Genomic DNA, 68,302 nt, shown 5'->3' on the forward strand with positions numbered 1-68,302 from the left:
GTGCATTCATTTATGATTTTTTTTTATAACGTTTTGCAAATGTGTTGTTATATACATTTGTTGAATTGATGAATTAGCAACTACTACAGACGTATAGAAGAGTAGAGAATTACTGGTTTTGTATTGGGCTGATTAGAAAGGTACTGAATCTGTATTCTGCCAAGTAAGAATGCAAGATATGTTAATGGTGAAGTAAATAGGAGGAGGGCAAGACATGGGTGGAAAATTGAAGTCTAGAGGAATTTGAAAACGCAGATGGGCAACGTGCATTTGGGTGAAAACTTGGTTGGAGGGCAAAACTGATGAGAGGAATACACCAAATTGGTTTTCTGAACTGTTCTTCAGACAGACTCTCACTGATCTTGTGTTATTGTCTTTCTGTCTCTATTTGCAGATATTATATAATAAACTGTTATTTGTGTTTAAGAACACTTTGACCTCTGTCTTACCTGCATTAGAAAGAGTTATACTCGTTGAATTGCCACCACAGTATAAGAAATCCAGGCACAAAGGCAAAACAGTCATCACTTATAAAAATATTTTTAGGCATTCTACTCAGATATTACAACTGATTTATAGCTATGATTCTAGGACTGAAGTTGTGGTATGTTAAACAACAATCGTTAAAATCTATTGAAATTATAAAGCAGGACAGGGTAAACCACAAAATAAGATTATACACGTTTTTTATTTGGGTATTGTGAAAATACTCTGGTATTTTCACGTTTTTCGAATCTGAAACGCCACCTGTTGGTGATCAAACAGAATGTTCACGAATTTATGCTACCCACAATTCATTGGTGAACAGGAAGTATACGTTTAAAGGCAATAACATTGCTGGAACCTGCAGATTCGCACCCATTAAAATGTATATGGATAGGTATTTTGTTTACTTAAATGGAAGGATGCTTAGGTTTACTGCTTTTGTGTAAATTCGCTGTTACTCATTCAACAAGGTCGTGTAAGATTGCATTTAATATTTTTCTTCTAAGTCAAGTCTACTGTGGATGGCATGCTTCTCTGCCCAGACGAGAAACTTGGTTCTTAACACGGTAGCTACTGTACTAGTGCCTGCAGTATAACTGAGCAGAAAATCAGCATTAGTTGTCCGTTGTTTGTCAACGCTTAAACTAGCTAGTGGTCATATAGGATGTCTGACGTGTATGAAAGAATAGCTAGCTCCCAAATTAAGTTGTATGGACAAATTAATTCTGCAGAGGATTCCCTTCTCGTTGGTGGTACTGTAACCAATGGTCACGGAGACGCCTCAGCTGCCATAGCTGCAGTTCTGCATTTGATCAGATTTAGCCTGCTGCAGTTAGAGCAACATGGTAAGTCTCGTAGGCTATAGTTATATCTAAAACAGTTTAACGTGATATGCGTAAAGTGCCCATGTTCATCCTTGGTGATTATTATTCTGCAAAATAAACCCAGTGGACTCACATAAGAGATTGAATTGCTTAATTTAGATTGATAACAGCCAACAAAGAGGAAAGAGTACTTAACAAGATCGCTTCTGACTAAGGTGTACACCTGTTCAAGTGCCACTTATCCCCATTGACTCTAGTACATTGTTTTCAAACCCTAACCTATTTGTGTTCTTAATCAACACAGGCAAAACAGAAGAGGGGACAGAAGAGTAAGTACCTCTGATGTTGTTGATATATACCAATTTAAATAAACAACAGCACACAGAAGTATTAGGGAGATAGTGAACCATCCATTTTAGGATTTACACTCACTCTACCCATACCGTGGGTATAGAAAATAATCACCCCACTTTAGAATAATTACATTTTGTTGCTTTGCAGCCTGAAATGAACTGTTTTTGTTTCATTCAGCTGTATTTACTCAGTGCAACTGAAAGATATAACACCAACATGTCCACCTTGAACTACCTTTTGCTTTAATTACAGCCTTTAATTACAGCCTTTTGCACATCTAGACGTTGCAATATTTGACCACTCTTCTTTGCAGAACTGCTCAAGTTCAGTTAAATTTGATGGTGACCGTTTGTGGACTGCTGTCTTCAAGTTATTCCACAGATTTTCAATGGGGTTTAAGTCCAGGCTCTGACTAGGCCATGCAAGGAAATGTTGCTGTGTGCTTTGGGTCATTGTCATGTTGGGCAGATGAGACTGTAAAAAAACAGTCAGTTATCAATGTGTTGGATGCAGGCAGTAGTAAAGACCTGAACAACTTTGACATGGGCCCAGTTGTTATGGCCAGACAACTGGGTCAGAGCATCACTGAAAGGGCAAGGCTTTTGGGGTGCTCCCGGTCAGCAGTGGTGAGTACCTACCGACTGGTCTGAGGAGGGACAAACCCCAAACCGGCGACAGGATGTTGGGCGCCCAAGGCCCATCGATGTGCGAGGGCAACGAAGGCTGTCCTGTCTGGGCCGAACCGACAAAGTCTACTGTGGTACAAGTCAGAGAAAATGTAAATGATGGTTACGGGAGGAATGTCACACAACACAGTGCATCGCACCCTGCTGCATATGAGTCTGCATAGTGACCGACGGGACAGACAGACCGGTTTTCAGGTGGATGACCGTGTACGTGTGTGCCGTTTACCTGGGGAAGTGATTTCACCAGGATGCACTCTGGGAATGTCGTTGCAGGCCAGATACACCCCTTCATGGCAATGGTATTCCCTGATGGCAGTGGCCTTTTTCAGCAGGATAATGCACCCTGCCACATTGTTGGGGAATGGTTTGGGGAACATGATGAAGAGTTCAGGGTGTTGCTCTGGCCTCCAAATTCCCCAGATCTGAATCCGATTGAGCATTTGTGGGATGTGTTGGACCAACAGGTCATGAGGCTCCACCTCACAATTTACAGGACTTGAAGGATTAACTGCTAGTGTCTTGGTGCCAGATACCACAGGACACCTTCAGGGGTATCCAACAGCTTATTAAGCAGGTGGTCATAATGTTTTGGCTCATCAGGGTATGTATATATAAATTATATTTACATTATTTATGTGCTTTGTGACTGTCTTGTCTTGCATTTAAATGCCTTTAGCCATGTTGTCCTCATGAGGACATGAGGCAAAATGGATTAAACTACCCAAGACTGCACTCTGGCATTTTTAAGTTAGATTCTGGAGTGGTGCCTATAACTGTCTTTATCTTTTTCCCATTGATCTTTTCTAAAGGTTATTTTCTGTGTGGCTATCTCTCTGTCTACGCTAAACCCAACACTCTGTTTCCAAAAAACTCTATATTGGAGTCATCTGATCATAGTACCCTGTCCTATTGAAAGTTCCAGTAATTGTTTGGCAAAATGTAGGCGCTTGAGCTTGTTGTTTGATGCCAGTAAAGGATTTTTTATGGCAACCCTCACGAAAAATGTGTGCTTTTGTAGGTGGTGTCTGATGGTATTTTTGGAGAATTTCTTACCCCAAGACCCAACCAACGTCTGCAGTCCTCCAGCTGTGACCCTTTTAGATTCTTTGGCCACTCAAACCCCCGTCCTCACTGTGGGTGGGGTCAATGTAGACGCACGTCCTCTTACAGGCTGATTGTTTACATCTCCAGTTGCTTTAGACTTCTTCATTATGGCCTTGATGCTGGAAATTGGCAATTTTCAACTATTGAGCAATTCTTTTTGTAGCCATTTGCTGATTTGTGCAGCTCAACAACCTTTTGTCGCACATCATTACTGTATTCTCTGGTCTTTCCCCTAGTGATGGATGACTATAGGAATTTGTGTGTCACCTCAGTCAGGTGAACTCAAAAACGTATAAAATATGAATGGGAATATACTTCAGGTAGATTCTACACATTGATATCCCTATTGATATCCCTGCTGTGAAGTGTAAATTATATTAAAGTGGTTTTCCTCCCTGAATTGCATTACATTTTCCAGAATATTCCCCTTATTTATGTCTAAGTCCTTTAATAAGCAATTGGACCAAAACAAATATGGATGTGATGCTGACTGTAGAAAAAAAACAAAGAAACTTCTAACCCAACAACTTTAATGGAGGCAAGTTTACAGATGTATTCTAAATACAGTTTTTCCACTACAGGTTCAATTGATGATATGTTGGGAGACCTGTTGGGAGATGATGGTATGTTCCTACATCCCTGTGACAGATGTCTATTCAAATTGACAGATCATTAGCATTATATAGGTACACGCAGTTGGGATGTTCAGGTTGTCCTGTTTTTTTCGTACAGATTTCCCAGTGAAGGCCAAAGCTTCAGCACTTAAAGCGGGGAGACCAGGAGCTCCCCTACCATCACGCAGTGGACAACTGTAAGTCAAATCTGACTTAGAAAGACACATTGCCCGAACAGTAGCCTCAACTCCTTCTTCAACTTAATGTTTTTACCATTGAGACAGAAGATGCTGACTGTGGGTTTTAGTTTTCTTGCTAAGCTTGCGTTTATTTCTCTAGCTCATTGTTTGAAGACAGTGACTTCTTCAGCAAACTGGCTGAAGATGTTGAAAATGATAATGAGGTGAGTTGGCAGGTCGTGTGTTAAGGAAGGCGTGGGGGTAATTCACTATGCTTTGCTTTAATTATATCATCACTTCAATTCCAGGGGTCTGATGTTTCTGAGGCTGATCCCAGTGCCTTACTGGCTGGCATGAAGGTACTGGTGGCTGATGGGAAATCCCCTGGGAGCACTACTCAAGGCTTTGTTTGAACATTTACAGCCGATGTGTCCTTGCGCATCCCTCAGGACTGTTCCATGGGAGAAATACCAGCTCACACAAAAACACACAATTTAACTTCACTGGGCGTGCCCAATTAGAATCAATCCAAGTTTTTCTCTGATTTAATCCACATAGCATAATTTACTCTAAAAGATTGAGGCGCTTTAGAGTGTTATTCTATAGATAGGAGCCCACAAGATTAAAAGGCCAGTGTTGTGTGACAATTCTCTTTAGATCACCTACTGTTTTTGGCTCATGCTGTTACAGACAAAATATAACATCCTTAATTAATGCAAAGCCCTAATGCAGGAACTTTTTAGAATTCTCATGGAATGTAGACCTGCATTGAAGATGAAATAAAGGCTAATGGAGGCTGTTTCAGAATAATCAAAACCTATTTATATGTGAACATGCTATGGGATTTTCTCCATTATTGTTTTGGGAAAGCACCCTTATAGGCCTACATTATGCTCAATGGCCAAACTAGCTTATTGTAAACTGTAAATTCAGAGTTGATTTTAAAGGCGCACTGCAAGTCACACAGAATTTGCGTAACTTACAGGTTTCTTGACAAAAGATCAACATGGACAAAAATGTTTTGAAGGAACATTTCTCATAATCCTTACTGTCTGTTTTATCCTTTTGTAGGACATAGATGATATGGATGCTGATCTCTTTGAATCTAAGAAGAAAAACATCCCCACCTCAGCTCAGAGTAAAGCCTCCAGCAATGGAGGACCTTTGAAAGAGCCTCCTAAATTAGGGGAAATGCAGAAAGGAAGAGGAATCTTAGATGAGCCAAGCATTGAGAAGAAGCCCAGTTCTGCTCCTGCATCTACAGCTCGCAGCTACAAGAAGTTCAGTTTTAATGGTGAGCTGACATTCCTGTATAAGTCTCTGTGGCTAGACTGCCTACACCATTGGTTACCTGGGCCACCAAATATATTTTAATATTATCTAAACATAATTTACCATTATTTCTTCCTGGTGCAACATTGCTTCAGATGATGATGATGATGATGTTTTTGCCCCAACAACTGACGCAAAAGGTACCAAAGCTAAGATGGAAGTTTCATTTGGACCTTTGTTTACTCCAAAGAATTATCAGGTCAACTGAGAATAAATTAGACTGCAGTGAAAATCGGTGACTATTTATGTAGGTGCGTTGTTGAACATGTCAGTATGAGAACAGTGTTCCCAGTTCTGGTATGTAGGTCTGTTGTTCTCTACAGACCTTGATGACCCTCTGGCAGATCTGTTTGACGATCTACCCATAGAAAGTACCTCAAAGATCCCCACAAAGCCTAATCCAGAGGTATCTGGGCAGTCTGCCCAAGGGTCCCCCATCATAAAGAAAAAAGGAACAGGTTGGTGAAGTTTTCTTTGTGTGTCTATTCATTGTACCCACCCAAAAAAAATGTTTTACATGGGCATAGAGTTATCTAGTAAAAACAACCAATTTGACAAAAATACATTTCCTGGACAACAGTACATAAGTAAAGTTTTAGTAACAACATTTTTGCAGTCATTCTGTTACCAAATCTGTACTGTTCTTCAAATACATCTGTGTTTGTAAAAGGTTCAGTGGGAAATGTTAAAAGCAGTTTTTTTTCTTCATTTTCATTCAGATGCATCACTCTTTGACTTTGAAATTATCCATGTATTACTCTTGTAGCCTCACCAGCTCCAGTTTCAAAGAAGCGAGACGAACTTATGTTTGATGATGATGAGGATGACCTGATGGATGCGTTGGGGTTTGGGGAGAGTCCCAAACAGAGCCCTAAAAAGGAGATTGTTCTCACACCAAAAAAAGAGAGGTAGGGTTTCAGCATTAGTCAATATCAAGTTCCCACCAAGATCATTCTAAAACATATGGACTCAGATGCAATGATATATCAGCCAGCAATTGGTATTGGGCAATTTATAGGCAAAATAGATGTGAGATAATCTCGGCCAATGGCTTCATACATTTTGACTGATTATGGATTCATCTGAATAGGGGTCCAGTTTGCTCTAGTATACTCTTTTTCCTTGAGTCATGTGACCTATTGTTATTTATTCTCTGTTACAGTTTTGTTGATAGTGTAATATTTACTCCATTATTATCCAGACATTGTATAATTTTCAATGACAGAATTTATTACAGAATATTTATTTTAGCATATAATTGTGTGCTTTTTTTAAAATGAATTGTTCTTAATTTTGTGGTAGTTTTTAGTCATTGAAAGATATAGAAGGCTATCTTTTATATGGTTTAATTAGCATTTGTTAAAATTGGAAGCGTCAGCAGAAGCAACATTTAAACGTATTTCAAGCCAGGGTAAACAGGCACAGAAATGATGCCTTGGTATCAGTATCGACATTAGCCACTAATGTAATGAGTTATTGGCCACCCGCTACTACGGACCATCATAAACTAACAACCCAATAACGCCCTCCCTGTTCCTCTACCCTGACCCCCCCTGGCAGCAGTGAGCCCCCTCAGAGAGCACGCACCAGGCTAGATGAGATCCTAGGGCGTGGGACGTCCCCTCGCCCCCTGGAGCGGCCTCCTATGGTGGAGAGGAAGGAGCCTCCACAACAGGAGAACCAGCAGCAACCACACCAGGAGAAGATCCCTGCGACTAAAGGTATTCAACACCCGACGTAGCAGTACTGCATGCCTGATCTGGTGTCCTTGAATGAACTGAACCAGTTGATGTTTCCCCTTTGTCAGACCCCTTGGTAGCAGACAACCTGACGTTTGGTTCCTATCAGCCCACACTGGTCAGTACAGCAGAAGGGCGTCAGTCCCGCAGGCAGTCGGTCAGGTAAGTCCGAGCTGTAGCTGAAGCCCTCCATATAGACTCATTTGGTCAGTCTTATTTGGATGTCATTTAAGTGACTGGCAGCTGTCTTAGTTCCCTACTGGACCAGAGTGGAGGACGAAGGGAATGCTCACTAAGGTTGGCCACTTGTTTTCAGGTTCTCCACTGAGGACATCAGTGCCACTTCTCCGGAAAACAAATCCAAACCCATCACGCCTGTCCGCTCCCGGCCTGCTGCGGACTGGCTTGGGCTCTCCCAGGATGATGAGGAAGAGGAGGACGAAGAGGAAGAGCCCTCGCCCGCACCAGAATTACTGAAGATCACTTCCCCGCCGTCAGCTGGAAACAAGCCTTCCTTGTCCGGCATCCACGTCACACCCGCGACAACGCTGCCGACGGAGACATCCACCGCCAAACCCTCTAAGCCAACAGGATCCAGTGCCGAAGACTCTGCCAGCCATAAGGAAGAAGGTGATTGGCTATCAGGGGCCTTGAGCAGGAAAAAGACTCAATCATCCAAACGGTCAGAGGAAAAGAGGACAACCCAGGAAGACATTCTGGGCCTTGGAGAGGAGGTGAACTTGGACTCGTTTCTCAGGTTAGGCTAAAGCCAGAGTGGAAACACACAGTACAAGGCGTACCACCATGGCTCTGTGAGGAACACCTGAATTAAAAGAGACTGCTTGCATGTCAGTAAGTTGGCATTGATTGTCTGTTCCTTCCTCAGTAAACGCGGTTCTTCACCAGCTTCAGGGAGAAAAGACACATCCAGCCCCAACAAGGACCCAGGGTAGAATCGTCCTTCATCTGTGTTTTGATGGGTCATTTCTACCTCTCCGGTATTGGCAAATTGATCCACTTGAGTTCTGGTGCTTTTGGAGATTTGACGTCAGGATTATGTTCCTTCTCGTTGTCAGAGATTCTTCTCCTCCCAGGGAGGCCTCCCACAGACCTGCCAGCCCTACTGCTCATTCTACACCAGGGAGGAAGGAGGACCCGTCCAGGCCCGGTATGTTACACTAACTCCCATTTATGAGTTACCTAGCTAACCCTTCAAACATCTAACCATTCAAACATGACTTTTTTCCTCAATGTGCCATCCAGCCTTTACCTCAGTGGGAGACCCCTTTAATAACATAGTCGCTTTCTAGCCATTATGCTGACCCAGAGCCTACTAGGATGTCCACCCCATCCCACCTGACCCTCCTGAACAGACTCTGGAAACAAACAATTCGCTAGTGAGCCAGTAAGGCTACCGAGTGGTGCCCTGCCCTTTCTAGATCATTCCTCTGATGAAGAAACTCACGCATTAACAGAATTGACTCACCAACGCCTAAGGCCTTTACTTCGTGTGCCTCACATCCACAGCCCACCGTCCTTCCAAACACATGCGTCAGGTTTCCTTACCCCACAGGTACCGGTCTACCAGTCCAGTCCGCTCCACCACCATCGCCCGCAGTAGTCACCCAACATGCTCCCACCCACAGCTATGTCTGCTAGACTAGGCTTCTCTCCTGATCAGGGCCCTCTGGCCTTCGCTTCCCCCTACCCGCACGCACCAGCCCTGCACTGTCACACAGCGTCAGTCAAGTAGAGTTGCGCCCTAATGTTCATGCCCAGCTTTAGCAGCCCATGCCAACCCCTATGGCCCAAACATCACAGTGGGCTGCTGAGGGGAAACAAGGGTAGCTTTCGGAGAATGCATTTGTTTCTGAACAGCTGTCGAATTGTAATGCATTCCAGATTGATATGCATACAGCTTCTTATCAGTCACTTTTATTGACTATGGAAAGATTGTGCCAATTGACAGATTCTGTTTTTGGTTTCCCAGTACCACGGCACAGCGAAATGCAGAACACTTCACCTGCTGTCCAACCACAGGTGTTTATAGACATTTCTATTTATTTGATATGCCCAAATATCTGTATTAAGTCACCTGTTTGATTTAATTATTCCTCTCTGTTAAATAGGTTGCTCTTTCAGCAGACAGTTTGCAACAACTCCTACTACAACAACAGCAGCAGGTTAAACAAATCAGTTATTTATGAATTTGATGGAAACACGTTGGATGTAATTTTGTATTATATGTGAACAGCAATACCTCCGCACAGATCCCTCAGGTTTTATCAAATGTGCTGTGATTGACAACTTGCCTTTGATACTTTATCTATCCCTGTCTGTAGTTGCAGTCCCAATTGCTGGGGCTAGGGGGAGCTGTGGATATAGCTGGGCTGCAGAAACAGAACAGGGAGACTGAGAAACAGAGTGGAGATCTAGCTTTACAGGCCCAAATCATCAAACTGGAGGGACAGGTATTCATCTACTCCCTCAGTGCTTTTTCTCTGTTTGCTACCTCCATAGACAACCTCTATCTCTGACCACTGAATCTTCCTGTCCAGGTGAGGTCCCTACAGCTGGAGCTGGACCAGACCAGGAGGCTGCTGGAGAGTGTTCAGCAGAGACACAAACAGGACATTGAGCTCATGGAGAATACGCACAGGTATCACTGGAAGTTCTGCCGACAAGTACCGAATGCATGGAAAGGGTTTGAACAAATCACCTTCAAATGTCTGTGGCCAACTGTTTAGACCCCCTTAATTTCGCATACAAAAGTCCTAGTGGCATAGATGATGCAACCTTAACACTGTGTAATACCCCAGTTAAACATCTTTGGCAACCTAAGGCTTATGCTAGAGTTTTATTTGTAAAATTATCTCTGCTTTTAAGTCTCTGAAAACATACAGTACCAGTCAAACATTTGGACACACTTTCTCAATCAAGGCTTTTTATTTTTAGTATATTCCACATTCTAGCATATTGGAGAAGACTTCAAAACTATGAAATAACACATACATGCAGTAACCAAAAAAGTGTTAAACTAATCAAAATACATTTCATGTTGTAGATTCTATAGAGTAGCCACCCTTTGCCTTGATGACAGCTTTGTGCACACTTTCCATTCTCTCAACCAGCTTCATAAGGCAGTCACCTGGGATCTATTTCAATTAGCAGATGGGCCTTTTTAAAAGCTAATTTGTGGAATTCCTTCTTAAGGCGTTTGAGACAATCAGTTGCGTTGTCACAAGGTAAGGTTGGTACTGTAGTAGTACATATTATAGCAACAACAGCTTGAATAAGCAAAGACAAATAAAAGTCTATTATTGCTTTCAGATATGAATGTGAGACAATACGGAACATTTCAAGAACTTTGTTTTTGCAGTCGCAAAAACCACCAAGCACTTGCAGAGTTCAAATAACCGACATATATCAACATCAACTCTTCAGAGTGAATCAGGCCTTTATGGTCGAATTGCTGCAAAGAAACCATTACTGAAGGACTCCAAAAAGAAGAAGAGACTTGCTTGGGGGCCAAGACACAAGAAATAAACACTAGATCCGTGGAAATCTGTCCTTTTGTCTGCTGAGTCCAAATTTGAGATTTCTGTTTCTAACCGCCATGTCTTTGTGAGACGCTGAGTGGGTGAACAAATGACCTCTGCATGTGTGGTTCCCACCATGAAGAATGGAGGAGGTGTGATGGTGTGAGGGTGCGTTGCTGGTGACACTGTCCATAATTTATTTCGAATTCAAGGCACACACAAGCAGCATTGCTAACAAACCATTCTGCAGTATTACTCCATCCCATCTGGTTTGTGCTTAGTGGTGCTGCTCACCAGGAGGAGTGTAATGTCTGTTATATTCACTTAGAGGAGTCTTGTCTGTTTGTTTCTGTCCATTGTGTGTGGCTGTGAAGCCAAAGACAAATGTCCACACTGTGTAGGGATTACATTTTTTCTAATTCTAAGAACGGTGTGTGTGGTGTCATGCATACCCCAGGGCTCGTGTGAAGCTGCTGGAGGACTCCGTGGCACAGCGAGAGGCACGGGCGCGACAGGAGTGCGAGGACCTTGCTGAGCGTTTGGCCACGGTCACGCGTATATCGGAACAGGAGCGGATGGAGCTGCAGGCACAGCACCAACGCAGACTGGCCCAAACCCAGCAGGACCGCGATCGAGAAGTGGAGAGACTCCGGGACCTACAGCAGTAGGGGAAACCAAATATCAGATTGTGGCCATTGCTATATATTCTCTGTGGTTCAAATATGTTTCCTTGTCGCTGTTTCTTTTAGTAAGTCTATTTTGGAGATGAAGAGGGACCATGAGGATCAGATCCAGAGGCTGAAGAGATTAAAAGATGAGGAGATTGATGCTGTGACCAGTGCCACATCTCAAACCAGGTCACACACAATGCTTGTTTTATAGCTGGTGATTGTCGAAGAAGTTTCGGCTCCTGTACAATGCGGTCTGTTAAATAATATAAAATGAGAAATTCCACACTTAATGACAGGTACAGTTAGAAAATCAAATCAACTGGATAGCTCTCATTAGCCATTTACTGGTACACCCTTTAATATTGGGTTGTACTGACCTCCTGAGCAGCATGAATTCTTCAGCGCGTAGATTCTACAAGGTGAAACAGGAATAAAAAATGTAAGCCTTGCAAAGCTGCGAAGCCAGAAGGAAACAGGCATTCCATGAGTTACACCATGAGTTGTACCATAAGGCCCTATTATTTATCATCCACAATCAATGGATAATAATATATCATGTGTTATCAACCAGCTCCAACCAATGTTGTATCTAACAGTAAGTTGATCCTGCACATTTACACTGTGTAATCCTGTAGCCTCTCCCCATCTGTTTATTGGTGTTGTAGATCCCTGGCGGTGGTCATTGAGCAAATGGAGCATGTCTCTCACAGGCTGGGGGACCTTTCGTCTCGGGTGGAAAGCACCCATGAGAATACGTCTCAGGGCCTGGAGCAGGGGGCACGGCAAAGAGATGAGCACCTCAGAGGCATTATATCACTTCTAAAATGCTCTATTCATTTTCCATTTGTCAGAATGATCGGACGTTATGCAAAAGTCAACTTTCACTTTCTACTTTTGTCAGTGATGCAGGGCCATCTGGGCCAGCAGCAGAGGGCCATGGCAGAAGAAACAGCGAGACTAAAAGAAGTCATTGCCAAGATGGAGACCCAGCTGGCTGAGCAGCAGAGGCAACTAGAGAAGGTCAGCAGTTACTACATGCCTTCATTGTTTGTGCTGTTTTACCATGGTACTTGTAACCAATGCAGGGCTCCAAACCAAAAAATCTATTAAGGCTCCTATAGGGGGAAAAAACAGGCGCCAAATAATTTTTTTAACAGCCACATAACAATGCACTTACTTTTATTCACCTTGTTGTGTGCATGTCTCTCCTCTTCCGACTTATGAACTAAATACAGTCAAATTACATTTTATTACGCAGCATCTGAGCCAGTGTCACTGCCACTGACCATGATTATGTCCATATCACTTGGCCACTGAGTGTAGTTTGGCCGTCTCCTCTTCTTTTTTGCAGAAAGCCAGCGTTTGACACATGGTTCAGGATCAAACTGTTCAAGCGATGGGCCTTCAGTGCTGATCCTGATCAAATCTTACAAGGTTGACACATGGAGTGAATTGCTTACTTTATATTTGATCCTGTTTTGAGCTGGAAAACCACGTTCACACTGAGCAGCCGAAATTGGTATGACAAGCAATATCTCAACTAGATGCAAAACATTAATATAGCAGACGAATAAATAATCAAAACATAAGGCTACGGCGCATGAACTGGACCGAACCGTAGCCTACTCGCCTCACAGGCCTGAAAAATGTGAAATATATCTATCTACAGAAAGATGTTTCTAAACAGAACTATCCAAAAAATATATATTGCGCGTTCACTAGCCTACTGCAAAGATCGCAAGTCAGTAGGCTATCATCAACCTAATCTTTGCAGCCGACAGAAAACCGGTTAACCGGTTTCAACCGGCTAATGAGGCTTGGCGGTCGGTCAAGAACATTTTTAGTTTTCGCCATAGTGGAAGGGGGCCAGACTATGTACAAATGAATGACGTTAACAAAACAAATGAAGCGATAGGCTACTGGTTATAAAACATGCACGTAGGATGCACATTTTACAATCAAAGGGAGTACATTTGTATTGTCGCCAATGGCGACCTTGGCAGAAATTTCACTCGCAAATAAATATATTTGGTCGCAGTTTGGAGCCCTGCAATGGTTTGTAAAGGAAAACATGCCTTCAGTGACTTCACATGAGGCATTTTGAGCCAACATTTACCCAGGCTATTGCAAACAGCACAAAAAGCCTGACAACAACCATTCCAAGTTGGCTTTAGTGAGAATGACCATATCCTTTTATGAGAATGACATTACTCAGGAAGGTATTTGTCATCTTTTGATCTTAGTGAATCAAATTACTGTTGATCCACTATAATCAAAACTTACAAATTACGGTTAGGCTGGCCTCTTAATGGATCAGTATTTCCTACTTTTGATAATGTAAACAAAGTTACAAACATTTGTCCGTTATCTAGTTTAATCTGTTCATATTACAAAAATGAATAGCCTACAACACTAAATTAGGTATTCTTTCCATTAGCTGGCTAGCCACCATAAAACATTTTTATTTGAGTAATCAATTGCATAAACGGTTGCCTTCACCTTTTATTTCTGCAGAATGTTGACCATGACCATTGTGTGTTGTAGGAGCGCTGGAGGGTAACTGCAGAGCAGGCTAAGGCTGACTCTTCTCAGAGAGGCCTGGATGAGGAAAGACGCTCTCTGACTCAGCACATCAACATGGAGCGAGAGGAGCTGGAGAGGGCCAAGGTACCATTTCACAGAGAGATCACGGCCTGATCTCTCCTTAACATGGAACTGCAACCCTATCTGTCTCTCTGTATATCTCTCTCTGTGTATCTCTCTGTGCATATCTCTCTCTCTGACACTCATCTTTCTTTCCCTCCTCCGCTTCTCTCTCCACCTGTCTTTTTGCCTTTCTCTCAGAATGCCCTGTTGGAAGAGCAGCAGCAGGTCATGCAGCACTGTGCGGAGGAGCGGAGGAAGCTGGCGGCTGAGTGGGCCCAGTTCCACGCCCAGGAGAAGCAGAGGCAGGAACGGGCAGAGCGGGAGGCCAGCCGGGCGCTGGAGAGGGATGCCCAGAGAGAGAGCTCCATCGTTAGCATGGCACAGGTACCAACAGACTACCGGACGAGATGTTTTGTTTTTTTGGCTCTACACCTGAAAATCAAAGGGGCAGGTTCATTATCTCGTCAAAAGAGGGAACCTCAGCACCGTGGACAAGCACTAGTAGCATTTGGAAAATGACTTATTTCTCTTTGTCTGAGTCATCCACTTTTATAACTTTATATTATTTTAATAATTATTTCCGTAGATCTACATGGATGTTTAATGTGGTATTAAGCAAATTACGTGGGATGTCAGTAGCTTCGTTGATGGAATGGCATGAGAAGACATATTGGCACACATCCATGTAAACATTTCATATGTTACAGAGGAGTTGGATTGTTAACCAATCTCCCTCTAGTGGCCAAGTTGAAATTTAGACAAATATTTGATTGGAAAATAACTGGATCAGTTTAGTGCCAGATAAGTTGATTTATTTTGTTACTGGAATCATCTCAGCCCCAGCATCATGGCTAAATCTACTATTTTGATCAATGAAAAAAGCTGTATGAAGCCCCAGCGTTTAACCAGGCTCACTTGTTATTGATCAAGCAATTAAAATTTGCTGAGAGTTCTAAAAGGCTCTGTCGTCTTTGATTCCCAGGAGCAGGCAGACCTGAAGCTGCGTGCTGGAGAGCTCAAGCAGCGAGAAGAAGCTGTTGTGCGGGAGAGGGAGTCCCTGGAGAGACAGAGACAGGAGCTGGACATGGAAAAGGAGAAGCTGAGGGGCACAGCCCTGAGGCTAAAGACACGCGCCCAGGAGGTCGAGGCCTTCAGCAAGGTCAGTCCTGTGGCCCCGTGCCTCGCTGTCAACCTAATACATGTAGCCATGTTTGAACAGGCCCCTTACTCTTGTGTTTGCAGCTGGCGTCTGAGAAATATGAGCAGGGGGAGGAGGCCCTGCAGGAGGCCAGGCAGGCACAGACTGAGCACCAGGCCAGGCTTAGGAGCATCCATTCCCAGATGGAGAGACTGAGGCAGCAGGAGCAGCACCTCCACCTGGTCAGTGTGTTTGACACCCCTACTCTGCAGCGGACAGATCTACCCATCCGCTATCAGGCCAGCATGAAGCCCGTCGTAACACTGGTCATGTTTACAGGAAAGAATAAAGATGACGGATCAACATAGAGAAGTGGACAGGCTGAGGCGCAACCTTCCAGTAAACACCGTACCTCAGTCTATGACGCCCATATTCACAGGCAAGCAGACCTTAAGTACTACCATACCCAGAACCGTGTTAACAGTGCAGGCTGTGAGTATTTGAACTGTGACACAGGTTTTTGTCCGTGTACTGCAGCACTTTGGATTTAAAATGATACAGGGATGATGGGTTTAAAGAGGACCCTGTCAGCTTTAATTGGAGGTTAATTCAAGGCTCCTCTCCCATGTTCCTTGTACCTTTATTACCACAGCTTTTTCCACAATTACAAATATTTTTTCTGATGTCCACTGACAAATGGGCCAGCTAAACGAAGAAACCTTTATTCATTTACCTTGTTGAGGTCTACGGTTGTACTCACCTCGATGACATCACTGCCAAAGAACAGAAGTATGGTGGCTATAGGAAATAGTGAAGTAGGAAGTAATTCGCTTGTGCCACTTTGAATTCAACCAATTCCACTGGCTGTTTCGTCAGTGTGCGGTTAAAAACAATCTATGCTACTGTGAAAATATTACTGAATGTAGTTTTAAGTGTTTGAGTAGTTTTCCACTTGCAATGCAGTTTTGCGATAGCAGTACATTTTTACTCATGAATTTGGATGATGGCCAATTACAGACTGGGACAGAGTAGAATGGATTGTTTAAAAAAACAAACCCTAATGAATATCTCTTGGTATGTGGACTTTGAGAAAAATATCAATTTTGGACAAACTATCCCTTTCAAAGTACTGGTTAGCACCGCAGTTACAAGTGACCAGAGTGCTCACCATAATGAAGATAGAGGATGGGTCAGCCACTACCATTGGCTGAAAACTGCATGGTGCAGAGCATATACCAAAATGATTCTGTAGAGTTCTAATAAAAGCATATTGCAGACTGAGGAGACAAATTAACCATGGAATACATCTGGTGATATGTGGGTTAGTCATTGAATGCTAAGGATTTGCAACCAAATACTCAATGGGAACTTAGTTATGGAAATTTGTTCAATTACTTTTGGCCCCTAAAAATGTGGGTTTAAATCCTACATGGTTCATGGATGTAAATAGCCAAAATGTAATGACAGTCTGCACTTTAAGCTCTTATTCCGACATGAAATGTGCTGGAGTACAGAATAAAAAAGTCACTGCCCAAATACTTGCACCGTACATTTAAAACACCGTTTTATTGTAGCAGATGTCAGCCCAGTGTTAACAGGACCTGAAATGGCTTCCACAATGACATTACCCCAGCCCACATCCCCCAGCAACAGTCCTGGATATACAGAGCTCCAGGCGAGACTGGCCCTGCTCAAGCACACTGCAGAAAAGGTAACCATCGTGTTCAGACTTAATGTGAGCAAACTGAGAGGGTGTCCACAGAACATAGTAAATATCAACTTTAAGGGAAGATTTCACACATTCAGATGTTGCGATATGCTAGAAAACATGGACCAACGACTTGTTTTCAGAATTTTATTATGTCTGCAAAATTATACACCGCTGTATGTCACATGCACTTCTGTCCTTAGGATCGTGACTTTCTGCAGGATGAGCAGTTCTTCTTGGACACACTGAAGAAAGCGCCTTACAATACAGATTGACTGCAGGGCTTTTACAATTGTGATATTTAATACATTAATGTGCCATTAAAGATGTCTGCATTTCACTGGTCAGTGATTCATGTCCATTTCTTGAGTCTTGTCCTTGATACTGCATCACCACTACCTTTTAAATAAAACATTAAAAAAAGCATTTCCAAACACTGACTAAACCTTAAAACAAGCTGGCAGGCATCATACATGAAGCCTCAGGGGTTTCATTAAGTCAACACTGCTTTTCAGACAGGGATAACTTGTTTCATCACAGGCATTTTACCCTCTTCACACCCAATTGAATTATAACTAATTCCTCTAAACAGCTAGTGATCAGCTGCATGTTTAATTAAATTTGTCCAAGCTCGTTACCTGATCTTATTCCATTGAAGATCTGCGTTTCACATCCAGGTTGCAAGAACTGTAAAGAAGGTCTCATGTTAATCAGTTTCAACACTACTACTGAAAACATAACATTCAGGGCTGTTTATTTCTCAGAGCAGCTTTAGCCAGCGTCAGATTCGCCTTCAGACGGCACTTCCTATGCAGCTATTTCATCACTGAAATGACAAGCATAATTGACAATAGCCCGAGTTCATAGGGAAGCACTTACCAATGAATGTCCCTTGTCCATCAGCCACTATCAAAAAGGAGAACCAATATTAATGAATGTTCATTATGGCCAATATCCTGCAGTCAGAAGCTCACATCAAGTCTCAGGGGTTTCAATAAGTCAACACTGCTGTTCAGACAGGGATAACTTGTTTCATCACAGACTTGTTCGTTTTTCTAATGATTCCCAACTCCTTGACTACCCCCAACGGTACTCATGCATTTGAACTCAGTCCCTTGTTGAATTTTACACCATTTTACAAGAGCTACAACAAAAATGTTCAGTTGGGGGGTTACTCAGAACAAGCATATACCCTCTGCATCTCAGACCATTAATAATCAGCAAACCTACTAACTTATTATATTAAATGGTTACCGGATCTCATTGGGGTGATGTTGGTGTACCTCCTGGATTCACATTCTGGTTGGCTTACCTGTAGGGAAATTGCCATATTAATTTGGTTCAATGCAATAGCAGCAAATGCACAGCTCAGAATGGTAATGTATTTCTCAGAGCAGCTTTAGCCAGCGTCAGTTATCGCATCAGACGGCACTTCCTATGCAGCTATTTCATCACTGAAACCCCAGTCAACATGGTAATACAGTAAAACATACAATAAAAGATTAAACACTCCAGTCTACTTGGTCTATGAAATGACTCTGTTACTTACAAAGCAACTGTCCTTCACCATCTGAGGCCACAGCACTAGAAGAATAAATGTTCAATATTAGTCCATTACTCAGATACTCGTTCGAGTAACACAGCTACATTTATTTAAAAAAAATATATATAATAAAAAACTGCAACTACACAACAGTTTAGTGAATTAATAAAGCCTCAGGGGTTTTGATAAATCAACACTGCAATTCAGACAGGGATAACTTGTTTCATCACAGGCTTGTTACAGTACTTCATTTACCCAGTTTGTATGGATATTGCCAATGAGAACCTGAAATGGCCCCCACAATTACATTACCTCAACAGAGTGGGAATACCAATTTAGCTAGCGGATACATTCCAATGAACAAAATTAAATACTTTAAAATGGCTATATATCCTCGGTGATCAAACTGATAAAACTGCCCAGTTAACTGAAAACCAGACTAAATGTGATAGTTTCACCTTCTAAAGCGATTGCAACCAGGCCACGAGAATTCGGGCCTTCACATCTGTAAATATTTGATCTTACAAAGAGCTTTAAAAGGAAGGTGTAGTGAGATTAAATTGATAGTCATTTTAACTAGCAAAATAATATCCTTTAAATTATACAGTAACAAAGCAGCTAAATGTTTATTCATAGAAGCGGGCTCGCATGACGCAAACGTGATTGCAGACCACGTTTTCCCACATCGTGCAACAAGCACAGTGGTTATTAAATGACTTACATCAGACAATATTCAGAAACCGATTATAATCGATTCGACAGAGTTCAGAACCATAAATTATACATTTTTAATTAGATATCCCAGCTCGTCGTTTTCGGTTAGAAGTTAGGATAGCCTGCCTTATATTAACTACAAACACACGTGGCCAGCCGTAGCGATAACTTACTTATTTGAAGTCATGGTGGCTGTTTGACCTTTGAGTTCGTAGACTGTTTTCGAAGCATTATGCGATGAGTTGGAACAGACATCACCATTAAAAAAATGTACTTACGCGAGTAAATCAATAATAAAAAGTAGACCTATTCACGTCTTCTAAAACCGTAGCTAGAAAAAGACTGAAAGCGGACGTATGGTGGGTATTTATATATTTATCACGTCACGCTTTCATGTGACTAGAATTAGACCAATAAGAGAGAGGGGTTTCTCAGAGCAGACGCTTTCTAAAGAGGAAGTTTTGGAGTTTTTTTGATCAACGGTTGTGTCAATGAATGCACCTAGTAATAACTATTTGTAATTTAAAGGGGCGTTATGTAGAATCATGAATTTCAACAATAACACAACATGTATCCTCGTCTTTTCCCTTACTGAATAAGACCGGAATAGTAGCTAGTCCTGGGTGGTTTAGAGTTAAGGGAATAATACCATGAGAGTCTGAGGCGATTATGAAGAAACAACAAATCACCTCAAACTGATAGGCTGGCCGAGGAGATGAGTGGGGTGTCGATCCCACCTTACCTGTCTCCCCACAGGCGGGTGGCATCTGTTGCGTTATTGATGGAAAGTCTGTCCCTTGTAGCTCCACACTGGTCCAAGAAGCTGTGTTTTTGCAGTGTTCGTCTGCTCAACACCCCTCTTTGGTTTCTGAGCAAGGCCCTAGTGCTGGTTTGACTCCTTTTTTCAGTATCTCCAGGCCAGGGAGAGAGATTTATGCATCCAGCCAATGAAAATGTGTACTGTTGGGGGTACTTGAGGATCGTAGTTGGGAACAACTGCCCTAAACAACAGTTGGCCGCCCCGGTTCAGAGAGCGAGAATAAAGGGTCTCAGCATGGAGCAGGTATGTCTCTCGGACAGAGGCCTATCCTTGAACATCTTTGCGGTGATTCGTGCCTGCTTTGGCTCCATGTGACGTCCCCTTATATGTTTGTGTGGCTGGCCTTCGACACTTGGAGACAGGGCATGGGTGTTGTTGCACTCCATAGCTTGGTTGCATGTGTTTGCTTACCTGCAAGGGTTCCAGTCCTGTGACACTCGTGCCTTGTGATGTGCTTTCGGAGCAATGTCTATCCTTAACGGAAAGCTTTGCTATTTTTTTTAACGTGGAGCCTATTGTCAAATGATCAAGCATTTTCCTGGTCTGTAGAGATGTTATTCTTTGGATTTAATACAGTTTTGAGTTCATTCAATTTATTAAAGAAAGCCTCTCTCCGGGCAAATGGAAGTGAACGGGACAACCGATATACCGTTCGAAAATATCTGATACATTAGTTTTTCCAAAACTGGAAGGCCAGGGTATATTGATATAGGATTCTTAATGTTCTCCAAAAACATTTACTGCCAAAATGGGCATGGGAGGCGACTCTGTTACCACCTCCCAGGGTCTGTCTTCCACCAGTGGTGTGGCAGTCCTCTTGGTGTTCCTGAGAAGTCTGAGTGTGGCTGAGGTGATGTCCAGTGTTTGGTGATATCCAGATCGTTTTGTGTGATTCTGCCACCTTTACTTCACCGCCCCTGACCTGGTGCCTTTAGTCCTTTCGGCCTGGAGGACGAATGGCCTGGCTGTCTTTCCCTTGCAGTTGCCCTTTTTTGGGGAGGTTTCTTCGGCATGTGAAGTCAATATTCCATCTCTCTGGCTTTTTGGCACTGTGAACTGTTGCCATTGTGGTACCAAATTGACCAGCCAAATAGGAACTTTGGGTTATTTAAATAACTTTCGGGAACTAGATGTCACACATTTTGGCCTCCATACCATTTGAGTTGCAGTGAAGAGTGGTTCTGAAATCAGTGAAAAGCCTACAAGTGTAGTTTGGTATTTCATAGCACAGGAGGTCTGGCTCCAAGCTGCTACACAACTGTAAGGCCTTATTAGATGTGATTGTATTTATTTTCATGGGTATGTTTAACGCATGCATGTTCCTCATTGTGGCTCCTTGTTTATGGGATTCAACAACTTCAAAGGACATGAATGCATCAAACCAAGGTCTGCATTAGGACTTAACAATTGGTAAATTACCATATGGTTATGAATGCAGAACATGAAAGGCATGTTGAAGAGAATCATTGTAAATCATGAATGTATGAATGACATTTAAATCTCCTGCCGTAGGCAGTATCCAATCAAAACTGTTTGCCCAAATTAGCATATAATTGTGGGCTTGGTGAACCATTACCCTGATAGTTGACATTAAGTCAGACTGAGCAATTCAACATTAGCCTTTGTTGCTGATAGAGTGTAGACTACACAAATAGAGAAATTAGTAGCTTGGTTTAAATGACAATACATCCTATAATTTGGTTAAACTATAAAATAGATTGATTAATCTAAATAATATCTACTAATAATATTCCAACACATCTATTGTAGGCCTATATTATAGGGTAGAGGGCCTAGCAGTTATTACATTTGACCAGTAAACCAAAAGTTTGGAATCTCAAATCCATATGACAGCTATAAAAAAAAAACCAAAAAAACACGTCTGTCCAAGGCAAGGCAGACAACCCTAATTGCTGCCCCCACAGCGAATGGAATGCGGGAAGCCTAATCTTGGTTGGATCTTCTGTACAAACGGACAAATATCACCGTTCTCCTTAAGTAGCCTTCTCATTATTCTTGAAGTATGCAACAGTAAATAGCAAACTGGTAAATAGGCCTAACTAATTAACGTTGTTATCACTGACGTAGCCTGCCGCAAAACGGGTTATGAAAATATTTGCTTAAGATGCTAGAAGTGATAGATTCATGACGCATCCTTGTCCAACTTTGATCTCAGTGTGTGATTCCCCTTTCAGTCACTAGGGAGAGACCTTCCAACAAGGAAAACAGCTAGTTGGCACCGGGTCCCACAGCAGCCTGACGGGCAGGGGCAGCCAGCCGCAGTCGTTATCATCGTCGTCGGATTGCATTGCTTGCGGAATGGATAAAGACATTGCCGAACCAGACCCATCCTTTGAGCGCATCGGGATAGAAGACAGACTTTATGGAGAATTTTCGGATTCGCTCAATACAAAGGTCAGGTATTCAGTGAGCTTGACGGAGTGTGCTCTCACTATTCAAAAGATTTCCTCGTCATCTGATCGGAATAAGGTTGTTTTTAACTTGACTGACTGTGTTGGCTGCCGGGCTTATAAAGTGGAGGACGAGACGGACGTTGGGGCTTTCTTTACAGCATATTTCTACCCTTTCAAGAGGCGATGGATGAGTTCAGGCATGGCCCGGCAGAGGGTAGAGCAGTGCTTTCGGGTGGCACTGGTCCAGGACCCTCTTGTAAATCTTCAAGAGGCAGAGAGATGGGCACGTGCCATCAGAGATGCTTCTATCCTTCAGAAACCACGACGAGATGGTGAGACGCGGGATTTATATAGTATATACATCAGTTGTTTATTCCTGGTATATCTATTTTGGATGACGGTTTTCACCAAGTTTATATTCTTTCTAGCAATTTTACACTGTTAACATTTGCTCAGTTTAAACATGCCAAGGAAACTTTCCATAACCTTTATTCCAAATACTGATTGGTTGGCCTACTACACACCAAAGGTTGTAGTTCCAGTAATTCTGCTATTTCAGTTCCGTATAATGCTTAACTGAAAACCTATCCTGGCCTGAGTGTGGAGAATTAATGGAATGCGGCACACCTCAACTGTACCTGCTCAGGAAGGATGAACACTTTCCCTTTCGTCCTGTAAAAGTATTGCATTTGCAACTTTGAGAAGTTCTGAATAATTTGAGAAAAAAACTCAACGGAAATGTAGTCGTCCCAAAAGCAACATTAGTTCGCTCGAGTAGTGACATCAAGTTCTCAAGTGACTGAAAGCAAATTTTTCACAATCAATTGGCGCTGCTTACTCTCATTGTCTTGGAAGTGTAAGCTATATTATAATAATAGAACTGTTGTGGATGGAGTTGCCCAGGGAGGGGCTATTTGCTAAATATTCCATTCTGAATAACACACATTATTATTATTATTATTATTCAGTTAATGGTACAAGACTATATGTGTGTGTGGGTTAAGAGTGCCTTTGGCCTATATGTTTAGGCGGAGCTAAAATTATACGAATGAGGCCCCATCTGTACAGGAACTGTCTGCAACATTGTTCTATCTAGAAGGAAACAGATATTTGATTTGACATGACATATTTGTAATGTTGGTTGGCAGAGATGGAGCCAAGCATCACTTTTAAAATGTAATTTCATACATTTTTAAGTATCTATCAATAACCCCAGTTGATGAACCATTTAAATGCCAGTGTTACTGCTCAGAATTCCTGCTCTCAAATTCCTTTTAATCTGTAGTACAGTGACTGCTGCAGCTGCTGAAGTCATAATGTAATTACATAATTCATTTATAAAGTTGTTTTAGCATGCAAGATCCAGGCCAGCTTATAATATAGTGAAAACTGATTATATATTATGTATTTAAATGAGTAATGTGAAGCTAATTGATGCAGTATAATATTCATTATTTATTCCTTATTCTAGAGGGTGTATGAAAGTCAAGGACTGACTAATACCTAAAAGTGACACTGCAGTTAATTTCAGTTAATCTGAAGATGAAGCTGCATAGGTTAGATTAAAAAGGCAAATAATTTGCTGCTGTTTGTGTATAGGGAATGTCATCACATACCTTTGTTGCAGAATACCCAAGGATTAAGCAGAAATGGTGACTGTGTAATGACTGCACAGTGTGTTCAAGTATCAGTAGTTTGACATTTAGTTCCTGGCAAAGTGAGGTTCATTATCAATCATTAGACCCTGGATAACTGTTGTTTAGATTATGCTTTATAATGAAGCTGAAAAAAACTGGTGGATTTTCAGGTAACTATTGAAAACAGATCCTAAAGTAATCATTTTTAAAATGGTTATAAAACCGATATTGACCACAATGTCCTAATTATCAGTGTTGCTACAGTAATGAAAAAATAAAAATTCAGGACTACATGCATAACATACAATTTGACATAAACAGGTACCTGGTAACATTTTTATAGATTTATAAGAAACCTCTAAATGCAGAAATGTTTTGCTTAGTTTGAATTGACAACCCAACTGGTAAGGGCCTATTGTTTATAGTTTGTAGGCCTGATAATGCACTGTAGACACTGTCCTGTGACCTTGAGACAATACTAAAGGCATTATGTCTCATGAACATGAGAAATTATTATAGACACTATGTCCTGTGAACGTAATAAATTACTATAGACACTATGCCCTGTAACCATGATAAAGTACTACAGACACAATGTCCTGACACTGCATATTGTACTGTGTAAACATCTTAGGCTACATGAGAAACTTGTTTAAAGCAATGAATCTGGGCAGTAAGTATTTATTTGCTCATAAAGCATATAATATGAACATTAATACAAATAGAAATTCATACATAAAAAGTAGAATTTCTTGTCTTGGTCAAAAGGTAATTGATGTTTTGTGAGACGTCATGAAGATCATGAAAATGTCAGAAATTATAAAATGTAATTATAAAGAAATGATAAAAAACCAGAGCTACTTGAAGACAGATACCACAGTGGAAGACCAAAAACGTGTCTGCATCTGATGAACAAAATTCTTACAAGAAATGGCCTTGGTAAAAGTGTTATCTTTCAGCATGATAATGATCCCAAACACAGTGCAAAGACGATTTAGACCAACTTTGAGCAGAAGTCTGCAGTTAGAACAGTGATTGGCCACCTCATGTTGGCCCCTTCATGCTTGGAAGAATTTACTACAGGACAACTTACAAATAATTACACAACAGTCTCCCATAGTGATTTGCTTCAGTTTTAATTCCAAGGGATGCCACACAACATAAAGGCTTGTTTTAAAGCTTTTTGTTACTTTGTGTGAATGTTTGTGTTTACTTCAGTGTTACATTTTGGGAAAAAAGTAATTAAAAAAAGTAATGCTGCAAGCAGCATTGGGCCGGGGTTTATTGGAACTCTTATACTAATTTTCCGCAAAGAGACACATGCACCATATGTCCATGGATTCACAAAATGCTGCATGGAAGGTTTTTCCTGTTCAGTGGTGCCCCATTTGGCTAAATTGATTCATAAATTGATTCATTGATAGTTCATAAATTAGTTAGATTCATGACCCTTAGCATGTGTGCCAAATGTAATCACAGTGAGTGAAACAGATTAAGGCGTATCATCTGTTATCCATGATGGTACCACCATGTTGCCAAACTGGATGTACTTAATAGTGTTTTGGACATTTGTATCAATTGATATTTAGATTTTTCGCATGATCAAAATAGTCAAAAATCCATAATGGTAGAGATAAAGGGTCCCAATGGCAAAACATTTTCTATCTATGCATTGTTTTTTTAAGACTAGGTCATCCGGGATGAGTGGCCAGTTCAGTAGTCCTGAACATACTTGTGCACTGTATGTCCAGTTTCGCTGATAAATCCCTAATTTAAAACTGATAACTGCATAAGTGTGCTCAAATATTTTTTTCTGGAAGCACCATTTAAGCTTACCCTTAACATAATGCGGCCACCATCATGCTTGAACATAAGGAGGCAGTTACACTGTAATCTGTTGTGTTGGATTTGTTCCTAATAAAGGGCTTTACATGTAGGCCAAAATGTGTATGACTTTGACAGATGTTTTGCAGTATTACACGGGTGCCTTGATTATTCTGTGTATTATTCTGTGTACTGTCATTTGGGTCATTACTGGGGAGTCACAACAATGTGGTGGATCCATCTTCAGTTTTATCCCATCACAGGAATCACCTCACGGTGACATCCCTGAGCAGCTTCTCTTCTGTCCTACAGCTCAATTCAGAAGGAGGACTGTACCTTTGATGGGTCTCTGTGGATTAATTAATCAACCCAAGCATAATTTTTAACTTCACCATACTTAAAAAGATATGCAGTGTCTGATTTGTTTTTTGTTGCCCATCTCTTTTTGTATAATATATGCCAGAAGTTAAATACTTGACTGAGGAACCTAACATATGACAACAATTACTCTCATTTCTGATATATTGGAGAACTCGCATTCAACTGAACCTCTCTGAGAAATTAAGTATAGTATGTGTGTGTGTGTGTGAGTGTGTGTGGGTTTTCTTGTTCCATAGAAAGGGTATGTATCTGTCACTACGATATTTCCCCCTGGCTCAATGCTCTGCTGACCACAGTGTCTCCCAGTGATGGAGATAAGAGCTGAACGGTACCCCTGCTACATCAATGGCCTCAGGGCCCTCATCTCCCACTCTGTTCCATCAGACAGGCCTGTCTGGGATGGGCTGTCGGAGCCTCTGGCTCTGCTTCCGTAGGTTTGGTGTCTATCCCCCACCCTGACCTTGAACCTCAGCTGTTTTGTAGATATGCCAGCTGTGCCGGAGTCATGGAGATAGTGTCACACCTTGGGGACACCTGTAGACAGCTCAAGCCATTTCCACCAGCATTGTTGTTTATTTTATTGTAGCTTGCTAGGTTTCACCTACAATAATATGTCATCATAGCAACAATATATTTGTGTTTGACGTAATACAAGGTGTGGTTTGGAAATACTATAGTTCTTTTACAGTAGATATTTACTGTAGCTTGCTTGCCTGAAAACAGTTTGCGCTTGTCAACTTCTGTAGTCTTCATTGAGTCATAACCTCTTTACTTTGACTTTGTAACACCCAATGTTGATTTACTCAAACGAGAGAAGCAAGTAAAAAAAAGTAAAAAGTCACAACAAAAAGAAACAAATGACAGCTCTGCAACGATCAAGCTCTGATAAACAACATGAATTCAGATAGCTTCACTTTGGTCATACATAATGTTTGTAGCCTACACTGTGTTCCCACAGATCTAAATTGTTTCACCATGGATAAACCTGAAAATAAATATATTGACCAACTCAAAATGTATCCAAGCACCAATACTCTTCCTCGTTGTAGGCAATAATCCACTGAAGCTTCTTGGAGCTGAAGGTTTTTTAACATTGTGTTTAATGTCTGAATATAATGTCTCAGAAATGAGTAGATCAGCTCTATTCCCAAGCAAACATTATATATACAATGTAGCAGACTGAACCAGTTAGATGACAGGAAACAACAGAATACAGCAGAGCATGACATTCCTCAAATGGACATATCTCATGTTCTGTGATGGTATCGGTGCTACTGAATTCTAATGCCTACTCACAAGCGGTCACGTGAGGATGTTATACCACCTCTGTTTTTAAGGACTACAGCATATTCTTTTACCTCAGAGTAGGCAGCAAAATTTCTGTCATTCCCATCTTTATTATTTGTTTGTAAAAACAGACTAACAGTGAAAATACCAGCTTCCACCAAATGCTATCATTCGTGTGTAAAGCCAACATTGTAAAGAGTGTAAAAAAAGACAATGGCCACCATCTGTACAAATGAGAGAGTTACTGATGCTGTTGCATTGCTGTTCATCCAGATGGTTTACACAACACTTGACATACTGTACATCCGCTCCTCTGCTTCTCATATTTAAATGAGCAGATAATGCCACTCCAGGCTAACCAGCTGATAAATGTGTATTTGTGTGGCAGGAAGGGGAAGGCAAGGCCACATCCACTCAGTCGGCACTATGCCTGAACCAGGCGAGGCCTTGTGTGGAGGGACGGTGACCCAGCAGGTTAAGGGTGTACTGGTGCCAGTCCTTTGGTCAGGTTACTGGATGGCATTCACGAGTCAGCGCACTGGCTTGTTCACTACAGTTAGGGGTCCAAATGGCCCCTATGGAACCTTTCCTAATACCCAGCAGGACCAGTGGTCCTTAGTAATGCTACCCAACACCAACTGGAGAATATCAAGTAAAACTGGCAGAATTTGTTCAGCTGCTTAAGAGTGGAATGAGAGATCATCAGAGTGGAATGAGAGATCAGGCTGCTGTTTGTTTAACTCAGGATGGACCACTGATACAGTAGTTACTGCAGATGAACTCTGGAGTGTGTGTGGGAGCCTACCCAAGCATAATGATTAAAATAGTGTTACTCAACTACCACAAAACGTAAATGACTTGTTGTGGTGTCATGTTTTGTAAGACATCCTCCATCGTTGAGTGAATATTGTCACTGACCTTGGCATGACTGTGAAATGCTTTCTTATACCTTTAAAAAAGAAAAGTTTACCCTGGTTTTCGCCCGTGTTTGGGATATCCAATTTGTGATCAAAGTACAGTAAACTTTCTTCTCTAACCAATGCTGGGAAAAAAAATTCTGGCCACAATCAAAACATGCACCTGTAAATGTAGATTGATGTTGCTTATCTATGAAAAGAGTTTGCTCATTGAATTGCACATCCAATGCAAATGATCTTGTGTCATCATTATTATCAGTGCAGCTTTGATCATGGGGAAAGGCTACTTAACGCTGTACCACATTTTACACTGCACAGATTCACTGCTGTTGCTGTTGACAATTGACACGTGCGATTGTTTGTGTGACATTGAAGTGTTTTTCGTATTAATTAGGATTAACACCTGTGCCAGCGGCTGAAACGTCCATATGTCGGTCAAGTTTATGGGTCCTTTAAGGCCCTATTTTATTACAGCTACTCTCAGTGGACTCGGGACAGTCAATGTAAAGTAATGTGTCTTCCAAAGCACATCTCAGGCCATTCTGGTTGGTATCATACTGCTCAGTCAACCAGAAAGCCTAGATCTGAATCGTTACCCACCAGAGGGAACGACCATGATAAAGAGTCTTCTACCATGAGAAAGCTCACAGACGCCCAAGCCTATACCATATTTGATTTCCAACCAACCAAAACCAGGCCGCGCCCTCTGGGCTAATGCGCTAGCAGGATTTCAACCCTGGTCTCACAGTGACACAGCTTACGGAGAGGCAGTGACTTTACAGCTGCATTATACAGGGGTCCCAACAATGGTTTTCTAACAAGGGATCAGGAGTATTAGAGACCAGTCGCATGCAGCCGCTCATGTGTTTCATTCAAGTTTTCAACATGAGGTGTTGGATGTAAGCAGTCACTGTAACTGATCAGTTAACGTGGGCTGACTTTAGACAGGCAGTCCCAATTATGATATTTTATCACTAGGTAATTGATCTGTGATTTTTTATTATTATTTATTTTATTTTATTTATTTATACAGGGAAAACCAGCTGAGACAGAGGTCTCATTTACAGTGGTGCGCTGTATTACAACGACAAACAATAAAAACATGAATAAGAAAAGATTTTAAAACCCAAATAAAACACAATTAATAAAAGAAAGATTTACTGTAAAATGTTCACTAAAATACTTTTCAAAATGTGCTATGGACACAATATCCTTCAACCTATCCTTTATAGGGAAGTAGATATACTAGAATATTAAGTAGAGCAATTCTTCCTGTGACAGTTTGAAAATACCAACTCACAAATTCTTCTTTTTATCTGTACATCTCTCTCTCTTGCTATATCTTTGTCTTTATCTCAGGTGTGGTGTACTCTCAGCTACGGCGAGCCTGCAGGGTCATGCTGCTGGTGAATCCCCAGAGTGGGCGTGGCCAGGCTCTTCGGTATTTCTATGGGCACATCGAGCCCATGCTCACTGAGGCTTTAGTCCCCTACACTCTGGTCATCACTGGTCAGTCTTCTTCACACACACTCTGGTCATCACTGGTCAGTCCCCACACACACACACACACACACACATGCACACACTCTGATCCTGTCAGTCCCCGCACACAAACCCATACAGGCACACACAAACTGGTCATTACTGGTCAGTCCCTGAATACACACACACTCATTCTGATCATTACTGGTCAGTCCCTACACCTTCAGTGGGGAGAACAAGTATTTGATACACTGCCGATTTTACAGATTTTCCCACTTACAAAGCATGTAGAGGTCTGTAATTTTTATCATAGGTACTCTTCAACTGTGAGTGCAGAATCTAAAACAAAAATAAAAAAAATGACATTGTATGATTTTTAAGTAATTCATTTGCATTTGTATTGCATGACATAAGTATTTGATCATCAGAAAAACAGAACTTAATATTTGGGACAGAAACCTTTGTTTGCAATTACAGAGATCATACGTTTCCTGTAGTTCTTGACCAGGTTTGCACACACTGCAGCAGGGATTTTGGCCCATTCCTCCATACAGACCTTCTCCAGATCCTTCAGGTTTTGGGGCTGTCGCTGGGCAATACAGACTTTCAGCTCCCTCCAAAGATTTTCTATTGGGTTCAGGTCTGGAGAATGGCTAGGCCACTCCAGGACCTTGAGAGGCTTCTTACGGAGCCACTCCTTAGTTGCCCTGGCTGTGTGTTTCGGGTCGTTGTCATGCTGGAAGACCCAGCCAAAACCCATCTTCAATGCTCTTACTGAGGGAGGTTGTTGGCCAAGATCTCGCAATACATGGCCCCATCCATCCTCCCCTCAATACGGTGCAGTTGTCCTGTCCCCTTTGCAGAAAAGCATCACCAAAGAATGATGTTTCCACCTCCATGCTTCACGGTTGGGATGGTGTTCTTGAGGTTGTACTCATCCTTCTTCTTCCTCCAAACACAGCCAGTGGAGTTTATACCAAACATATCTATTTTTGTCTCATCAGACCACATGACCTTCTTCCATTCCTCCTCTGGATCATCCAGATGGTCATTGGCAAACTTCAGACGGGCCTGGACATGCGCTGGCTTGAGCAGGGGGACCTTGCGTGCGCTGCAGGATTTTAATCCATGACGGTGTATTGTGTTACTAATGGTTTTCTTTGAGACTGTGGTCCCAGCTCTCTTCAGGTCATTGACCAGGTCCTTCCGTGTAGTTCTGGGCTGATCCTTCACCTTCCTCATGATCATTGATGCCCCACGAGGTGATATCTTGCATGGAGCCCCAGACAGAGGGAGATTGACCATCATCTTGAACTTCTTCCATTTTCTAATAATTGCGCCAACAGTTGTTGCCTTCTCACCAAGCTGCTTGCCTATTGTCCTGTAGCCCATCCCAGCCTTGTGCAGGTCTACAATTTGATCCCTGATGTCCTTACACAGCTCTCTGGTCTTGGCCATTGTGGAGAGGTTGGAGTCTGTTTGATTGAGTGTGTGGACAGGTGTCTTTTATACAGGTAACGAGTTCCAACAGGTGCAGTTAATACAGGTAATGAGTGGCGAACAGGAGGGCTTCTTAAAGAAAAACTAACAGGTCTGTGAGAGCCGGAATTCTTACTGGTTGGTAGGTGATCAAATGTATTATTTAAAAATCATACAATGTGATTTTCTGGATTTTCTGGATAAAAATTACAGACCTCTACAGGCTTTGTAAGTAGGAAAATCTGCAAAATCGGCAGTGTATCAAATACTTGTTCTCCCCACTGTACCTCCCTGAGCACTGTTCTCTTTCTGTCCTTTAGACCCACAGTATACGACAGCAGTGCCCTGTTGGGTTCGTTGCTCCCAGTACTGCCATACCTTTAACAGCATTCAGCTCGGCATTGAGGTTAATGTCACTGAACTGTACGTGACATTTCCCGGAACAAAACTCCCCATTAGTGAGTAGGAACAATCCAAGGTGCCAAGAAGCCTTTTAAAAATCACTGCAGCTACACATCAACACCGCCACCTTTTCTTCTCCACAGAGCACAGTATAGCAGACCAGACGTCAGGGTTACACACCATCACTAAAGGAACCGAGACCTGGTCGGAACCGTCTCCACAGTATAGCAGACCAGACGTCAGGGTTACACACCATCACTAAAGGAACCGAGACCTGGTCGGAACGTCTCCACAGTATAGCAGACCAGACGTCAGGGTTACACGCCATCACTAAAGGAACCGAGACCTGGTCGGAACCGTCTCCACAGTATAGCAGACCAGACGTCAGGGTTACACACCATCACTAAAGGAACCGAGACCTGGTCGGAACCGTCTCAACAGTATAGCAGACCAGACGTCAGGGTTACACGCCATCACTAAAGGAACCGAGACCTGGTCGGAACCGTCTCCACAGTATAGCAGACCAGACGTCAGGGTTACACGCCATCACAAAAGGAACCGAGACCTGGTCGGAACCGTCTCCACAGTATAGCAGACCAGACGTCAGGGTTACACGCCATCACTAAAGGAACCGAGACCTGGTCGGAACCGTCTCCACAGTATAGCAGACCAGACGTCAGGGTTACACGCCATCACTAAAGGAACCGAGACCTGGTCGGAACCGTCTCCACAGTATAGCAGACCAGACGTCAGGGTTACACGCCATCACTAAAGGAACCGAGACCTGGTCGGAACCGTCTCCACAGTATAGCAGACCAGACTTCAGGGTTACACACCATCACTAAAGGAACCGAGACCCGGTCGGAACCGTCTCTGTGTCTGTGAACCCAGGGGGAGGCAGAGCGGAAGGGGAGTGGCAGCGCAGTAGGGCAGCCTCTCGATTCACACCCAGGGGACAATGTTGATAAAAAAAAAAGAGACAGTCTAATTACTGACGCGCCGTGCGACAGCGCTGACCCAGGCCTGTGGGGCTGGGTAGAATATGGGTCACCAGAAGTCCTTTCAGCTGATTAGAGCTCACCAATGCTGTTTGGGTAGCTAGACTGTCTGTGGATTAACCAGATTCACTATGCTGGACTGCCTCCTCTTAGGGAGAAGTGCAGAAGGACCTATTAGTCTGTGGCACGCTTAGAGAGGATAGGGTTTCAGCAAGTGGAGTGATGTGAATATGTGTTTTCCTGTGGAGCGTTTGCCCATGCATGTGTGCATATGCATGTGTGTGTGTCTGTCTGTCTGTATGTCTCCCGGGGACTGAGGGAACTCATGTGGAAAGCAGTTTAATATTTAGGTAGCTGTCTGTTCAGACACTGACATGAGTAAAGAGTTCTACTGGGCACGTATGCATTGTTACCATTCTAAACTAGAAGGAACATGGGGTCATGTCGCAATACTAGACAGCACCTACCAAGCTATGGCTCATCAAAAAGACACAGGGAGCATGGAGACATATGTTTTAGGAGGATTCATTCACATCAAATCAAAATATGTCCTGTTTAGCCGGGACCTGTTCAGGTATCTCATGCCTGTGTGTTTGCATGTAGGGTAGTGGCCCTGGGAATAAGGAGAGGTCTAGGATTTGCAGCCCCAAGCCGGCAGCATAATGCTGAGTCAATCACAACAGCCTCGCTCTGCATCTGGATGACAGCACAGGACTGCATCACGGCTCTCTGGGGCTCCGCATGCATGCCAAGCAGCATGGACTGAGAGGAAACTCTGTGGGAGAGGCAGGGCTGGGCAACAGCTAAAGGTTATGTTAAGGAGAGAGTGAATGTTACTAGACTGGAATGGGACTAGAACGCTACTAGACTAGAATGGTACTAGACTGGAATGGAATTATACTAGAATGTTACTAGACTAGAATGGAACTACAATAGAATGTTACTAGACTAGAATGGAACTACACTAGGATGGTACTAGACTAGAATATAACTAGACTACTATGGTACTAGACCACAATGGTACTAGACTACAAAGGTACTACTCAGTGTGAGTGTGTGATGGGAGTAAAACAGTAAGACCTCATACAGTGTGATTCTGTCAATCTCAACATCAACAACATCTCAATAAAAGGCCACTAAACCGTTAGCCATCACGCTATCTGTCAGACCAGTGGCAGATGTTTGCGCTAAGACCTGTCTGCTCTGACGACTGCTATGGGCAAGCTGAATAGTCATTGGATGGGTTGATGTGATGTGTTTGGGCTGATGGAGGGAAATTGAATCCTTTTTCTGATCCTTCCCTGGGGGCAACCTGATTCTTTCAGACATAATTCTCCCTTTCCTCTCTTTTTCTCCTCTCTCATGTCGTTTCTCTCTGTCCCCCCACAGAGCACCAAAACCATGCAAGGGACCTAGTGAGAGAGACCGATCTGTCACAGTGGGACGCCCTGGTTATCCTGTCAGGAGACGGTCTCCTGTTTGAGGTTTGCCGAATACAGGAACTTCCATTAAACTTCCAGCTTCCAACAGATGTATCCCCAAATATGTTTTGAATAAGCTATGGAGTTTGTACCTCTTAGTTGGAGGATGATGACCTGATTTCCCACTATGCACTGACCAATGTCTTTCTGCCTTCTTTTCTTTGTACTCATTTGGTGCAGAATAGACCAGCCTTGACTTCAAAGTCCACATACTAAATGTGAACCTATAGTATTTTGCCAAAACATAGAGGTCTATATTTCACATGTTTGGACAGCATAGTACAAGAAGAAATGAGAACAGTAGAGCTGGGTACAGTACAGTACAGTATAGTATAATACCACTCTAATTTACTCTAGTGTACCCTAGCCACTCTAATGTACTGTAGTGTACCCTAGCCACTCTAATTACCTGTAGTGTACCCTAGCCACTCTAATTACCTGTAGTGTACCCTACCCACTCTAATTACCTGTAGTGTACCCTAGCCACTCTAATTACCTGTAGTGTACCCTACCCACTCTAATGTACTGTAGTGTACCCTAGCCACTCTAATGTACTGTAGTGTACCCTAGCCACTCTAATGTACTGTAGTGTACCCTACCCACTCTAATGTACTGTAGTGTACCCTAGCCACTCTAATGTACTGTAGTGTACCCTACACACTCTAATGCACTGTAGTGTACCCTAGCCACTCTAATTACCTGTAGTGTACCCTAGCCACTCTAATTACCTGTAGTGTACCCTACCCACTCTAATGTACTGTAGTGTACCCTAGCCACTCTAATGTACTGTAGTGTACCCTACACACTCTAATGCACTGTAGTGTACCCTACATACTCTAATGTACTGTAGTGTACCCTACCCACTCTAATTACCTGTAGTGTACCCTAGCCACTCTAATTACCTGTAGTGTACCCTACCCTCTCTAATGCACTGTAGTGTACCCTACATACTCTAATATACTGTAGTGTACCCTACATACTCTAATGTACTGTAGTGTACCCTACATACTCTAATGTACTGTAGTGTACCCTACACACTCTAATGCACTGTAGTATACCCTACATACTCTAATGCACTGTAGTGTACCCTACATACTCTAATGTACTGTAGTGTACCCTACATACTCTAATGTACTGTAGTGTACCCTACATACTCTAATATAATGTAGTGTACCCTACATACTCTAATGTACTGTTGTGTACCCTACATACTCTAATGTACTGTAGTGTACCCTACATACTCTAATATACTGTAGTGTACCCTACATACTCTAATGTACTGTTGTGTACCCTACATACTCTAATGTACTGTAGTGTACCCTACATACTCTAATGTACTGTAGTGTACCCTACATACTCTAATATACTGTAGTGTACCCTACATACTCTAATGTACTGTAGTGTACCCTACATACTCTAATATACTGTAGTGTACCCTACATACTCTAATATACTGTAGTGTACCCTACATACTCTAATGTACTGTTGTGTACCCTACATACTCTAATGTACTGTTGTGTACCCTACATACTCTAATGTACTGTAGTGTACCCTACATACTCTAATATACTGTAGTGTACCCTACATACTCTAATGTACTGTAGTGTACCCTACATACTCTAATATACTGTAGTGTACCCTACATACTCTAATGTACTGTTGTGTACCCTACATACTCTAATGTACTGTAGTGTACCCTACATACTCTAATATACTGTAGTGTACCCTACACACACTAAATATGCTGTGTTATGCTGTGCTCTACTGTAATAGACTTTATTGTACTGTGATGTTTAACCTTGGTAAAACATTGCCATGACGTCTATGAATAATGTATTTTTGGTCTGGGTAAGACTGGCCACACTTTTACATTTGATCTCAGTATAATAATTCACGACATACAACATCCGGAAAATATGTACTTACAACATCTTTGAAATGTCTTAAATGCCTGAAAGAAACTTGGCAATTGGTTGCAATTGCATTTTGGTTTCTGTGTTTGCTATGTGTTATCAGGTGGTGAATGGCCTTCTGGAGAGAGAGGACTGGGAGGAGGCCATCCAGACCCCCCTAGGCATCCTTCCAGGGGGCTCAGGCAACGCACTGGCTGCTTCCGTCCACCACTACACTCAGTAAGTCCATTAATGAGACATTTAAATGCATAGAGTACAGTCGAATGGATTACAATAGGAATCTAGCCTGGACAATAAGATGATTTATCCCCTATAATTACATTCTATGGATGTAATTATCATAGTGGCTGACTGAGCAGAGTAGGCTGATTTCTCCAGAGAAAGAGGAGAGATATGAGTCCCAGTTTCCCTAAACATACTCTTAATGATTTCCAAGAAGAGTCCTTTGCGCTGCTGATTACACGTTTTAATTGAGTGATATAATGGGTTTTACATCAATGGGAAATTCAGCACAGTACCAATGTGGTGTCTGTCATTACTGGACTGCCAATATTATGAGCCCCCCCGAAGGTGATTTACTTTCATAACATCAGAAAACTAAATTTGCAGAAATATCTAATTAATCTCATTTAGATAATGGTTTCCATCACTTCAACAACTCTGTGCCTAGCTTCATGTCGCAACCAGTTGTACCCTAAACATAACCAGCCACAGTGCAAATGGTTATGTTTAACACAAAGAGGTTAAAATGGGTTGTGGACATGTTGCCAGGGTTATGGTGAAGGAGTCCAGGTCTGTGAAACCACAAACTGATACCTAACTGTCCCTGTCCAGTGTGAGCTGACCACCTCCCCCTGTCGTCCCTGCAGGTCTCCTCCGGTCTGGGGTGAGGAGCTGCTGCTGAGCTGTGGCTTCCTGCTGGTTAAAGGCCTTGTGTCTCGGCTTGATCTGGTCTCTATCCACCTGGCCTCCAGCCGGCGCATCTTCTCCTTCCTCTCACTGGCCTGGGGCTTTGTGGCCGACGTGGACATTGAGAGTGAGAAGTACCGCCACGTGGGCGCCATGCGCTTCCTGGTGGGTACACTGGTCCGCCTGGCCTCCCTCAGGGTGTACCAGGGCAGGCTGGCATACCTGCCTATCAAGGACGGCCTGCTGCCAAACCAGGGACCCAGGGACCATGCCACGCCCTCGACACCAAAACAGGGACCAAAGAGCTCCCCCAATCAGAATTGTTGCCACAGCTCAAACTCCACCCAGAACACCGCCCCCAACTCCTCCAACAATGCCATCACCACCATGACAGCCGGGCCCCGGCCAGCCAACCAGAAGGGGCCTCCAGACTCCCTTCTACCCGACTTGGAGCAGCCGCTGCCTGAGCACTGGATGGCAGTGGAAGAGGAGGGTTTTGTTCTGGTGTTGGCCATGTTCCAGTCCCACTTGGCCGAAGACCTTTTAGCAGCCCCCGGGGCGGCGGCAGACGACGGCTTCATCCACTTGTTCTACGTCCGTGCTGGTATTTCCAGGCCAGCCCTGCTCAGACTCTTCCTGGCCATGGAGAAAGGGGCCCACCTGGCCATTGGCTGTCCTCATCTGGTGTATGAGAAGGTGAGGGCCTTTCGCCTGGAGCCCCGGTCCTCCGAGGGAGCGATTACTGTGGATGGGGAGGTGGTGGAGTATGGGCCAGTACAGGGCCAGGTCCATGGAGGAATCGCTAGGCTCATCTCCGGCTGACATTGGTACTGTGCTCCTCACAGCTCTGCCTACTCTCTCACGTTCCTACTTTCAGTCTTCTGTATACAGAACACAAGTGCCAAAGACATTATATCAGCCTTTGGAAAATACACCCCTATATTTTTTTTTGCATATGTGAAGAAATATCTATTGTCCTGCTTCTAGATCCGTCTCTCTTCTCCATACGTTATTCAGGGTCAATAATACGGATGTTCTTGGAGCTGGCTGGTTCTAGCTAAGTGTGTGATCCACCTCAATGTCCCCACAAGGAACGTAAAAACTTTAAAATAGGTGCCATAAGGTCTCAACAAGGGAAAATGTGATTTGCTTCTCAGGGTTAAGGTTTAGGGAAAAACTTACAGTTGAAGTTATTTTTAGGAATAGACATTACTGCTTAGGTTTATGGTTAGCTGTTAGGGCTTGGGTAAGTTAAGGTGTTAGAGTTAGGTTATTGAAGTTAGGGTAAGGGTTAGGTTTAGGGATAAGGAATGGGGAACATGGATTTCTTGGTCTGGGTTAGGTCTCAGGTCCCCACAAGGATGGAAAGACAAATATGTGTTTGTGGATGGGTGTGAGGGAGTATGTATATGTATGTGTGTCAGAGACAGAGAGACACTGTATGTGGAGGACTGTGTAATACAGAGGGACCCATGTCTGAGGAGTGTAGTGTTGGCTCTGCTGTCAGCCTCAGTAAGCCAGACGCAGAAGGAAAGAAGCACATTCTTCTGGCCCAAAAGGAATTGACCAGTGACAAGTATGAGCGTCCCACCAAGTATTGCCTGGGTGTCATTTTGCCTTCTCACTCCGCATACATTTGGACTTGTGTGAACAGTCTGTGTTATCTTTGATGAAGCACACAGTGGGAGAATGCAGCATTGTAGACCTCCCACAAAGATGTTCGGTTACTCTACTCTCTCTCATCAGCATGTGGAAACTCCATGTTATTTCAGTGGTTAAATGGGTGGGGTGGAACAGGTTAGGCGTTGGTGAGGTTGTTTTGAAGTAGCCTTGAGGGAGCAGGAACCTGAGCAGGTCACACTGATAATCTGTCAGCCTCTTCGCCTGCTCCAGCTCCAGCCGGCCGACATTCTTCTTGGAGCGCCTCCTTTCTGACAAGTGCACAAACACACACACACACAAGCATACACACCCAAACACACACACACATACACACCCAAACACACACACTCTTGACACTCCCTTTTACATCTCCAACACTTAGCAGGAGGTAGGGGGATGGTCTGCTACATCTGATCCCGCTCTTCTAGTTGTCTTCAGATTGTAGTCCCTCCTTTCTGAGCCATTAGCACCTAATGTGTCCTTATTCTTAAGCTTTATGGTTGACGAAAAAAAGAAAAAGCTGCTGGAATTATATGCAGAATCAAGAGCGTCATTGTCTATTTTTATGAATGGTTTTACTGTAGATAAAGCACATATAGAAATCTTTTCTGTTGTTTTCTGTCCAAGCACACACTAAGAAGGGAAAGAGGATTTTGCAGCTGCGTGGCTCAGTGGGTTTTGCACACTGACTCAATCAATAAGATCCGGAGGGACCAGGCCAGAGTGCTGTGCTCTCCACTGTGGCCTTCCTCTTGTCCGTGCTCAGATGATGAGCGTTGTTCCACTGGAGCAGACACAAATGGAAATGTACATCAGGTCAGGTCCACACCGGGACTATTACAACCACTGACTCAAAGAGTCCCAGAGCGCACGTAAAACTTGGGTTGGTTTGACTTAGCTAGGACCAAAAATCATTGTTTGTTTAAGTATTATAATTTTTTAAAATGTACTATTGTGTACTATAGAAAGAAAGTATGTTTAAATTGATTACACTTGAAAGTATGCTGTACTCCTCCAATTTCTGATTTCAGTCTTCCTTTTCTATGCATGGTTTTGACTTGTTTTTAAAATATTATTAAACTGACCTACTGATTTGACATTATGTAACATACTGTGATGTACCCTTTACCACTTACACAATTTAGCCACAGCGTCCACGTAACCACCTGACGATCGTCATGCTAGTGTCTTCTGGGGTTTTTCAGCAGGCCGTTGTAGACCAATCATACCCGAGGAAAAGCGCATATTCCAACTGAGAGATTATCTATGCAAATCCTTTCAGTGTCACCCATTCTGGTACGCCTCACTGTTCTGTGTGCGGTGTATGGGGTCCCCCTAGTGGACGTAGCTTAACCAGTCACTGCAGTGCAAGTGGTGGACGTTATTTGCAAGTATATTGACCAGTGCGGTATTACTGTATGAAATCTTCTAACTGGGCACAAACTGGGTAAAATGCAAATGTGTCAACATAATTGGTCAACCTGAGGTGATTTGGATTTGGTCTGGCTGGTACAAGCTCTCGCTGTTTGGTCATGTAGTTTGCATTGACTCAAACTTGTATAGTCAAAAGAAAAGTCAAAATTCAAGTCAAACATAACTCAAAATGCATCTAAAGTATGACTTCATTTTGATTGATTGTTTCACTTAGAAATTTGGTTGAGGTGACCAACAACCCCAGCATTGCAGTTGCCATGCTTTTACCAGTTGAGCTAAAAAAGGACCATACTTCTAAACTTGGGTGAATAATAGGGTAGCACAGTGGTCAAGAGGGCTGTGCCAGTTTCAAAATGTTGCCAGTTCTAATCTCCAAGCCGACAACTCTGTTGTTCTGTGCCTGAGCAAGACACTTGACCCTAATGGCTCCCAGGTCATTGCTGTATATATTAAGGAATTATTGATGTAGTTACCTATTCATGTTTTTTCTTTGAAATAGTATTCCTTGCTTCCCATTAAAATGATGGAGAGGTGTTACTGTACTTTAAACCATTCTGTAATATATAGGTAGTCTATGCAATTGATCTTGAGATGTTGTTGCAAAAGGTATATATTAGATTGTTTTATCTACCTATTTTTTGTAATGGTGTAATAGGTCAACTGCCTTTGCCAAGGTGTTCCACTGTCATGTGGGGATTCAGCAACAGCAAGGTGGTGCTGTTGATCCACCTCCCTCTGGCACGTTTGGAATGGGAATCCCTGTAGCACTCAAAACATTTAACTCACATGCTCCAATTTTACATCTATGAGCAATTCCCACAACTTTTCACCTGGATGATCTTTCTGATGAAGACATGAGGCCACAGATGAAAATGGGTGGAATGTGGTCGCTTCAGGCATGAATCATTTCATGGAGGCTTCACATTTTATTTCAGTGTACCTCTATTTACTGTAGGTTGTCTATTTACATGTCATTGAAACAATTAAGTTAGAATAACACATTTCTATACAGACTGATATGAGGTAAAATAAAATATCTAATAAAATATGAAATTCAACATAATTCCAACATTCCATATTGTGAATATTAAACATAAAAAATCAAATAAAGAACCATTTCTTCCAGACAACTGTTACATTTCTAAATTATTTTGGTGTTGACATTTGTGTGTATTGTTTTGGTTTTCAGTTGAAAAGAAAAAGAACATTTAATAAATGACTAAATCTTAGTTTATTCCACAAATAAATCATAAAATGGGCCTGACGATATTATTCGCACCTTTGGAAATAGCAATAATTACATTTAAAGCCGATTATTCTCCTTTACTTTAGAATAAACTCCTTCTGTATTGATTTTCTGGTTCCTGCAACATCACTTATTCAACCAGTTTGAATAGAGAAAATGATTCATTATCCAGTTTTGTGTCACTCTACATACCTAAATGAGCATGGAGAAAAGACAGAAAACCAGAAAATTGTCGGAGGTGATCAGACACAATATTGTAGCCAAGCATGGACAACTTCAAGTCTACAAGTCCATCTCCAGACCTTAAAATACTTGTGAGCACATACAGCTCCGGAAAGAATTAAGAAACCACTGCACCTTCTACTTTCCTTTTCAAAAAAGTAAAAAAGAAAGGTTTTGAGTGAGGAACAGGAGGGTTAAAATTGAGACCACTGCATTGAATCGGGACGCTATTTGAATATTTAAGCAACGAGGTGAACGGGTGAGCACATTTCCAGTCAAGTCATGGAGTGTTGTAGATGGGGATAGTGGGTGGGTGGATATTTCTCAGACTCCAACCCTAACCACAGTACTGTGATGCCTAACCTTAACCCTGGCTGTGGCTTGAATTCAGCCAGTGTATTTGATGTCCTCTTGTCCTTTTGGTTGAGGAGAGATTAATCTCAGTTATAAACCTTATCCCTTAATTAATTGAGTGACTCTTTAACAAGAACACGTACACTAACTACTGTAATATACACACAAATAAAAAATAGTTATCTTCTTTGTCCTTTGTGTTTAGCATGTAGGGAAGAATGGCTACATTATCGGACTCTCATCTTTAACGAGATCTATACATTTCAAGTGTTTTCTTTTGTAGAAACCTTGACTGAATACATGAAGTGATGACATCAACTCACTGGATGGTAATACATCTAAAGCTCTTCAAGACCTGTGTTGTGTTTATTATTTGCATACAGCGTTTTCAGGGTGTGTCGAGGTTCAAATAACATGTAGGAAGGATAATGAGGTGAATTTCCAGTGGTTCATCGTTCGAGTCATTTTAGTGATATACAACACAGTCGTCACCTATTAGAGTGTATAAACTACTGCGTGAAATTAAGATTAATTTCAACTAATCGTTTTGACTGCTTTACTCGCTTGTGTTCTGGCTCTGGTCCAAACCTTCCGTTTCTGGGCCCGATAATGTGGAAAGCCCTGGGAGTTGTCGTATCCAGACTCTGTGTAGAGAAGAAACGTACATCCATGGGTGTAAATGTCTGGCCTCGGGAAAGAGTCTGGGCTGCCAGGCACTGTTGCAGGTGGTCTACGGTGTATTTGAGGGTTTGCACAGCCTAGTTTTGCTATTAAGACCTGGCTTCTGTTCATTCCGTCCACGGAACCAACCACCTAAATATTCACCTGTTGAGAGAGTAAACCCACTTAGTGTGGCGTACGGATCAGCAGGCCTACGGTGTATACAGAACTTCAATAATCCCTTCACGTGACTCATAGTAATAACCAGTGGCTTTATAATGAGGCTGTTGACGTCTTTCAAATCACGCAAGAGACAGTGGGAGAAGCAGATAAAGAGAGGCTGAGATAAGACAATCAGAGTGGAGGACAGTGTTCAGCTGAGATCGGTGAGTCATTCACAGTTGTGTTTTCATTGAATGTTTTTGTGCTGTATGTTAACACGTCATTTCAGACAAACGGTTTGCATTTTATTGTAATTGGATATCAATGAGTGCGTCAGACCCCAGGAATATTACCAGACATCAGTGCCTTAGCTGTTGTTTTCCTAGAAAAATGGCATTAAATCAATTCATTTTAGATGAAAGGACTGCTGGTTTTAAGTTTGTTTGCATTCATGCTCTAGATTATTAATAGGCAGGATGTTACAACATTGCCATTTGGGAATAAATGAGTTGACCTCAGGTCACTAAATGAATGCTTCTGGTTAATTGCTCTCCACTTTCCTGTGCATCAAATTATTTCATTCACCATCACTGATGCCGTATAAATCAAATTGTAAATGAAGAATGATTCATATTTAAATTGACCACCTCCAATAAATATGAATTCTGATCAACCTTGGTTTTCTGTCTGTGCACAGCCTTTCCCAACAACAGAAGAAACCTGTGCATGACAACCAACAAGAGAAGACAAGAGAAGACAAACAACAACAGAAGGAACACAGAAATATAGAAGTAGTAAAATGTCTCTAGTTGGTGCCCTGCCTTTCTTGAAACCTTGCCTATCGCCCTCTGTTTCGCCTGGGCGCCAAAGAAGACATACTCTACCGGCAAGTGAGTTCCGACCACTCAACACACAAGATGCCATCAGTGTGTTTGAAATCGAGAGGGAGGGTAAGTAGCCCTTAGATTATGTACTACATTAGTAAATTTTGCTTAATAAATAATACATAAATGTGAGCCATTTCAGCATCACCCAGGAACACTAAAACACACCTAATCTCTCTTGAAATTTCAATGTGACCTCTGTTGAAGTCTAAGAAAAAAACATGGAGCTGTATTCTGTCACTGGCTTTCCATTACATGTTATATTAATACAGTTTTTTGGGTTCTACCAAGCCTTTCTTATGTAAATCACAAATGTTGTAAAATTGTTTCAAATGCTCTGTTCTTTCACTAGCCTTTATCTCAGTGTCTGGAGACTGCCCCCTACACCTTGATGAGGTGCGTCATTTCCTCACACTCTGTCCAGAGCTGTCCATGGGCTGGTTTGAGGAGGGCAGACTTGTAGCCTTTATCATCGGGTCCCTGTGGGACCAGGAAAGACTTACTCTAGTAAGAAGCCTTTTGTTTCCTGGTTTCCTATGAATTGGCCATTTTCTGTTGGTATTAACTGGGCGATGGTTAAATCACTCAGGTGCTCTCTATCAGATCATCCGATGTGTTCCTGAATGCACTCCACATACATTTGCATTTTCCCTTTGCTTCAGGACGCTCTTACTCTTCACAAGCCCAAAGGTACCACAGTTCACATCCATGTGCTGGCGGTCCACCGAACCTTTCGGCAGCAGGGCAAGGGCCCCATTCTGATGTGGCGCTACCTGCAGTATCTGCGGTGCCTGCCCAACGTCCGCCGCGCGGTCCTCATGTGCGAGGACTTCCTGGTTCCCTTCTACCAGAAATCTGGCTTCAAGGTGCAGGGTCGCTGCTCCATCACTGTGGCGTCGCTGACCTTCACAGAGATGCAGTACCCCGTGAGGGGCCATGCATTCATGCGCCGCAACAGTGAAGCTACTGGTGTCCCTCAAGCTACGTTATTATTGGACGAACAGACTCGGAAACTTCAGACTGCATTATTATTGGAGGATCCAATTCAGAGGATTGAGTCTACACTATTATTGGAGGAGCCAGCTCAGGGGAGTGAGTCTAATTTATTATTGGAGGAGCCAGCTCAGGGGAGTAAGTCAGCATTATTATTGGAGGAGCCAGCTCAGGGGAGTAAGTCAGCATTATTATTGGAGGAGCCAGCTCAGGGGAGTAAGTCAGCATTATTATTGGAGGAGCCAGCTCAGGGGAGTAAGTCAGCATTATTATTGGAGGAGCCAGCTCAGGGGAGTAAGTCAGCATTATTATTGGAGGAGCCAGCTCAGGGGAGTAAGTCAGCATTATTATTGGAGGAGCCAGCTCAGGGGAGTAAGTCAGCATTATTATTGGAGGAGCCAGCTCAGGGGAGTAAGTCTGTGTTATTATTGGAGGAGCCAGCTCAGGGGAGTAAGTCAGCATTATTATTGGAGGAGCCAGCTCTGGGGAGTAAGTCTGTGTTATTATTGGAGGAGCCAGCTCAGGGGAGTAAGTCAGCATTATTATTGGAGGAGCCAGCTCAGGGGAGTAAGTCTGTGTTATTATTGGAGGAGCCAGCTCAGGGGAGCTGCCCTAAGCCTGTTAATGTGTAAATATATTTTTACTGAGGAACATATTAGAATCCTACTTTGCAGATGATATCAACTAAGATGTAAAATAAACTGATGTATACATTTATTTAGTACAATATGACATTCTTAAGTGCACACCATACAAACATAACTAATGCGTGGGAGAACTAAGCTTAATTACAATGTTTCAATTTTTTCCATTTCTAATATGTATTTCATTTGTCATTAATTTCAATGTTAAATACATTATGAATATTTGAATAAATACATAATGGTGTGATTTCTGTTTGTGTAGGAAAACATTTTAACTAAAATATTGAGTTAATCACACATTTAATCTGATGGTTTAGGCTACAAGTCTGTTCCGTGACTCGGGCAGTATTGGCTGACGTCATGGGCTTTAGAAGCTCAACTATGCCTCTTTAGCTCTATTAGTGGGCATTAGCTATTATAAACATCTAGGGATTTATAAAGGGATCTCCTCATTGGGCTGGCGGTGGGACTAGTGACCTTGGGTTAGGGTTAGGGTTAGTAAAGGGTTAGGGTTAGTAAAGTGTTAGGGTTCGGTAAACAAGACTGTTTCCATACATCTTGAAAAGTGGACATCACCAATGTTAATGCATTTGTATTGGAAAAGTTTTGTGTGCATTAATGAAATCAAATCAAGTAATACATTATTTTATTCAGCAAGAACTTGTAATGCCTTTAAAGCTAATCATATTCTTTAATAAAGATGTGTTTGTACAACATCTAAAATTTGAATTTCTGAGCATATTTAATTTGGATAACTTGGGTTTTAGAACATAGGTTTAAAACAAAATTAAAAATAAAATAATTGAAATTACTGTAAATTGGCCTTTACTTTTATGGCACATATGTATATCACATGGTTAATAAGAAGTTTGTTTTGAAGTGGGTTTTTTCTAAATTTGAGAGGAATAAGATAATTCTTAAGTCCTAATCTTTTTCTTTTTGATCTACTTTGGCAACTTTCTGGCATAAGTAGTCTTCCATATGCAGCTTGTGTGTTAAAAATCACAAATGTTCAGAGACTCTACTGATTATAACGGATGTATTTATTTGTTTGTAGTACCAACCGTTTTGTACGTTCCATTTGTAAGAAGGGGGGGAGGGTTGTGGTACAGTGCATTTGGAAAGTATTCAGAACACTTATTCTAGAATTCATTAAATAGATAATTTTCCTCATAAATTTCCACTCAATACCCCACAACGACCAAGCAAAAAACTATTTTTTGAAGTCTCTGCAAATGTATATAAAAAATAAATTACATTTATATGAGTACAATGTATGAAGCTGAGAATCATGAAGATGTATGTGTTTCCCTAGGCCTTGACTGCTGTTTCCCCAGTCCTGGTCCTGCACTGCAAACATGAAAATTACATGTTGTTCATGCCATATTTTCGGTATATTCAAAAATGTACCTTATTTTAAGGATGGTTTGGTTTTTTAACCTTAAAAAAGTTAAATATACTTGATAAGACAGATATGCTTTGCAGTGTGTGGACCCCAAGGGGTGCATGTTTTTGTTTTTGCCCAAGCACTCACACACTCGATTCAAATTAAACACTTGATGATAGGTTGATTACATCACTCAAGTGTGTAAGTGGTACTGTAGGGCAACATTTGAATTGGGGCGAGATATTTTGCCAATTCCCATGTTGTGGCATTCGATTGTGTCCCACAAATCCCATGTGCATTAACCAGGGACATTTTGCCCCGGTAGTTTTTTGGTGTTTTCTGGAATAATTTTTGCTCAGCTCGGGAAGTTTCATGCAATTACCATTAATAAAACAAATGTTGTTTTTCAATCTTGCTGGCTAGTATTAAAACAACCAGCAGCTCTTCTGCATTTAATAGACTGCTTGAACTGTGCAGAAGAGAACCTTCACTCCAAAAACAACAACTCCCATCCAAATCATGGGGGATCCAATTATTGTCTTTTCTTTGAACACCTGCTACTTTGGGTTAGAATGTTTAAACATTTATGAACACAATGGAAGAACCTGGAGGCAAAACTGAAAATATACACAATCTGAATACATTGTATCTCAATTAAGTTCCAGTCAGCACCATTTCAGCTCCTCCAAATAAAAGCATTTTTGTTTTTTGTTTTGACGTGTTGAGGGAAATCGTTCATGTTTAGCACGTTTGCACACTTTTTGGTTTTCTATAGAGATAATAACACAAACATCCAGAAGTCGGAATGCTCTGTTTTGCTGGATGAATTCTGCAGTGGCTGTTAGTCTGGTACATATGAAGCTGAAGGAGTGCTGGTGTATGATGTGTTTGCTGATGTCACATCACTGAAAAGGGGTCAATTCCCCAACCATCAATGATGGAAGTGGAAGTGGCACTAGATTACATGAAAGGACACGAGTCGGTTGGAGCTATTCACCCGTGGATTGGAAACATAAAAGGTGAGCCAGGGCCAAAGGCAGGGTTCAGGCATTATGGAAATAACCACTCAGCAATGCAAATGGACCTGTAATTATTGTTGTAATACATTATGTATTGTCTACAATGACTGAAAAACAGTAATTTCATGGAGATGGATGGACAATTTAATTGATGCCACACCGTCTCCCTACCGGTAGTGAATTAGTGAGTTATCATCCAAGCTACACGATCTTCCAATCGCTTGAGGATAAATACGTTTGAATCGTTATGTTATAACTAACTCAAGAAGATAACCAACTCATTTGCTAGTGTGGAAGGACCAGTATTTAAAAATACCCTTTTATAGATTTCAAAATGCAGGTTGACCCCGTACACTATTCAATATTCAACAGATTTGAGTTGCTGATGCAGTTCATATATTACTTGCTGATTAACAGTTTTCTGCATTGTTCACTCTGCATTCACAATGCACATATGTTTACAGCAAAGCACTCTAAGCTAAAAGAATTGTCTGAACAGGTGTCAAAATCACCATTATAGGGAACCATACAAAGGTCTTACAGAGAGCATTCTCTTCAGACCATTATACAGCATCCACAGGGCAATCATTAGCAATCATCACTGAGATGTCTTTAGAACTGGACTGGAGTACACCTGTTGCAAATTAAATGGATTGGACATGATTTAGAATTGCTCAGATAGGTCAACTGATTTTGTTTACATGTCACAGTGCTGTGGATAATAATTTGCTAAACCTTATTTGTTTTAAGTTGCTCATTATTCAGGACAAGTAAAGTGAGATGACTTCTGTTGACCTGTGAGTTCAGCCTTGCATGTGCATTCATGTATGCAGATGGCGGAAAACAAATTAATCAGTGTTTATTAGAAGTGTTTTAGAAGCCCCCCCGGGCTTGCATTGTAGCATTTCATGTAAGCATTAAGACATTATTTTGACCATATGGGTAATTAGGGGCTTGTCGGAATGCAAATAGCCAAGACTGAGCCCTGAGACTAAGAACAAGTGATATTTATCTCATTGACCTCCTACTCTCCTTTTCTATGCATACAAGCATTGTCAATTCCATTTGTAAGTACAAATGTAGGACAGTTTTTACGCATGCTGATGAATGAGGCCCTTGGTGGAACCATTGCATGCGCAGGACAGTTCATTGACCCTTTTAAACAATTCCACATACATTTGAGGCATGAAGTGTGCAGCCACCCCATGATGATTTTCCTGAGCATATTTGTGTTTATTATTCCCACCACCACATTTTTTTCATCCAATCACCGTATGACACATCTATTCCTACCTTGATCCACAGCTGGAAACAACAGCCCAGAATCTTTCAGAACTACGGTGCTGCCATCTAGTGAATAAGGCATCCACACAGATGTCCTCACGATACGTAGACTCTGATGTGTCGCAGTTCAGTTGACAGCTGGCAGTACAACACGCTGGTTCTAAGCAGTGCTTAACTTGTAAACCGGGAGGTCCCAGAACAAATTGGGGCATGCGAGAGACATGGATCCGGTTGGCAAATAGACGCGAATAGGCTACAGCACATCTGTATAGTGCAAATAGCGGAAAACAAAAAGCTAAAACTTTCCCAATCTTGTCAGGCAGTGCTGAGGCTACAAGAAGCTGCAGGAATAGTCAATTTTATGAACTCCGATTGGTTCTAGTAGAATGTTTACAGTGCAAAGCCAACACAGTGATGGAAAAAGACATGTGCAGCGGATCTATGAATAGTAGGTGCCGGAACAAACTTAGGAAAGTCTGAGAGGTGCTGGAGCCTCAAATTAACCACTGATTCTAAGACAATATTATAATATGGTGGGCTAATACCTGAGCATGGTGTGAAGTAATGTCTCTTCTCTGTGCCATCATATATGCTCAATTATACTATATAGAACAGCATCAACTTTGAAAATCTTTATTTTGACTCAGAATATTGGAGAAAATATAATATTGAGAAGAATCATAATATTAATACAGAATAAGTAAACCGTTCACTGCACAACCCAGACAATCTATTGACTTTTGCTTAAAGCCACAATAAAAACATTATTTTACTTTGTTACATATATTTCTTTAAATTTCTCTTTTGCAAATGAAGTTGTAGCATCTCTATACTCTAGCCCTGGCCTGTGTCTGCCAAAAGTCTAGACTTGACTGTGGGAGCTAGAGAATCGATAATTAGAAAACAGGGGAGCATCTTTGGAGTCGGTGGATGCTGCAGGAAGAAGCAGAAGCCCTGTAGTGATATCTTTTTTGCACCGATCCATTGCCTCCTTGTACGAGATCTTCTCTTTTTTGATAGGGTCGATCAACCGTATAGTGTGGGCAGAGTTGTCTTGGAGGTCGTTGGCCACTTCACTGTTGATGATCTTGCTCTGAAGAGCATCTTGGACACTGATGCGACCAGCTTTTTGGGGGTTCACCAGCCCACCAGTCAGGAGCTGTGCTTCCATGTATCTTATCGCACTATCCTGAGGTATCCATCCTTTCTGAGCTGCTTGCCCTACTGCAAGACGCTCCTTGGTCACAGGATCCTCCACACCAGTATAGGCCTTCTGAGCATTGAGTAGCAACTTCATTTGAGTTTTGTCAATGAGACCGATATCTACTGCCTTGTGAACGGAGTACTTCTCCTTTCGGTTGAGGTCAATAATGCCCCCTGTAGCGGCCTGTGCCTCCAGGAGCGTCAGGGCTGTATCTAGGTCAATTAGTTTTCGAGTCAGGGCACTCCGCACAGACATGCGGCTGTTGGTGGTTGTGTCCAGCACTCCGGAGATGGGGAAGAGCTCATCACCACTAGAACTGGAGAGGTTGCTACTGCTGCCATAGCGGTTGTTTGTGAGATTTGAGTAGGAAGACCTTAGTGATGATGGCATTGTGTTCAGAGAAGATGTTGATGTGGTCCTAACGGGAGATTTTTGCGTTGCAACTGGACCAATGTACGGCTTGGGTTTGGAATCCCCGGCAACCAAGAGAGCAAATTCTGAGATAGGCATTTTTCCCTCCTTGTATTGCTGCACATGATACTGGGTCAAGCGACCTTCCTTCAGAGCATCCCTAACAGAGAATTGCTTTCCACTTTTACGGTCTTGCAGAATTGACGTCTCTCCATCGGGACCCATTGAGGTAATCTCCTCCCAGTCACACTCCAGCTCCTGAAGGTGGATGTACTGTTTACGGTCAATAAGACCCTCGAGATAGGCATCATATGGTGCCATGTCTTTCCCAGTCTCAGGATCCAGGATGCTGATTCTAGTGGAGAGGTTGGTCTCTCTGGTGTGTGTCTCAGAGTGGTTCTCTTTCTTCAGATTGTTCTGCAGCCCCATAATGTAGGTCTCCTTTTGGTGTATCTGATCTTTTTCATTAAGGATGTCCTTTTCTAGACGTTGCACCTCAGAATCCATTTTGATGCTCCTTTGCCGATTTATCTGGTTCCTTTCACTCATCAGCCTGGACTGCTGTTGGAACATTATGCTTATGTCCTGCTTTTCAGACTCCAAAGTCTTCAGTTCTTTCAAGAGACTTTCTTTCTCTTTCATCAGGGAATCTCGATTGAGGGTTATGCTTTTTTCTTCATGAGAGGTGTCCGACATTGTGGACTGGAGCCGAGTCAGTTTGATATTAAGCTTCTGGATTTCATCTTCTTGGTCCCGTCTGGCACTTCTCTCCAGCAACACTAGTTCTCTGAGATGGTCCCTCTCAGCCTCCACATTCTGGTCCTTCTCCACCCGAATAACCTCCTTATATACCGTCTTTTCAACTGACTTCTCCTTTCGCAAAATGTCCAGTTTGACTGTCAGATTTCGAATATCCCTCTCAAGACGACTTATAATGTTTTCCTCCTTATCCAGGTCTATGCGTAAGCCACTAGTTATTTTCTCAAGATCGGGGTCTCTCTCCACTTTAAGGACTTCCTCAATAATGATCTTCTCCTGAATGGGTGGAGGGGCATTTTCAAGCTCGAAGATGCGAGTTTTGATCTGTCTAAGCTCAGTTTCTACTTGGATCTTCTTTTGACGGTCATCCATCAGTGCAAGGCTTTTCTGTTTCTCCTCAACCAGTGCTCTCAGCTGTCGTACTTCCAATTCTAATTTTCTTCGGGAATGAACCTCTTCATCCAGATTCTTGTTTAGCTTTTCGTGCTCCAGAATTAGTTTTGGGTCCTTCTGAAGACGTACCATTTCTTGCATCACAATCTTCTCCTCTGGTTTCTGTCTCTCAAGCATGATGTACTTGTTCTGCAGATCAAAGACAGTTTCTTCCATGTTGCGTCGTTGCTGAATTTCCTCCCTCACATTTCTTTTCAGGCGGTCAGCCTCCTTCTCCAGAAGGGGGTCATCTTCATATTTGACCACCTCTTTGTTTACAAGCTTTGTCTCTATTTTAGACTTTTCCACCCTCCATTCATCCCTTTCTTTACGCAGTTGGCTCAGCAATTCTAAAGTGCTATCATATGAGACCCGTAGATGGGAAACCTGGTCATTCAACCTCTTCATTTCCCTGATAACCTCTGGGCTTTTCTCTTCTTTAATCATTTCCTGTGTTACTTCCTTGTACTCTAACTTGGGTTTTTGCGAACGCAGAGATTTAAGATCCACCATAATTAGGTCAATTTCTTTCTGCAGATTAGTATGGTTCCGGTTTGAGTCCTGCAGCTCTTTCCTTAGCCTCACCAGCTCCACTTCTGTCTCAGGGTCCACCCTGTAGATCTCATTGATAATCTCCTTGACCTCAAGCTTGGGTCGCAGCTTTTCAACTTCACTGTAGCGAATCTGGAGGTGGGTAAGCTCCTCCATCAAGTCACTATTCATCTTTTTCTCCTCCTCTAGACTGGTCTGGGTAGTCTTAACATCTTCAATTAGTTTTGGGTCCTGTTCAACCCTCTTCAGCACCTTAGTAACAATCTTAGGCTGGATAGTTGGAATTACTCTCTCAAGTGTGTTTATTTGGCTCCTAGTGCGGAATATTTCATCATTGAGAGCCTTTGATCTTTCTCCCTCCTCTGTAATTGCAGTCTGAAATGTCAGAACAGCTTTCAGCATCTCTGGGTCTTTTTCTAGTCTCACCACTTCCTTCTTCACTACTGTCTCCTTGATAGTTGGCCTCTTCTGTGCCAGAACTTTTATTTCAGTTTTCATATGGACCGTCTCTGAATCTCTCACCTGTACCTCTTGCTCCAACCTACGCATCTCATCTCTCAGTTTTGTGGCCTCCTTGTCAAGCAGAGGGTCTTTCTCAAACTCTGTCAAGACCTTGGTCACCAGCCTAGGTTTGACATTTGTTAGATCAGTCTGCAGGCGAATTATATTCTCATTGACAACCTTTATGTCTGTCAGGGTGCCAGAGCGTCTCTTACTCTCATCTTGAATCCTAATCTTCAGGGACTCCAGGTCGCTCTCTAGTTTGGGGTCACGGTAGTATTGCACAACTTCCCTCTCCTCCGTTCGTTCCACACCTCTGCGACTTTTCAGTGAAACAAACCTCTTTCTGAATGTTGCTAGTTCTGTCTCTGCATGGGAACGCCTGGCAATCTCCTCCGCCAGCTCTCTCTTTAGACTGTCTGCTTCCTCAACGTCTTTCTGCTGGCTTTGCAGCTGCCGCTGCTGTTTCACAACCACCTGGCTCACTTTCTGTTCATTCTGTTCAGAGCAGGTAACAAAGTGGGCAATTTAGTGAAATCTTGGGTCTTATAAGAGAGTACAGAATCTGCTGTGTTGATGTTTTAGAAGGTAATTGCTTCATACCTGTGTAATCATGTTTTTAGCCAATCCCATGTTGTTGAGAAGCTGATCATTCTCTGCAGACACTTCGGAGTAGAGGTTCAGTAGAGCTCTCTCCTGAAACAAAAACACACAGCATCTAGTCGGATTATGTGTACCCAAATCAATTGTAAATGGGAATTAAGTCATCTATAGGAATTGTTATTGTTGCTGTCTATCAAGTACACTATACCTTTTTTAGCACAGCATCAGCCACAGTGGATGTTTGACATCTTGTTGAATCTTCCACATCCAAATCTTTCAGTGTGCCACGGTACTTACAGGATGTGACCTCATACTCCTATGTGACATAGTGAATATATTTTTATTCACAAATGTCTTTTATAAATACATGCAGATCCTAAGTGGCAGCTCGGACTTACAAGGAGAAAAGAAAAACATGCTCACATCAAGGATATTCTGTAAATCACAGGATTGTTTCATGGCTTGGTCCACATCATCAGACTTCCTTTTAATGTCCTCCACCACTCTCTAAAATTACAAACACACAATATAAAGCAAAACATTTTACAAATACCTGAGACATCTGACATCTAATTTTCATAGCAGGGACATCTGCTGAGAAAAAATAACACCTAAATTTGTGAACAAACCTTCTGAGAGTTAAGTTTGGAGTTAATCTGCGAGAGTCCATCATTGGGCATGATCTTATTATTAGGCAGGTTGGTCAAATAGAAGTTTAATGATTGGACAGAGCTCTGGAAGCCTTGATTCCTACTGTTTGCCTCTTGCGTCAGAGATATTCTATTAAAAATGAATAGAAAATATAAAACGATTTTTTTAAAACGTCAGTATATCTTAGAACACAGAAGTATTCATAGATCTAGTACATACAGTATATTGTATGATGTACAGCTATAGAACAAGCAGATCTCTCACCTCTCCTGTAGTTGATTGTTTACATTGGCATAGCGGTTCTTCAGGTTTTTTATATTGGTCTGCTGGCGGCAGATGTCAGGGCAGTACTCATTGAAGCCTTTCTGTAGGGAGTTGCTCATCTGCTCAGTGGACTCCAAGTCCCTGCTTAGCTTTTGCATATCGTCGTGCATTAGTGCTACATCCTTGCGCATTTTCTGTTGATAGGACAAAGAAGAAATAAAGGGTGCTGACTCAAAAGCTGGACTTGAAGCAACTGCCATTTGTAAATATGTGTGAGCAAGCTGCTTTCTTTGGGGGTGGAAACTAAGTATTTCCAGTCTAACACAGGATTTACATCAAAATCAGAGCAGAATAGTACACCACTGATTGCAAGGTGGCCAAATCTATGAAAAACTGTTACCTGAAGATAATGGGTGCGTGTCTGCAGGGCATTAGGAACATCAGGGATGGCAGCATCTTCCGCCAGCTGTTTCTCAAAGCCAGAGATTGAGTCCCCCACCATTTTAATCTGCCTTTCCAAGAACATGGAGGCCGTGGCTCTGGTCAAGAAAAAGTAAATGAGTTAAAGTATATTGGCGAATGGAATGAAGAAAAATAGAATAATTTCCCACAAACCAAATTCTTACTTTTTATTGTACAGGTCAAAAAGGTTGTTGGCGTCATCAAACTTATTGTTCAGACCACTCAGTTTAACAGACAGAGCAGAGGCTGAAGGTTGAAGGGGCTTCTGGGCTAGGATGGGCTCCATCTCTCTCTGAACCGCAGCCTTCTCTGCCTCCAGGTTTCTTACAGTCAAGGTGGCAGTCTGGAGGGCAAATCACACTAAGGTTACCACACTCTGGAACTCCACTGTCCATTTCATTAATACTATGTAGCAGATGGAAGCAGTCAATAAAAAAAATAACAAATAAATAAATACAGAATTCCTTCACCTCATGCTCCTTTATCCTGTTGCCAAGGTCGCTTATGGGGTCACCACGAGGCAGAGGGGTCCTCAGCCGACTCAGGATGTCATTCACACTGCGGTCCAGGTCCTTGCTGATCTTGTCCAGCTGACTGTCCAGCACTGTGGTTTTGGGGTCCTCTGGGGCACCGGCCACAGGGGCTGAGGAATAACAGAGGGCACAGGGAGAGATAAAGGGACAGGAAAGTCTTGACCCTCTTATCTGTAAGTTTAAACTGAGAAATTCTGCTAAAGTTCTTAACAAACCGAGTGTTCTTCCACTCACCAGCTTTCACTGAGCTCACCACCTCCACACTGTGGCTCCTCAGGGAGGCCATCAGAGAGGATCTCTTTTTCTTCAGGTTAGAAAGCTCTCTGTCCAGGCTGCAGATATACACAAACAGTGTCAAACAGTTGACCTGTGAGATTGGTTATGGTTTTTGGGATATGTGAGGAGAGTCTACAGATATGAATCTTCCTTTACCTGTCCACTTTATCAAGGGCCTCGGTGTCTGGCGGTGGAACAAGGAAGCAGACACCAGGCAGGGTTTTGGTCTTTCCAGTCCTGGTCTGGACCACCCATTTCTCGTTGTCTGAGTTGGACTTCAGCATGAGATTCTCTCCTTGAGACACTGAGTCCTAATGGGGATAGGGGGTTTGCATCATTACACTGTTGATTCATTTTCCATTTAGCTCTTCAGAACTCACGGAGCTGTTCTACGCAACTATTTGATACCTCTCCACTGGTCCATTCACACAGGGACACCAGAGGGGTGGGCTTGGCGGCGGGAGACGACGCATCTTCAGAGGTGGCGATGGTGCTACTGAACTCCCTAAGAGCTGCCGAGGCGTTGTTCGTTATCCTCAGTACTGCCCTTTCATCACCCTGAGGACATTAGATATAGAGGAGGATTTAGAGAAATATAGGAATAATGCTTTACATTATAGAAATAACTGAATCGATACAGACAAAGAAAAATTAGAAAAAAAACATCACCTCAAGCTGTAGTAGGATCTCAGAGTTGCTCTTTTTGTCAAATGGTTTGGGCTCCAGATTAGAGTTCAGTCGCTTCATGGACTCAGACAAGGTCTCTTCATCCAGCTGGTACTGTTGTACGTGGGTACACAACACAGGAGCAAACCACAAGAATCTTACATTTCATCCTGGCTACTTTGTTAACAGGCATTATTCAATATTGTGGTTCAAATGTATGCATTAAGCAATGATTTACCTTCCTATAGTCCTCTATTTTCCCAAGGTGTACATCCTGGCAGATGCAAAGGTTGAGCAATCGCGTCCACTCCTGTTGCACTGCGTCTCTGTTTGCCTGAGACACACCCAGCGTATTTACATCAGACTAAAAGAAGAAGAACCCAGCCTCCGAAACGCATGCTATTCAAATGGCAAAGCTGTATATTTTGTAGCATGAGAAACATACACATATTGTGGAGCTGGCAGGGTGCTTCATTCCAAGGAGACGATCCCCATCCTCCTGTAGCTTGGTTGTCTCTCTCTCATGTTTCGGCAGACCGTTTGCTTTGAATTTCTCGTATTCCATGCGTACCCCGGGGGGGTCTAGCATGCGGTCACTCCAGTCTTTCTTTAGGATCTTGTCCTGGTACTCAGTTAGGTAGACACGCTCCTTATTGCAGCCCTGCATGTAGTCATAGAGAGAGGCCAGGTACTTGCGTCTCAACTGGGAGGCCTCCTACAGAACACAGCATGACGAGAAACAGAAGTCAATCTTATAGTCAGCCAGGGAGAGATCAGAGAGCACAGGCACAGGTTCAAACAGATTGAAAACAAGAAACACTATAGCACTCTGAGCTTTGGCCTGTCAGAGCCATTCGCTGCTGTAGAAAGGTGTGTTACAGGGAGTAGGGTGAGGCGGGGGAGTGCAACTGGCCTACGACCATGGGGAAGTCATGCTGGTCATGGTGTGTCCCCCTCGTATCACAGTGGGATTGCACAAGAGATATGCCTTCAAAAGGCAGAGGAAGCTACTGGAGATACAGGTTATCTACGCTACTTACGCTTCAGCTTTGAATCTCAATGATAATTGGTGGATAAACTTTGATGTGTAGTCATTGATGCTTGCAAAACTGGATCTTCTTGAACTTATTTAGCTGGCCCAAGTATATTGCATGGGGAGATTGGTGCTGAAAATGATGGATGCAACGTAGTTTCCTTCTGAATGCATCCAGGATCTACCTTTAACCTTCCTGTTTTCTGCCCTTTTTGCTCCTTTACACTAGGATCTAACAGGTTCTACCCTGCAATGAGAAGCCTACCCTATCATCATCATTGCAATTTCATAACAGTCATTTTTAAGACCTTTATCTATTTTTCTATTAATTAATAATGTGCTGATTTTGTAATTAATGATGTGTTGATTTTATTATAAGTTATGACGCTTTTTTTGCATTAGTGTTAATGCTGAGATCTGTTTTGTTCACATAGTGTGGATGAATGGAATGTTATGTGGCTTTAATAAGCGTATGTGTTAGTATATGCCGATACAGCAATAGATGCTAATAGGGAAACGCATCTCTTTGTTTATGCAGGGCTTGTTTTTTGTGGCAGCTCAACACTATTTTAACTATTGTTATCCCACTGAGATCACCTAAGATTTGGGAAACAACTCACCAGGAGTTCTGAGTACTGTTTCTTAATGGATGGCTTCGTCTATGAACAGAGAGAAAATAAATGATTACAATTCAGGTTTTGAGAAAAAGATAAAAGTCATCAGCAGAGGATGGAGTATTCCTTACTGGAGAGCCAGTGGTGCTGCGGTCTAATTGGAGACCATAGGCCTCAATCTCCTGGTGGCAGGATGTTATGGGAGGCAATCTGCTTTTCCACGTCAGAGAGCTTCGGTCCATATTCCTCCACACCTAACTGTTTCTATAACACACAACACACTAAATATTTTACATTTCACACTTCAAAGATCAAGTAGATGTTGAACTCAACACCACATCCTGTTCATTTTAGTTTTGTTCTTATTGCCCTGGTGCTAATACATTTCGTATCAGTCCAATTACACGCAGTCAGTGTTTGATTTGGCTGTCAAGTTGGTGTCCAGAGCACTCTACTGACACATTCCCATTTTGAAGAATAGCATACCAGATCCTTTCTATTCCATAACACGTTCCAGGACAGTTAGGAGTGATTTACTGGCAACAGGCCTAATGTTTTTTAAGGGAAATCTATAGGCCACCTGTTCCGCTATAAAACAAGTAGCCTAGCCCATCATCTACTCAGATTCACAAAGCGGTAAAAAAATTATAATAATCTTGATCATAGCAGAATAATAGCAGATCTGCAATGAATAGTGAGTATGCATTTGTTTTAGTTAACCTGCAGCTAGTCTGTAAATCTGACAGTAGACTGAAGACTTTGCAAATAGAATGCACTGCTTCACATTGTGAGAAAATCTCTTTGAGTCCCCCACCCCCACCATCCCAAAAGCTCAATTAAAACAAAAAAGGCCTGAGGTCCAACCCCTCTGAACCTCCTCAGAGGTTTGAGGAGCAGGCAACAGAGATTGTCTCACGTGCATCCCCTGCGAGTGTACCAGCATGACTGGGTAGTTGCTCAATGAGAGGAAAAGAGATTTAAGATTTAAAAAAATACAACATTTACAATATACTGACTACAGTGTAGATCCAATTCAAAAACGTCGCTTGTGACCTGATGTTCAAATCCTTGTCACAGAATACCGACAGTCTCCAGAGCAGAAGGCGGTGAATATTAGCACACCCAGGGTTGAAGAGCTGACGGTCTGATCAGAGGTCAGACAGGGGTGACTTTTCTCATTGCAATCCAGCAACTCCCTGTGGTAAGTCGGGCACCTGAAAACTGGTTGTTGGCCACAGAATGTGCTCTCCTCTTAGCAAATAGATACCAGCAAAATTGTCCTGGTTGAGCGAGCAGTGTGATAAGAAGCCGAATGTGGATGACCCAAGACAAAGAACGTGAATTGGTCATCGTTGAATTTGATGGGAGAATGAATATATTGTACTAAATAATATAATGAGGGATATTGAGAGATAATAAATGTAATGAAATATGCTGCTTGTAGCATAAATAGTTGTTTTGCTAGTTAATTATTTAGCTGGGATGAGCTTTAATGCTGTCGCCAGACACCTTCCAATATGCATTGTTTAGGAAGACATCTGACACTGTCAGAAACACAATTCAGTGGATAGCCAACTCTAAAAAATTGTTACTGTTGTTGTACTTGTGATAACATCAGAATAATAATAATAAACAATTCACAGACCACTTCTATGATGTACATAGATATGCCCTAAAGAATTTCACATGTAAAGTTAGCCACCTTGCTTTGAAGTAGCCTACCATATAAATTCATTTCTGTCCTCATGAATTCAATTAGGCACTTGATTGGAATGTTGCAATATGTTCCATCAGGAGAGTTATTGTGTGTTCAAGCCTCTGCTCGATCCCCACTCAAAAAAAAGGGGGTGGCCTAAACATCAGCTAGGCCTCCAGGACAAGGAGAGGGGAAGGCCATGGCACCCACACGTTTTAAATAGGTTACTTATGAGACGCCCTCGTACCACTAGCAGCTAATAACAAAGATTTGGGAGCACCAATGGAAAGCAAAGTCCAACCAAAGTTCTGATCTAGAGGAATTACAGGGAGGTTTATGTTTGAGTCCATAATGGCAGGCTCACCTGTTTCTCCCTCAGGACCTGAGCCCAGTCAATCCTGGGACTGAGCGCCACCTCTGGCATCGCCTCATACAGGTCCCGATATGTGACGCAGTCTTTAGACCATTGCTCGTGTAGGTTGCTCACACTATGGGGAAAGAAAATACAAAGAGCTACATTTAAAGGACTGAGGTAACATGTTTATATGGATTCTTCAGTACGTCATCTGAGAGCCTTAGGAAAAGGTCCAAGGGCGTGTGTGGGTTCTTTCTGGAACTCACTCGATTTCTATATCTCGAGCCTGTGGGTGTGCGAGCGTCTTGGCCTGGTCCGCATCCAGGAACAGGTCCTTCAGCAGCCCCTCAGTTTCAGACAGGATTTCAGCATTCTCCTCCTGGTACAGAAGGGGCCTGCTTTTCATCATATTCTCTTTGTCCTGTGACACAAACGAAAACAGTCAATGGATTAGTAAATGTCACACAAGGCGGTCTCCATCATGACACCACCTGCATTTGATTTTGAAGAAAACATTAATGGGGGGATTTTATCAGAGGTGATTTTTAATTGAGGGAATGTGTATTGAGTAGGGCTGTGTAATGCCAATGTGTACTGAATCAGTGTACTAGAACCACTTACCACAGACATCAGGGCCTCAGAACGCAGCACGTTCTTCTCCACCTGATCTGCATTGCCCTGGATGCGCGTCACCAACACTGCCAGCTCATTGGTCTTGCTCCTAGGAACAGAGAAAAACTTAAAACAAAATTCTTCTCAGTGTTATTAACACATGTATAAACTAGTGGTCTTTTCTAAGAGAGCTCAGTAGACCAATCTGAAGGGTCAGGAACCAAATTCCAAATGAGAACAAGCCTCTGGCAGAACAAAAAGGACTCCGCAGACCCCACCATCCAAATCTAGAAAAGACGCTCACTCATTTACACACATCTAGTGATCAACACTTCTTTGAGTCTGTATTATCTTGTACCTATGTTTTTTTCATAACCACTTGCAATGGTTGGACTTTCAGGTATTTATCTGTACACACCTTCACACTGTTGAATTATTAAGGAGTGTCCTCAGGAATTCAGTTCGTTTGGAACAGTGTCTTGGCACATTCAAAATATGGTCACATTCCAAGGGGACTAACAGCAAACACTGTGGGGGCGATTTACTGCTATGTTATCCTCTATCTCATACTAGCCTTGTTGCATCAGGACAGCATAAAGTCATTCAGGCAAATGCTTATCTTTGATAGTATAAAACGACAAAGTCCGCATCCACTGTATGAGTCATTAAGGACGGTGGTTCCTTGCCTTTTTTGGTTTCTTTACAACCAATTAAATTTGCTCAGCCCAAAGTACCCCTGAAGTACCCCCGCATTTTACCGGTAAGCCTACGGTCTAGTGAGTCTTTGTAGGTACCCCCTGTGAATAGTCCAAGTTCCCCCAGGGGTCCTAGTACCCCTTGTTGGGAACCACTGTGGGTCATAAATTATTAAAAGTAATGTCAATTTAAACAATTCTAATGCACTATGTACATGAGTGTTTTATGGCTTTATGCATTAGCAATAACCAGTTTGGCAGCCATATCCAGTAATATCCTTAAGACGTTTGGATGGTAAAAACTTACAGAAACAATTTAAACTAATTATTTCAGTAATTCCTAGTTAGAGTAGTAAATGAAAAAGCACATTGCGATGTCAGGGTAATACGTAGATACAGAATGTCTATTTAACTCTATTTAACTCATAATCAGAGTCTCTAACCTGGGTCATCAGGTAAGAGCAATGTTTTGGCTCTCCAGAATAAGAAGAGGTCTTCTCTACTCCCTTCCCTACCCACTGCAATTCCACCACTTTACAAATGCCCTAGTCGTAATATCAGCCAGTTTGGTCCAAGACACATCAAATATAGATGTGGAAAGTGTCTCCACAGACGCCTTGGCAATTGTCCCAGTGTTCAGTTTCATAGAACTGAAGATAAGTCTCAGATAATTAATTAGTCAAGCACACTTAAACATAGAACAAATCATACAAACATCATATATCTATACATATCTACAAATGTCACTAATGAACATTGGTGTTTGTGCACAAATCTGACCAAACATGTTAAATAAAGCAACAACACAACTCCTCTGTATAAAATAAATGCTAATTCATCCAAAAATGCACCTAAACACATTCCAAATCTATGGCCTGTCACTCACATCACTCTCAGTGATCTTCTATAAGACCACAGTTGAACATGTCATGTGCTCTGGGCTCTTTCTGCCAGGCCACCTCGAAACATAGTATTACCCATCAGAGCTCATTGTTGCTCCATCTACTTAACTAGTCAGAGTGGCCATCTGTCTTGTACTGAAATACAGAGGATCAAAATATCACACCCTTTTGCAAAAGGCAGAAATAAGTAACTGCAGTGGTTACATTAAAATATGCCACTGGTGAACATATACTGCTGTAGCATTGGGTCAAATCCAGCTGGCTGCTCTGTCAGCACAGAAACTCTGTCTTAACCAACTTTCCCGGTCCAATAAAGCAAAAAACAAATTTAAATGCCAATGACATTTCTCTTTTCTCAATAAACAGATTGTGACAGTTTCTGTTCTATTGGGTTATCAATAGAGATAATATAGAAATCCCTGTCTTGTCTCATCATCAATCTGCAGAGGATGAAATGCATTTCATGCTCTGTCCACTGTTGAGATTTCCAATATCAAGGGACGAAAGATCAAATCTAATATTTAATCTAAATCAGCTATCACATTTTCTTTGAAGACTGAAGCCTCTTAAAAATACTGTCAATCAAATCAGAAGTCCACAAATAAAACATGACAAAATAAGCCCTGGCACAGTGAAAATTGATTCCTCCCCGGGGGATATGAGCCGGCTGGGATTAAAAAGAAGACAGAAGAAAGAGAACAAATGGTAGACTCACTGGGCAACCTTCACCAGGTCATACTCCTTCTTCTTACTAAACATCCTGGGAGGCTGTGTGCTCTGTCTCTAGTGCGGGCTTCCCTCTTCTCTCTAGCAGGGTCTCCACACTCTGGTTAAAGTGCAGCCACCTGTCCCAGCTCCGCCCCATCAACAGGTGTGTCATCAGGAAGCTATTAGACTGGAGTAACAGACTGGGTAGACCTGTTCCTCTCTCCTGGTCTCCATGTCGCTCTCTTCCCCTAGTCTCTGTCTCTTTCAAACACACACACACACAATTACTCTGCCAGACACCATTGCTACACACCTGCATTCTTATGTTTAAAAAGAGAACTGGGACATTTACAAATGGAACATTGACATATTTGGGGTGCAATGCCAGAATACAAAACAATTGCAATGTTATGCCCAACAATATCCCAACTTATACCTTGGCCAAAGTTTCCAAATAAATACGATGTAGCCTTCAAGAACTACCATTGTTACAACTATATCCATCTTTATTGAAGGTTGGGCACATCAAACTCCAACATGCTATCCACCCAACAAGCAAATAGAGAAGGAAAATAATGTTGAGGTAGAGTATCACTCATGGAAGCCTAACAGGGTGTGATCTGTGGGTAGTAAACATTTCAGAAGACATATCAGAAGACACAAAATCTTAAAAGCAACAAGAATACCCTACAGTACTATCGTGACACCTATTCAATTATAGTGTTAGCGTTGACACACAAGCCTACTAAGACAATAATGAAACAAACATACCATTGTTGCTTCGTTTGATCGTTCATCATATTCATTGAGCTTGTTTTGACTATGTCAGTAAGAAGACAAGTGGTCATGCTAGTTTAAACGGCATTCATTTTGTAGCTCAGCCATAATGTACAGTATTGAATTTTACAGAACAGCAGTCCACAGTTCCACATGTGTCTCTTAAACCAGACCAGCAAGGTCTCAGAGGGGAATGGAGGCTGAGACCTCTGTTGATGGTAAAATATACAAATGTTCATTGTGGCAGACACTTTTGTCGAGGGTAATTAGGGCAAAACAACAGATTTCCTCCACTTTGTCGGATCAGGGATTGTAACCTGTGACACTTCGGTCACTGGCCCCACACTCTAACCACTAGGTCATCTGCTATACTGTATGTACAAGTATGTCCAAGTTAATTTCAAGCTATGCATAGATAAAACAAGTACGTGCGCGATCAATGGGAAGGTGATTGTGGGAGGTATTTTAACACTACAATACAAAACAATGTATTTTTCAGTGTAGTTTGACATGATGTTGAGTATCATGCATGCTTGATGTAGGTGTGTCTGTCTCACACCCAGAACAGGTAATCAGCTGACCAACGCCCACATACCAGCAGAGAGAGGGAGGAAGGAAAGGGAAAGAGCGTGAGTGTAAATAGAGATCATGCTGAGTAAAAGAACAGGCAAGATGATTAAAGGTCTGGTGCAGTGAAAAACATGATTGTCCTGTTTTGTGATGATATTTTTACACCATGAGGTTGAAACATCAATCTGAACAGTGAGAAAATTATAATAATGCTCTTTTTGTGTGAAAGCAGATAGTTTGTAAACTTTGGCCTACATAGTGAAAACACAAACGCGTTCTGATTATAATAGGCCAATGACTTAATTGGGGTGGACACTAGATTATCTTATCAGCCAACCAGGGCAGTGTATGTAAAGGTCTTAGAGACAAATTCCCACCCACAGAAGACTAAAAAGTTAAAGGAGGCTCTCGGAAAATAAGAATAAAAAGTATATTTTAGAGTTATTTTCATTAGTGATGATTTCAAATAACTGCCCAGTATTTCCAGAAGTTGGAATGCTAAAACCTATATTTTCTGTGTATTAATTTTTTCTGTACAGAACCAGTCTGAAAACATTGACCTGGGTCTGCAGTCATTTTAAAAGGTTTAGCAGGCGGGGACATATTGTTCTATTGAAATCAAACTTCAGTTCATAAAAATAACTTTTGAATGGGGAGATAGTTTGCATCTATCCGGACGTTATCCCAGCTGGCTAAAGGAAGCATAGGGAAGCTTTTTTTTTTTATTGCCAAAAAATAAACAATATACAACAATATACAAAACTCTCTATCACATAGGGAAGCTGTACCCCTTGCAGCGTCAGGTGCGCGACACAACCGCACCAGCATTAAAGCATACAATATGTACCAATGCGTGATCACCACTTAAAAGCTCATACATTACATAAAAACGTAATGTACATGTAAATAATTAAGTGACGTGAAGTCATATGTAAGTGCGGATTGGTCTACAGGCATATTTGACACGTCAAATAGTGTTATTATTTAAAGGCTTCAAATATAATTTTTCGACGTCTGTATTTTAACAAAGACAAAAACGGCATTCCATACCCAACAACAGAAATGTATGTACATACATGTTTCACAAAATCTTCATTAAAATGAATACGTCAAACGTTGATTGTCCATTTGTTCGTTTTCTAGATTGCTAATTATCCAGATCAGTCGCCTCAGGAATATGACGAAATTCGCACTTCTAAGCAGTCTTTGAGAGTTTGAGGTGGGAATTATTTTTCTATGCTGTATGTTCACAGTGTGATCTTATTTTATAAGTCTAATATGAAACGTGTGAGTAGTAACTCTGTAATACTTTCTGAAATTCATCACCATGTTTATTGTTCCGTTAAAAAAGACATGCCTATTATCTCACTTCACTTCATACTCACCATAAACAAAGCACTGCTGGTGTTGACAAAATCTGATCTTTCAAAGTTCAAGTTTTCCTAATATGGTCATAAGGTGTGGACTACCGAGACCAGATATTGCATGGTGAATGACCCTTCTTCACTGGCTGGAATGCAGCCTCACCCAACCTGTCCCCTACCCACTTTACACTACAGGGCAGAACACAGATCTAGTTGAATTCCACATTGTGCAAGCCTGGCTGCCATAAATTTGGGAGAGCCTGAACACACAAATTATTTACATCAAAGAGTATGGGTTAAAATTACAAGGTTTATGGGAGCATAGCATACAAGGTTCCCCCTAAGTGATTTAAAATATGAAAAGAGTAAATATGTAATACATTTTGTTAGACCTGCCAATTAACTTCAGACAACTGTCTATTTGTATGTGTCATTTCCACCCTGTCTACACATGGTTAGTTCCGATGGCGAAAACATATGGGGCTAGCAAAATCAAGAGAATTTATTCCCGCTGGGGACACATACAGCCACTCACTGTACTGAACGTTTCTTTATGGTCCTGAGTCGATCATATCATAGCATGGTGCTCAGTGGCGTTTTTATATGTAAAAAATTGGTGGGGCACAAACCATTTCAAAATATAGGATACATACCAGTAAGGCTACAAAACTCCCTCTCGCTACTGATGTGTTTATTTAACACATCAACAAACAGCGTGGCTCCACAAAACACTTTTAACGACAGAGCGGAAGAGTGCCTTCTTTTGTATACTAACCGTTAGCCACGTTTTCTTCAAAAACCATCCCTCGTTTAACCCGCAGTTACTTTAACCAGCAGTTTGAGTGATGATATCCCGTGGCTGATGGGCACCAAGTCGCTTTACTTCAAGTTTCTCCTCCAAATTAAGGGTTTCAAACCGGTGCTCGAGTATGAAATCCACTTTATTCATTTTCTCAAGTTATCTGGCGTTTGTGAAGCTAACAAGCTAGCTAAGACAATCTACCCTCCTCGCTCTTCTTGTCGACTAATGTTGGCGCCAGACATATCAGGTCTGAAATACGAAATTACGGTGTAGTGGGGCCATGGATGTAGTACAAAATTCTGGGCCCTGTACATAGGCGGTCTCTGAGGGCCCCTCCCCACTTTATTCAAGATTCAAACATTTTTGAGGGCCCCTCTACACATTAGGGCCCTATATACTTAGTACCCCTTTTCCCCCCAGTCCAACGCCCCTGAGTGGGGCTACCGGCTGACAGCCCCACTTGGCATCAAATTCATGTGATCTACATTGATCACACTAAAATCCTGAGCATGCATATTAATATTTTCACATGTACAATGCATTGTGAGAGAGGGGCTAGCCCTACATTCAGGCTTAGCCTATGGCCTACTACTGCAAACTCGAATCGGCAGAACCAGTCTGAAGCAGCATGGCAGGGACCAATGAACATGAAATAAAATCCTAACACAAATGATATGCACTTTAGGAAGATTCTATATCCATAGATAAATTATAGGAAGTAACAATTTTGTAGCAGTTCTTTCTGTTGACCACAGGTGACCTACCTGCCCCTATGACCAGTCGCCCCTGGTGGAGAAAATATATTAAAAGTGATGTCATTTCTTAATGGTGAAACCAATGCTATCTAATGCATTTATACTTTAATCTCATAGTAATTGTTTAATGTCAAATACAAGTTTGTGGAATATAGAGGCAAAAGAAAAGAGCCAAACTCCCTTATTTATGTTTAAACATGAGCAAGGTTAGAAAAAATTAAATGAGAAAGTTGACCTTCATAAATACAGTGCTACTAACTGCTAAAAATGTTGGCCCCATGTGTGGTGAAGATAGTTGGAGAGGGGATTACTATAGACCTCAAAATGAAAAAGCAAAGTTCAACATTAGAAACAGAATATTTCTTTTCAACCAAAATGTTTTATGTTCAGGCCATTGTGGAGAACACCTGCTGGAAAAATGGGGATATCAAAGACTTAAGTGTGGTTGCCCCCTGTAAAAACAATGCACTAAAAAGGGAACAGTTGACTAATGAAAATAAACTTTGTGGATCAATTTGACAAATAGTAGCAGGTTACAGAAATATAAAGGGCCAGGTATAAAAATGCAGGTTTCTTGAATTTAAGAATTCATAATCAGTACTATTTGGGTAACTGCTGGCTGAAGTAAATTATGCAAATCAAGAATCACCCCTCTCTGCACTGATCATTTACAGAAATTTATGCATGGGCACATAATGACCCTTACATCTACAGGCACATCTCCAGTGGTCACTGCCAAAATCATTAGTTGCCATCAGGGGCAAGCAGCAGACATTTAATCTGAAGACAAGGTTAAATTAGTGAAGTAAAAGATAACTAATGTTAACAGTGGCTGGTGCATGGTTGGCACAATCCCAAGACTAGATCAATTCCAACAGCACATCAGCAATTAAATAATATAAAGGCAGTGGTACAGCCAGCATTTCTGAAATG

General features: G+C 42.0%; 4 protein-coding genes, 1 long non-coding RNA gene and 4 other non-coding genes across 15 annotated transcripts; 3 read left to right on the top strand and 6 right to left on the bottom strand.

Moving 5' to 3' along the window:
• The first annotated feature begins 823 nt into the window (after window positions 1-823).
• LOC105013153 (fas-binding factor 1 homolog) lies at window positions 824-17,363 on the top strand. Of its 7 annotated transcripts, XM_020051213.1 has the most exons (30): window positions 824-1,052; window positions 1,218-1,331; window positions 1,615-1,639; window positions 4,036-4,077; window positions 4,187-4,265; window positions 4,408-4,471; window positions 4,556-4,606; window positions 5,319-5,543; window positions 5,674-5,719; window positions 5,903-6,037; window positions 6,346-6,487; window positions 7,140-7,300; window positions 7,387-7,480; window positions 7,635-8,075; window positions 8,205-8,267; window positions 8,395-8,486; window positions 9,309-9,358; window positions 9,448-9,501; window positions 9,661-9,789; window positions 9,877-9,977; window positions 11,315-11,521; window positions 11,607-11,714; window positions 12,194-12,548; window positions 14,073-14,195; window positions 14,373-14,558; window positions 15,157-15,333; window positions 15,417-15,554; window positions 15,652-15,751; window positions 16,887-17,023; window positions 17,224-17,363. In XM_020051213.1, exons 2-30 carry the CDS (start codon window positions 1,329-1,331, stop codon window positions 17,293-17,295), a joined length of 3,600 nt encoding a protein of 1,199 aa, XP_019906772.1. In that variant the 5' UTR covers window positions 824-1,052; window positions 1,218-1,328; the 3' UTR covers window positions 17,296-17,363. The 7 variants fall into 7 exon arrangements, with proteins under 7 accessions (XP_019906772.1, XP_019906774.1, XP_019906775.1 ...); XM_020051215.1 differs by lacking the exons at window positions 824-1,052; window positions 1,218-1,331; window positions 1,615-1,639 and adding an exon at window positions 2,933-2,951; XM_020051216.1 differs by lacking the exons at window positions 824-1,052; window positions 1,218-1,331; window positions 1,615-1,639 and having other exon boundaries at window positions 2,982-4,077; window positions 12,194-12,333; window positions 12,430-12,548.
• On the bottom strand, window positions 17,154-19,612 carry LOC105013152. The gene is made up of 6 exons (XR_828222.2): window positions 19,451-19,612; window positions 18,570-18,604; window positions 18,275-18,332; window positions 17,900-17,926; window positions 17,659-17,707; window positions 17,154-17,419 (listed from the first exon to the last, which is right to left on the bottom strand). It is a non-coding gene; the product is annotated as an uncharacterized LOC105013152 (long non-coding RNA).
• LOC114840437 lies at window positions 17,779-17,851 on the bottom strand. Its single transcript, XR_003782631.2, has one exon. It is a non-coding gene; the product is annotated as a small nucleolar RNA SNORD49 (small nucleolar RNA).
• LOC114840434 lies at window positions 17,996-18,067 on the bottom strand. The gene has a single exon (XR_003782628.1). It is a non-coding gene; the product is annotated as a small nucleolar RNA R38 (small nucleolar RNA).
• Window positions 18,407-18,479, bottom strand: LOC114840436. Its single transcript, XR_003782630.1, has one exon. It is a non-coding gene; the product is annotated as a small nucleolar RNA SNORD49 (small nucleolar RNA).
• Window positions 18,730-18,801, bottom strand: LOC114840435. Its single transcript, XR_003782629.1, has one exon. It is a non-coding gene; the product is annotated as a small nucleolar RNA R38 (small nucleolar RNA).
• Window positions 19,613-22,299: 2,687 nt separating the features above from the next.
• Window positions 22,300-39,985, top strand: LOC105013154 (sphingosine kinase 1). The gene is made up of 5 exons (XM_010874492.5): window positions 22,300-22,843; window positions 29,917-30,066; window positions 34,308-34,402; window positions 36,416-36,531; window positions 37,182-39,985. The coding sequence occupies exons 1-5, from the start codon at window positions 22,417-22,419 to the stop codon at window positions 38,041-38,043; spliced, it is 1,650 nt and encodes a 549-aa protein (XP_010872794.1). The 5' UTR covers window positions 22,300-22,416; the 3' UTR covers window positions 38,044-39,985.
• Window positions 39,986-43,104: 3,119 nt separating this feature from the next.
• LOC105013156 (uncharacterized protein KIAA0754) lies at window positions 43,105-46,175 on the top strand. The gene is made up of 4 exons (XM_010874494.4): window positions 43,105-43,185; window positions 43,659-43,911; window positions 44,198-44,352; window positions 44,508-46,175. Exons 2-4 carry the CDS (start codon window positions 43,761-43,763, stop codon window positions 45,468-45,470), a joined length of 1,269 nt encoding a protein of 422 aa, XP_010872796.4. The 5' UTR covers window positions 43,105-43,185; window positions 43,659-43,760; the 3' UTR covers window positions 45,471-46,175.
• A 3,614-nt stretch (window positions 46,176-49,789) lies between these two features.
• Window positions 49,790-63,215, bottom strand: LOC105013157 (envoplakin). The gene is given in 22 exon segments (XM_010874496.3): window positions 49,790-53,529; window positions 53,635-53,727; window positions 53,843-53,950; window positions 54,058-54,141; window positions 54,264-54,414; window positions 54,550-54,743; window positions 54,950-55,088; window positions 55,176-55,354; window positions 55,482-55,654; window positions 55,779-55,876; window positions 55,977-56,131; window positions 56,229-56,378; window positions 56,490-56,600; window positions 56,725-56,820; window positions 56,932-57,201; window positions 58,140-58,178; window positions 58,265-58,321; window positions 58,323-58,397; window positions 60,194-60,317; window positions 60,451-60,605; window positions 60,806-60,905; window positions 63,109-63,215. Coding segments are annotated over 22 exon segments (6,090 nt in total). The 5' UTR covers window positions 63,153-63,215; the 3' UTR covers window positions 49,790-50,034.
• Between the last annotated feature and the right edge of the window lie 5,087 nt (window positions 63,216-68,302).

The sequence above is a fragment of the Esox lucius genome, chromosome 11, assembly GCF_011004845.1.
Source record: "Esox lucius isolate fEsoLuc1 chromosome 11, fEsoLuc1.pri, whole genome shotgun sequence".
NCBI classification, from domain to species: Eukaryota; Metazoa; Chordata; class Actinopteri; order Esociformes; family Esocidae; genus Esox; species Esox lucius.

Bases quoted from the DNA above. Each gene is read 5' to 3' on its own strand.
- LOC105013153 (XM_020051210.1), top strand. From the start codon at position 3,987: ATGGAGGCAAGTTTACAGATGTATTCTAAATACAGTTTTTCCACTACA. The intron at 4,266-4,407 runs GTAAGTCAAATC...TTATTTCTCTAG, and splicing joins CCATCACGCAGTGGACAACT to CTCATTGTTTGAAGACAGTG. The intron at 15,334-15,416 runs GTCAGTCCTGTG...TTGTGTTTGCAG, and splicing joins AGGTCGAGGCCTTCAGCAAG to CTGGCGTCTGAGAAATATGA.
- LOC105013154 (XM_010874492.5), top strand. From the start codon at position 22,417: ATGGATAAAGACATTGCCGAACCAGACCCATCCTTTGAGCGCATCGGG. The intron at 22,844-29,916 runs GTGAGACGCGGG...TCTTTATCTCAG, and splicing joins TCAGAAACCACGACGAGATG to GTGTGGTGTACTCTCAGCTA. The intron at 34,403-36,415 runs GTTTGCCGAATA...ATGTGTTATCAG, and splicing joins GAGACGGTCTCCTGTTTGAG to GTGGTGAATGGCCTTCTGGA.
- LOC105013156 (XM_010874494.4), top strand. From the start codon at position 43,761: ATGTCTCTAGTTGGTGCCCTGCCTTTCTTGAAACCTTGCCTATCGCCC. The intron at 43,912-44,197 runs GTAAGTAGCCCT...TTCTTTCACTAG, and splicing joins GTTTGAAATCGAGAGGGAGG to CCTTTATCTCAGTGTCTGGA. The intron at 44,353-44,507 runs GTAAGAAGCCTT...CCTTTGCTTCAG, and splicing joins ACCAGGAAAGACTTACTCTA to GACGCTCTTACTCTTCACAA.